This window comes from Eucalyptus grandis, chromosome 7, assembly GCF_016545825.1.
Source record: "Eucalyptus grandis isolate ANBG69807.140 chromosome 7, ASM1654582v1, whole genome shotgun sequence".
Classification (NCBI taxonomy): domain Eukaryota; kingdom Viridiplantae; phylum Streptophyta; class Magnoliopsida; order Myrtales; family Myrtaceae; genus Eucalyptus; species Eucalyptus grandis.
In genome coordinates this window covers 51,456,833-51,513,171 of record NC_052618.1, presented here as the reverse complement: position 1 = coordinate 51,513,171, position 56,339 = coordinate 51,456,833, and the positions used below count along the sequence as shown (strand labels likewise).

General features: G+C 39.4%; 4 protein-coding genes and 1 pseudogene across 6 annotated transcripts; 3 read left to right on the top strand and 2 right to left on the bottom strand.

Moving 5' to 3' along the window:
* Positions 1-7,705: 7,705 nt before the first annotated feature.
* On the bottom strand, positions 7,706-31,198 carry NFU4 (nifU-like protein 4, mitochondrial). Its single transcript, XM_010068843.3, has 7 exons — positions 31,189-31,198; positions 13,179-13,395; positions 12,519-12,680; positions 12,239-12,414; positions 10,071-10,174; positions 9,838-9,949; positions 7,706-8,082 (listed from the first exon to the last, which is right to left on the bottom strand). The coding sequence occupies exons 2-7, from the start codon at positions 13,372-13,374 to the stop codon at positions 8,014-8,016; spliced, it is 819 nt and encodes a 272-aa protein (XP_010067145.1). The 5' UTR covers positions 13,375-13,395; positions 31,189-31,198; the 3' UTR covers positions 7,706-8,013.
* Positions 15,887-21,465, top strand: LOC104454101 (R3H domain-containing protein 2). Its single transcript, XM_010068839.3, is given in 6 exon segments — positions 15,887-16,536; positions 17,135-17,428; positions 17,431-17,995; positions 18,409-18,772; positions 19,652-20,921; positions 21,025-21,465. Coding segments are annotated over 5 exon segments (1,539 nt in total). The 5' UTR covers positions 15,887-16,271; the 3' UTR covers positions 19,703-20,921; positions 21,025-21,465.
* Positions 24,778-27,309, top strand: LOC104454099. 3 transcript variants are annotated; one of them, XM_039317025.1, is made up of 6 exons: positions 24,780-24,916; positions 25,007-25,036; positions 25,419-25,684; positions 25,810-26,021; positions 26,468-26,732; positions 26,871-27,309. In XM_039317025.1, exons 3-6 carry the CDS (start codon positions 25,421-25,423, stop codon positions 27,177-27,179), a joined length of 1,050 nt encoding a protein of 349 aa, XP_039172959.1. In that variant the 5' UTR covers positions 24,780-24,916; positions 25,007-25,036; positions 25,419-25,420; the 3' UTR covers positions 27,180-27,309. The 3 variants fall into 3 exon arrangements, with proteins under 3 accessions (XP_039172958.1, XP_039172959.1, XP_010067140.2); XM_039317024.1 differs by having other exon boundaries at positions 24,778-25,036; XM_010068838.3 differs by lacking the exons at positions 24,780-24,916; positions 25,007-25,036 and adding an exon at positions 25,065-25,124.
* Positions 31,199-32,606: 1,408 nt separating the features above from the next.
* On the top strand, positions 32,607-35,360 carry LOC104455800 (annotated as a pseudogene).
* A 1,378-nt stretch (positions 35,361-36,738) lies between these two features.
* Positions 36,739-42,941, bottom strand: LOC104454098 (diphosphomevalonate decarboxylase MVD2, peroxisomal). The gene is made up of 11 exons (XM_010068834.3): positions 42,791-42,941; positions 40,982-41,208; positions 40,450-40,648; positions 39,983-40,046; positions 39,660-39,723; positions 39,422-39,505; positions 38,621-38,707; positions 38,242-38,399; positions 38,093-38,141; positions 37,637-37,761; positions 36,739-37,174 (listed from the first exon to the last, which is right to left on the bottom strand). The coding sequence occupies exons 2-11, from the start codon at positions 41,186-41,188 to the stop codon at positions 36,952-36,954; spliced, it is 1,260 nt and encodes a 419-aa protein (XP_010067136.2). The 5' UTR covers positions 41,189-41,208; positions 42,791-42,941; the 3' UTR covers positions 36,739-36,951.
* Between the last annotated feature and the right edge of the window lie 13,398 nt (positions 42,942-56,339).

Genomic DNA, 56,339 nt, shown 5'->3' with positions numbered 1-56,339 from the left:
CGCTTAGATTCTTTTTGTCATTAAAGTAACATAAGTGATCAATTTAAAAAAATATTTTTCAAATCATTCGTTTTTATACAAAAGTTTTATGAATGAGAAGTTCGACGAAGCCAGAAAGATCGTTTGACTTGATTCGTGTTAAGTACGAGTGTTGAGTTGTTTACGTGTCAAAAATAATACATGTCTAGCAAAAAATTATTATTATTAGTGGTGGTAGTACTAGTAGCGTCATTATCAGTGTAAATAAATTATCTTATATCTAATGAGATAACCATGCAAATTGGGATTTATGGGGGATAGATACAAAGACGACTTCAACTTTTGGAAATAATCAGATTGCATATCAATAATGCCAAATGTTGAGAGACGGACTTCCAACGTTCTGAAAAAGAAGGCGAGAAAGTCGAGGCGGCTTTCTTCTTTTTTTGTTGGAGGTTTTTCTTTGGGGGCGGGGGGCCAGAACAGAACAAAGCAGGAGCACATGTTGAGTACGACGTAGATGTCTTTCGACATCGTAACATGTTGCTGGACACTTTTTCTTTGAAGGTTCCCCCAGGAAGACGCGGTCTCGTGAACTTTCCGCCCACCACCTTCCCCTCCGGGTAAAATGACACGAATGGATCCTGAATTCAACTCCACATGTAGTGCAGTCTCCGAATTTTTATTTTGTTTAGTGCGATTCATGAACTATTAATAGATATCTAATGCAATCATTTTCATTTGTTCAAACAACAAATCGACTTCAATTGATGACCTATTGGATTCTTTTTTTTTTTTTAAGATAATGAGTCGGCCTGTCCATCTTTTTATCTATTTACTTGAACAAAATGGCAAAAGAAAAAATTGGGATTTTAACATGTTTATTATTATTTGAGCACATAAAATTATTTTACATAAAAACTGCATATCGTAATTTTTTGTTGGTCCACTGTTCAAACTTAATGGATTGGAAGCGGTTTCATTTAAATTGATTTAACGAAGGATAATACTGAATATTTTAATATAATTTAGGGATTAAATTGAATATTTTAAATATTGATTTAATAAAAATTAAAAATTTATTAGCCGCATATTGTATAGTGAACCAAAAATCGAGGTCGGTCAGTATTTATTTCCCTTGGAACTACAATCATGAATGTGCCTTCACTATGCTTATGAGGTGAGTAGGATTTGGAGAGCAATGATTCGTTGCGAGGGTCGGTGGCCTTTCGCTTTCGAGCTGCGCGGAGGCTAATAGAACGAGCGACGTTTTGCCCATTCCTACACGCATGTGCTCCACTAGTAACGTGTGTTTGACTCAAACAGCGAAAAAAACTTTTACCAAAGGTTGCTCTCCGATTATTTTATTTAAAACATGGGTCCAGCAGCGATTCAGATAGATGGCAAACAAAATGAACAATAAAATCAGGGATAAATGTTTTGGATGTCCGAAAACTTATTACGGATATACAATTGAGTCCTAAAATTTTCAAAATATACAAATTATAAAACTTGTTACAAAAGTATATGAAGTGCGTTTAGGTTTCAGACTTTCAAAAAGTGCAATCAAATCATTTCATAAACTTCATACAACTTAACAAATGGAACATACTAACAAGTTTTATCACTTGATTGAACCCACTTGACGAGTATCGTTAGTTTAATAATTTTAGGATTTAATTGCACTCTTTGAATATTTTAAGATTTGATTGTACTTTCATGACAATTTTTAAAACTTTCAGAACACTTAAGAAGATTGAATATATAAGAAAAATAAAATTTATTATTTAAAGAAAAAGGAATTTCCGATAGGATAATGTGCATGGGCGTTATGGACATATGTGGATATGTACAGCAAAGTCTAACCAATCAGATTCCAAAATTAATATTACCAAAGCTTTTGAGATCGACATTTTTGGAATAAAGCGAATTTCGAGTGCCAAAGAATATACCATATAGCCTCCTGATATTGATATTAATGGACCTTTTCTGTTCGAATCTCAACTTCAGTGCGCGGTCTCGTAGACTTGCACCCGCCGCCTGCTTATTAAAAATAATAATAATATTTTTTCGGTAAAAAATGATAATAATAATATTCTTATTAACAAAAAGTATATTTATTTTGTGAATGAGTTGAAAAATATTTTTTTTAGAAAAATGATCACTGGAATGAAAATAATCAGTCGATGAAAGTGTTTTCATATTTTCAATAACAATATTGTTGAAATACTTTTGGTGTTGTTCATTCTTTTATATAAGTGAAAGGAGCAATTGTATTTAAATAAATATTTTTAAAGTTATTCATTTTGTGCCAAAACGAATAAATTTTGAATTTGCTCTCCTTATGCTCGTTGGCAAGCAGCAATTTTTTTAAAATCATAAAGTGGGTAGTTCTTTGCTTATGAATAACATCACGCATAAATCCTCTCCCATTTAGTGTGGCGAGAAGATGCGAAAACAGCGACTAGCAAAACTCTCATGTTTCGTGAAGTATTAAGAGAGACAAAATATGCTAAGATTTTAGTATAATAAGATAATTAAATCGCTAGGAATCATAAAAGAAAAAGGGTTTTGCAAGTTCTAACGTAGTTGCGATAAGGATACTATAGAACTCATTGGGAACCAATTGGGCGATGAAATGAATATGAAGAAAAGAAAAAAAAATAAGTAATGGAATGAATATGACAACTCTCACTGGAATTCTCAGGTGGAAATGCCGGTCGAGAGACTAGACAAGAACTTGGCAAGGCAAAGAAGATTGAATATATCAGGAAAAAATAAATTATCATTGTCTAAAAAAATAATTTCCGATAGGATAACGATGCATGGGCGTTCAGTTGGACGTATGTAGATATGTATTGCAAAGTCTGACCAATCAGATTGCAAAATTAATATTACCCAAAGCTTTGAGATCGACTTCTACTTTTGGAATAGAGTGAATTTTGAGTGCCAATGTATATACTATATAGCCTTTTGATATTGATATTCCTGGACTTTTTGTGGATTCCCAACTTCAGTGCGCAGTCTCGTGGACTCGCACTTGCCGCCTACTTAATAATAATAATAATAATAATAATAATAATAATAATAATAATAATAATCTTACTAACTCAAAGATATATTTATTTTGCGAAAAATAAATGATTTGAAAAATATTTGAAAAAAAAATGATCGTTAGAATGGAAATAGTCAATTGAGAAAAGTGTCTTCATGTTTTCGATAATAATATATGTTGAAAAACTTTCGCCGTTGTTCATTCTTTAATATAACCGTCGTGTTTAAATAAATATTTTTAAAATTATTTATCTTTTATGAAACAAATTTGCTCCCCTCCGCACGTTAGCGAGCAGCGAAAAAATATTGATGGAGAAAGGTGGATATGGTGAGCAATGATGAGCTGCAAGGATTGGTGGTCTTTTGCTTTAATCTCTACAGGGGCTATGGAAATCCAGTGTGCAAGCAATTGCCCTTGTGGGGTCAACAAGTGGATGAAGTCCTAAGTACTCTATAATATATATATTCAAATGATTCACCGTCCGGAAGTAGGTAGATCTTTGCTTATAAAAAAACATCATGCCTAAATCCTCTCCCGTTTAGAGCGGAACTCTCATATTTTGTGAAGTATTACAAGAGAGAAAATATGCTAAGATTCTAGTAGAATAAGATGAGAATAAGATAAGAACTCACTAGGAACCATAAAAAGAAATGCTACGTTTAGTCGTCCGGATTTCTAATTGGGATAAGACTGGATAGGGTAGGATATGAAATTCTTGGATTTTTTATATCATGTCTATTGTTTGGTGAATCGCAATATTAAAGTTAGATATATTCACATTATGTAATATGCATTTTTTTAAATATAAACGGCATATCATTATAAATGTATATAAATAAACTTAAATGTTCATAAATGGAGATGATAAAAATCTCTCATAACACTATTCCTCAAATTATTTTTATTTTATCTTTCATCTTTTTATATTATTTCCTTTTTTCCCTTTCATCATCATTCTTTAATAAAAATTTATCAAATAGTAAACCATACTAACATATCTAAAATACAAAAATACCTCAAATATATAATAAATATAAATATTTAATCTATAGATTGAATGTTTATTATAAGATAGAATTAAAGTTGAATATATAAATTAAAATAAAATTAATTAAAAATAAATTTGTATTTTCTTAAATTAGAATTCAAATATTATTTATATTGAAATATAATTTCAATTTTGTTAATTTAATAAGTTTGTTATTCGAGAAAAATAACTTCCCTATTATGAACATTAGAAATCCTATCCACCTTTATCCCACCTCTCCCATGGGATAATTATTATCTTGCCTATATTCCTCTTATATCCAACTTTATTCTGTCCTGAGCAAGCACCAAACGTAGGCCTATCGCGAATTTATCCTGACTGCCAAACACAGCCAAAAGGTTTTTGCAAGGTTTGACATAGTTGCAATAATTGATACTACAAAACTCATTAGGATTTGATCAGGCAATGGAACTAATATAAATAAAAGAAAAAAAAAAGTAATGGTATGAATATGATAACTCTCACAAGAATCGTCAAGTTGGTGAAGCCGATCAAGAGACTAGACAAGACTTTAAGAAGTGTTGGGAGTTATTTATTTTTTCTTTTTTGGGTTTTTTATTAGAGAATAGGGTGGTTGTTGAAAGTTACAACAGTATATATCCCATGAGACAAATGATTTTTAAATAGAAATCAAACCTCATGATACAAATCCAATCTTCAATCTACTTGAAACTCATCATGCATCCCGACTTATGATATACCTTAGATTTGCCGGCATATAGTGGCTTATGTTATTACCACTCAATTTGATTTTCCGTCGAAGAGAAGACCGATTCACGCCATTTGTCGGTAGGCAGCTCATCCTTTTGATTAATATTATAATCTCCGAGGCGATTCTCCTCAAATTTACGTCTCTAAACACATCGCGCCTTCGTGCGTATAGCAGATCGATCTGTTTGAGTATTTATCGTTCGAACATGTCCCGACACAAAAAAGGGCAATTCTGCGTAAGAGCGACGGTCATTTGACTTGCTTGTTCAACTAAGCATTGAAAAGCATATCTTGCTAATTCTTTTTTAACTATTGTGGTCATTATCGGTGCTAATAAATTACCTTTTGTTCAATTAAAAAATAGTAAGGAAACCCCGATAAGATAGCGATACATCAGTGGTAATCGGATATACATGTGGATAGATAGATGCTACAGAGTGCACCAATCAGATTGCGATGTATGTCTTTTGATGTTGATATTCCTTGGACCTTTTTGAAGATTCCTACCCACCTTCTTTGGAATATAGCCTTTGCTAACTGAAATTTATCTTCGTTTGCTCATAAGGTGGAATAGTTAGTAAGTACCTTTTTCTTTTGACAAATCGAAAAAGGTGAAGAAGAAGGAATATTTCGCATGAAAGTTTAAAGAGCAAATGATGTTAGTTTCAAGGGTTGGTGGCCTCTTACCTTAAGCTCTAAGGCGGCTATGGAGATCCAGTCTACACGCCTTTTTGAAAGCCAAGCTTTGTTTGAGCTTCCTCGCTAAAGCGACGCCCTTGTGGGATCGGCAAATGAACCCGATCCGACTTGTAGCGGAAAATTATTTGAAAAGTCCTACATTTATTGTACGATGATCAATTCAATTCTAAACTTTCTAATTCAGTTGATTTAATCCTAAAATTTTTGATGATTTTTCAATGTGATCATTTCAATTAATTTTAATTGAAATTGCTGATGTGGCGGTCCGATCAATGCCAGCTGTGTTATGTAGAATGACTATTATTCACATTAACAATTTCCGATCAAAATTAGCCAAAATGATTACGTTGAAAAATCATTAAATACATTCGGTTACCATTTCACAAGTCAGCCGCATTAGCCGCTTGTTGTTTACCCTAAATTTCTTAACATTTTGTGTCGTTTTGAGAAGATAACACCATCAGCAAACTTACTACCCTCAAATGAGCTAGACCTGGAGGACACCACCTCACCCATTGCCCCATCACAAATCCACCGAGCCCCATGCCATGCGGTTTCATTGAAGAAGCAATTTTTCGCAACATTTTTTGATATCGATTCAAACCCAGTTCACTTCTTTGAAGTCACTTTAAGTTTGAGGAGATATTAACGATACTATGTTAGAGATTCTTAAGATTTTTTGTAGGATATTTTCCTTTCAAAATTGCATGTATATCTTCCTTGATTGTGCATATCTTGATTGATAAATATTACATTAGGTAAATCTTAGGTTGATATAATTTTCATTATTATATATCAAAATATACATAATTTCCTATTCCTCTTCTCCGTAATATTATTCTTAACTAAATGATTTAGTACTAAATGAATCAAATTGAAAATTTTATGATTGAATTGGTCACCATACAATAATTTATGACTTTTTGGACAATTATCTCTGACTTGTTTTATGGAACCAAGCTCCTAAAATGAGCGCTTAAATGGTCCATTGTCACGGAGTCGGGCTTTGCTTGTGAGTTGTGAATAACAACACTCCTAAATCCTCTCCCATCTACAATGTGGCGCAAGGATGAGCATACGCAAGGAGCAACACTCTCATGTTTTATGAAAGGATTCATAAAAAGGAGAGTATATTAAGATTTTAGTGGAATAAGATATTAAAATTACTGGGAACCCCAAAAAAAAAGAAAAAAAAAAGAGGGTTTTTGCAAGGTCTACAGCAATCGGGATGATTTAAGAAAACAAAACTCATCATCTAGGCGATGAAACGAATGCCAATTAAAACAAGAAAGTGATAGGACGAATATGAAGACCATCATGAGGATATATTCAAGTTGGTTGAAGCCGGCCGATGAGACTTTTCTATGCGTTGGAAGTTAGTTCATCTTTTCTTTTTGCATGTTTTTTCATTGGAAAGAAGGGTGGTATTGGAAGTTAGTGCAATTTAAATTGGAACGAGACAAATGAATTTGCACACAAAAGTTAGATCGCACGATGCGAGGTCAAATTCGATCTACTTGGAATTTGTCTTTTAACATCCGGACATGTGTTACGGGTTGGACTTTGTGGGCTTAGTGGCCCATATTGTCACTATCTAATTTGTTTTTTCTCTTTGGAAAAGGACTCTGATTCAAGCAATTGAAGCGCAAAAGCATTCAGCCACTGGATAATTTTCAAAAAGATAATGAAAGGGCGGCCCATACTTCCTTCGGGAAGCAAGAGGTTGGTTAGCACTCCAAGAAACATGTATCTCTAGTGGATTGTTCCTTCTATTATTGTCATTTCCGATGCATGGGACTTCTGAAGCCGACTGAACTTCACTAATTTTAGATCTGTTTCTCCGATTTCGCAGTCGCTTGCTTGAATACCCTTTCGAAATCCTACGTGTTTCGGCAGAACATCGCGTAAATCCAACGCGAAAAGTACTAGGAGCGCCTTCAGCATGACCCGCATAAGAGTCCCGGTTAGCATATGAGTGTTTCGACCCATCATCTACATTTCGATAGAATTTTATTCAAGGCGTCGCATCAGAATGAGACCGTTAGCAAGGGACCAAGAAAGAAAAATCAGCACGCGGGATCTGCCACAACTAGCGCATAGTCGACTGGTGTAGGACAAAGGGAGCGTCAAAAAAGACTGCCAAGAACCATAGAAAGGGAAGACGAATATGATAACCGGAAAGGAGAGATAATCAAAGAAAAAGAAAGAGAAAGGAGGGAAAGAGACGCCAATTCTTGGCAACGATTCAATAGTCTCAATCAATTCATGATCAGAGGATGATGGAAACGAGTGCTGGAACTGAAATAGTACAACCGCTTCCAACTCGTGCACGATAAACAAGCATCCAGTTCCATGTCACAAGTATACAGGCACAAGCCTTAACCTCATTATGCCCTCAATAATCTTACAGCCATGAGATTAGGATGATCAAAACTGCTACTTTTACTTTACATCGAGCACCAAATACCTCTTTGGCTCTCATCCCCGGTTTTATAATTAGGACCAGAAAAGACGCATCAACTTACTCCATTTGCCCAGTTAAAGCTTGCTCTTCATCTTCGGCATCCATATCTTGCTCGACACCTTTGACCTGTGAACGCAGCGCAACTACATGAGCAAGCCAAGCAAAAGCAGAATGCAACAGGAAACTACTGATTCACAGTAATTATGCAGATTATGCAGTCCAAGCAAGAAAAGACCATTCGTGCAGTCCAATCATTTGTATGTAGATTACGAAGATACATAAATTACAACATGAAGTAATTATGTCCTACAAGAAATAAAGCAGACGGCATTATGCACGTCTGATTCACTGTAATTAACATGAAATAACCTCCAAACACGTCCACTGGTCATCACACATATAGAAAGTGATCAGAAACATTTTGACACTGACTTGAATTCTTCAGACAGAATTACCACTTCTATCAGACAAACAGGTCTGTGGTTCTAAAATGTCAGCACGGTACAACGAAAGAATTCATCAGCCATTAAATGTTCATTAGACCCAAGTGTTAGGACCATTCTAACTCAAGAAAACTCAAGAAGAGGCCTTCAAAGAGGAATGGAGACAAAGTACTACAAACCCCACACCATAATTCGGTTTGCAAATGCCATTTTTCTGTATATGACAGACCACTTCCCATTACCTCTTTAAATCTGTACATCACAAACTTCAGATATTTCACTTTAGTCACAATATCTAATTCAATATGCAAACAGAAACCCAAAAGGATGACATGCCCTAGACATTTCTAAATTCCAGGGTATGCAGTGAGCCAATATAGAAAATTAAGGGAAATTACATAAACAAACATGCATTCCTTGCATTAACTGGTGAAAGAAGATTCTAAAAGCAAGGATCAGTTTTTCCACTTCTTAAATTTAAGATACTTCAATTTCCTCTTCAACTATATCCCATCATATACATCGTAATAGAACCTAATTTTCAAATCAGAAAGTACCCTCTCTATTCTTAGGTAGGCCTGCACGTTCTAGGTTTTCCGGAAGGAATGGAATGACTAATGTGAAGCTGCTTAAACGAAGTGTAAACGTACAATCAACGGAAGGCTTCTTTGTCTCGTCTGTCCTTCTCAGCCCTCAGCCTGTCTTTGAGCTCTATCCCACCCTTCCAATGGAGTTTCCCAAGATCTTCGAATGCATGGCCCAAACTCCCCCTATATAAGGGAGATACTGGGTATCGACTAGGAGTACTTTAGTCAGAGAATCTTTTCTTTGAATTTATTTGGATAGGATTTATTTTTGCTCCGTCGGGAGGTTTTTCACCACCAAGACATTATGGGATTAGAAAGAGACCAAGTCCGGGATCTTCTTCTGTCAACAGAAGTAGACTAAAAGACCTCCTAGAGAAGTTCGCTATGGTCCATTGCAAACCGATCCCACCTTCCCTCCGGGTGTAAAATCGCAGCCTATCCTAAGAACTACTTTGAGTGCCCCCGAAACAACAATCAGCCCGCTTTAGGGCAAAATCCTTTTCCCTTAGATTCTTCAATCGGACTGGACTTTCTTGATTTGAATGATGCTTAAAAGCATTTTTGTCTTAGTTTCAAAGTCTGATTTCTTTCCATTGTTGGGTATGAGCACCTGGTCTTAATTGTGAACGAGAAATATGTCCCCTAGCTATGGGGAGACCATGAGGGAAAGAAATTGCTTTTCATTAGTATCCAGTAAGCTCCACATCCCAGATGTTTGATCAGATAAAGGAACTTTATGCACGTGGATCTTAACAAATGACCTCACAGTGATGGTAAGCATGCTAGGCTCTAAATTCACTAACAAGCACACACATTACAAAGTAGAACATATTCAGAGAAGCAAAACTTACTTCTGGCACGTAATGCATCAACATATTTTCAATCCCAGATTTAAGGGTGACCGAAGAGCTAGGACAGCCACTACATGCCCCTTGCATCCTCAACTTGACTATACCAGTATCCCTGTAAAACACAGATCCGCATTATCTCCTTGCTGATAGAACATTACAAATGTCTGAAAGTAGTCTGTTTATTTTTTTTTTTTTGTAGAAAAGAGCAAAGAAGAGGAAGAGGAGAGATATACAGATCAAATCCCCGATACTCAATGTCTCCACCATCATCTTGCACCGCAGGTCGAATGCGAGTCTCCAACAATTCTTTGATCATGGCAACAGTTTCTGAGTCATCCTGCAAAAGGACACAAGGACAAGTTTACATAGCATTCCAGAGAAAGACTATCATAAGTCAGAATAATTTTTTCATAGGCAGTAAAGCATTTTATTAAAACAAACAATTCAAGTACATTAGAAATGTATGAAGAGAGAAAGAAGTAAAGAAAAGCAAAAAACAAACGAAAACATCAAAAGACTATGAGAAGTCAAAGTAAGAGTGCGTTTGGTAACCATTTTGCTCCCAAGAAAAATTTCTATTCAAAAATGGTTTTTTTTTTTTTTTTTTTTTAAATTCCGTTCAGAGAACGAATTTCTAAGCATTCGAAGGCATTTGGTAAATGTTCAAAAATTTTATGTCCATAATAGAAATGCATTTAGCATAACCCTCAAATTTTTTTGTGACTTAAAATTTTTTTAAATTATTTTATTACATCTTCCCTTTTTTTCTTTTTCACTTTTTCTTCTTCTTCTTCCTCTTGTCAATCGCTGACCTCTGGCGAGGCCAAGCATCGCCCAACCGCTGGCAAGGCTCGACCACGCCCAACCATGGTGAGGTCGACCTCACGGTGGCTAGGCGAGGCCAAGCTCACCTAAAGCAGGCGAGCCTCAACTGACGAGGCTCCAATGAGACCACCAACCATCGCTGAGGCTAGCGACTAGCTAGAAGAAGAAGAAAAGGAAAAGAGAAAAGAAAAGATATTTTTAAAAAAAAAGAAGAAGAAGAAAATGCTTGATTCTAGAGTTATTCTCGGAACAAAAAAAAAAAAAAAAAACTTTTTTTACTTCTTGATTTTGTTCCAAATCTATTACTGAAAACAAAAAAAGTTACCAAATGAATTTTTGTTCTTTTTTTGTTCCGGAAAACAAAAGAGTAGAATCAAACATTGTTTAGCACATTGCCAAACGGGTCCTGAGATGTCCAAAGCTGGATATAAATTTTTACAAGACAAAAGCAAGCAAAGATTCTAAACCCTTGAACGATCTTTGGTAGCATTCCTTCCAAATGCACCATATTCTTTTTTCCGTATACCATATAATTTGACAAGTGCTAACCTACACACTTGTAAAACAACATTGCAAAACATAAGAACATCTAACATGTTTTTGCAATAGACCTAGTTTCATGATACCTTCAAACCATAATCATACCTTAGCTCTCATTGAAATTGCTATCTCTGAGTCTCAAGTGTTCAGACATCACATTCATAGACATGCAGAGCTTAAGATAATGAAAGCTAAAGCAAAATAAAAGAAGCAACCAATGACAAGTAGAAAACCATTCTTTCTTCAGATATTCTTGAGAAAACAAAATTGGTATTCATAAAGAGATACCAAGGACTGCCATGTATCACAAAACGCTTTCAGCAGACACCATATATTTGGGTTTACCATGATAACTGAAAGATGATTTTAACAACTAAGATAAGTTACGGAAATAGTTTGAAAGAATTCCACAGGCTCAAGGAATACCAACTCCAATATTATATACCAGATTGGCCTTTCTAAAGCCAGGTAGGTCAACTCTAACACCATATATTTGGTTTTTCCATTATAACTGAAAGATAATTTTGAATACTAAGATAAGTCACGGACATAGTTTGGAAGAATTCCACAGGCTTGAGGAATACCAACTTGCCAATCTTATACACCAGATTGGCCTTTCAAAAACCAAGTAGGTCAACTCTAACTAACACTGCTGTCAACAATACTTGTGTGTGCCTTTGAAAACTCCATATCCTCTTGTCTAAGTTTCCGTGATGTTTAATGAATATAGACAGAATTCAATCGATCTAACAGAGGGTTGCATTTGAAAAGTGAAAATCTCAACTTATGATGAAAAGGCAGGTAATGATAGGGGTATTTAAATCCATCCCAACACCATCACTGCCCAGACAACCACAATGGAAAGGAGCAATTTTATATTAATAGACAGCATGTTAAAGGGATAAAGATCAATATTTGATAATAACAAACAGACAAAAGATCCCAAGAAACAGAGAAGAATTCTGATGAAAATCACTCCAGAAGAGACAATAGAGGGATGCAAAAGAAGGTCCAAACATTATAAATGACCACATACTTCATGTATAGCTGTGTCCATAGCAGATGCAGTTTGCGAGTCTAGAAATAATGGCTGCCCAGAAGAATAGAAATCCATGATAGCAGCAAATATTTCAGGTTTAAGAAGATCCCAAGAGGCATCATCGGACTTAGTTACAGTCACAAAATCCGATCCATAAAAAACTCGAGTAACTCCTGCAATAAAAAGACGAAAAGGCAAATTAATCAGCCTTACTGGGACCATCACAACTGAAAAATGCTTCATTATTATAACCTTTTATGAAGCAAGAGCAGCTAACCATCGATGCCAAAGAGGGCTCTTGCTAGTGCCGAATTCATGGAAGTGCGAGCATTCGGAAAATCTGCACTGCCGACTTCCATAACCGGCTTCCCAGGGTAGAACATCAGCGACATTGGATTGGGAGTGGACTGAGTTTGGATGAACATGCTCCTCCTCTGCACTGCAACAAAGTGGCAGGTAGAATGGAAAAGCTCAAAATCATACCTCATCTCTTTCGCAAGACGCAAATTCAAAGCAAAGCATTCACCAAAATCATCTTCAAACATTAACTACGTCTCTCAACTTATGAGGCACCCACATGCCTCGTCCGTCACGTAGCAGACGATCTTCACTACGAAGCTCGAACACATCGACTCGGGCAACATATAACCGCTAGCGATTATAGAAACTACGCGTACAAATCCATCTAAAAACGATCCCACCGGACAGAGATTCAGGCACGAAAGTTAGACTACCGGAGCAAAGTAATTCGGTGCCCTGATCAACACGAGACTAAAAAACCAAAGCTCAATAAGCCGTGCGTTTCGACGGGACGCCGGAACTAAACGGAAAAACCTATCGCGCGGAGCACGACCCGACGCCGCCCCGTTTCGCGGCGGCGGCAGGGGGATCGAACGGAGCGGTTACGTTGCGGGATCAAAGGAGGCCGGCGACGAACCTGCGAAGGGGTTCCATTTCTGGGAGAAGAGAGGAGGGCTCGATGCGGCCGGACCGGGGAGCAGCAGCGCCGATCGCCGGAGAGGGGAGGAGGCCGCGGAGGACGAAATGAGGCGGCGGGATGAGGAGCGGAAGGGGGAGCTCCGTTGCCGGCGGGATAGGGATTGCCCTATCAATCTGCCGATTCCTCTCATCATCTTCTCTCTCTCTCTCTCTCTCTGCAACAGCTTGCCTGAGAAATTTGGGGGAAGAAGAAGGGCGAGAGGTTCTTCTGCTGTTTATATACGCTTCTCTCCTTCGCTCTTCAGGCTCTCGCGCTTGCAAAACAATTGTTCTTTTTTTTTTTTTTTTTAAAGATTCTTATGAATTATTTCACTCGAGTTGTTCAACAAAGTCAGCTCCAATTTGTACACGGAAATTATAGACATTTTGGACACTTAAACTGTTTAAATTGCAATGGGATAATGGTGTGATATCCGGGAATTTTATCTATTAACCGATAATATTTAGTATATTGAGATAATTATCAATTCATCAGGGTTTTGAATAACGTTTATGGAAAATTTAAATCAGGCTTTTCATGTCCTTGGCTTTTCAAAATGAGATTTTGTTGAGGGTTATAAAATTATGAAGAGCCAATACGTTAAGAAAACAAATTAAAATCGTGTTTTACTAATTTCAACTTGTGTAGATTTATATATATATAAAAGAGTGTGTGTATATATATAAGATTTGATTATATTAAAAGAGGATGAAAACTTATTGCCATAGTAACCATAAGTGGGCACCGATATGTTCTAAAATGTGTATTGGATAATTTTCAAAGTAAAAATTTACAAAATTGAGATTTTCTTAACATCTGATAGTTTTCCTTAACAATTTGATGGGTTCAAAATACTTTTCTCATTTATTAATATATAAAATGGATATTAATTTCCTTGTTTATTTACCAAAATATCATCAAATGTTAGCTATATCTTCATTTTAATTGCCCAGAATAAGCTACTTATCACCCCATTACTTGAACGCGTTTCTTCATTCTTCACCTAGTATTTCAACTTCAATCCCATCGTGGCTTTTAATGTGAACGTGAATTTATGTTATGATATGTGCTCACAAAAGATGAAATGGTCACCATGTTAGATTATGGATTGGGTTACAAGTACTTGAATCACCTAAAATGCATGTTGTATTCCTTCTTTATTGAATTATCCTATTACGAGTATGTAAATAAGGTCAATATATATTTTATTCTCGTGGATCGAGTTATCGGCACTTTTAGAATTATAGCGATTCCTTAAAATATTATGTCACATTACTCATTGAATGTTATCATGTTCTCGTGTATCGAGACCAAGTGATTAGTAGATCTCTTGCTTTACGGATAGACCTTTCATTTACAAAGCTCAAAGCTAACCTAAAAATACTTTACACATTGGTCAAGTTCAAGGCCCTTTTTCTTTTAAAGATAAATTAGAGTGCACAACAAAAGCAAAGGAATATTTTTTGTACTAGGAGTTTTAGTTATGTGTTACCATGTACATCATCTGAAGTTAAATTATCCATTCATTTGATGTTTAAATTGTATGGAAAGTTACATCGTGACAAGTATTCCTTTTAGCTTTAGAAAAATAAAGTGATGAATTATAGATAAATTGTATGGTCAAGAAGCGTTGGGAAAAGATAATCGAGATCGATAGTAATTATAATTCCCAGCAAGCAAGTCAACTACAAATTGAATATTTTACTTTCTTCAAATGAATGTTCAAAATGCCACTGCAGTACATAATCCGATGACGAATAAATGTATAGCAAGAAAAGAAAGACACAATTACTTAGAGTGCACGAAATCCACTTTCTTAGTAGAAAGATAGGCATCTGGCAATCGGATGCTATTGTATTTATTAACCATCAAAGATAAGATAGCATTTTAATGGATTGTGTATGATGTGTATATATCTAGAGAGAGTAAATAGATATTGCTATTTGGCAATGTAATAACAGCATCATACAAAACAAGGAAACATTTGAATATGATAACACTGTACAAATTGTATTATATATATTTATTTACTCACGCTAAAAATCCCAAATCAATAGTATCCATGCAACATTTATTCAAACCAACTTTCGCACCGCAATAGATCCCAAACTATCATATTGTTGCCATAACTACTCATAAACTAATTTTCATGTGAAAAAAAAGCAAAAAATTTATCGCAATCTTAATTTAAAAATCTGCCGAAATCTATAAATTTTGGTTTAAGAGCTCTGACTAGGTTTCGAAAATTTGTCAAAATCCCTAATTTTTTGTGATGAGAAAATCAGTTTAAGTAGACATGGTATTGATGCACTAGTTATGAATTTAGTTAGAGGTATGGCATGGGCATATTAATTTGAGATTTTTCTCAATAAGATAAATATATTGCTGGCACAAAACTTTTGGATATATATATATATATATATGTATGTTTTTTTAAAAATAAATTTTAGCCCCTATTTGAATTTTGATTCATTACGTGACGGGAGAACGTCCGGGGGGGGCGAGGATAGGACGGGAGAAGTGAGGATGATTTTGACCCGACTCGCGAATATCGGGCCACAAAAAAGAATTAACATTCCTGCCACGTGGGACAGAATATCTGCACACACGCTTTCGCCTCTTTCCCTTCCCTTCCCGGTTCCCGACCCACCCAGCTAACCCAAAAGTTCCCTTCTTTCTTTTCTCCTTCTCTCTCTTCTCTCTCTCTCTCCCCAATCCACGCGCACACCACACCAAGAATCGTCTTCGTCAAAACGAGCTCCCCCACCCCCCAAACAAACCCTAACTCCGTCCTTCCCTTCTCTCTCCTCACTCCCTCCCTCTCCCTCTCTCTCTCTCTACAGCTTCTCCCGCAATTCGCCTCCGATTCGAGCTCCCGATGGACCGCCGGACCTCCTCCGCCCCTCCGCTCCCCTGATGCCGCCCCCCGCCCGGTAAAAGAAACCCTAGGCGATCGCTGCGGCTGCTGCTGCTGCTGCTGCTGCTGCTGCTGCCCCCCTCCGCCCTTTTTCTTCCTCCGATCGCCGCCCGGGAATTTCCGCGTCGCCGACGATGGAGGGCCCCGCGGAGGACGCCGTAGCTCCCGAGTCGTGGGAGGTGGCCGACGTGGACGAGACCATGAGGCGGCTCTTGCTCTCCGCCAAGGAGCCGAACGCCCAGGACCCCGGCGGCGGCGGCGGCGGCGGCGGCGGCTCGGGGTCGGCTCCCCCGGCCACCTCGCCGTCGGCGCCTCCGGAGAAGGTCACGGATGATGCTCTGAGCCAGGTCGATCAGTTCCTCCGGGAGGCTCTGGAGAATCCTCGGGAGAGGCTTTCCAGTGAGTCATCGCTTTCCTTCTTTTCTTAAAATTCCTTTCTTTCTTTTCTTTTTTCCGGTTTTTTTTTTAGCTTCGGTGTAGGGATGGTAGCGTGTTTGTGTGGAGTTTGCTCGTTGAAGTAATGCATCCTCGATTATGGCTTTGCTATATTAGACCTTCCGTTTTGGTGCGCGCGTCTCTGTATAATTTGTGGCGCTTATTGTGTGGCTCAACTAAATTGTGCTTATTTCCTATAGTGGGGGCATGGCTTTGAAACTCGGTGGAAGCCCAGGTGCCTGGGTTGAGTTTGCATTCTGTGGACACAGGTCCCCCCTTCAATGCAGTGTTCTAAACACTTAGTTATGCGCTTCAGCAATTATCTGTATTCGTAAAGTTTGAACCTTCAAGGATGTTGTCTCTGAGATTTTCAATTGATATGATGTTAGGATTGTTTGGAGATAATTGATAGACAAAGTGGTATCATCACTTTGTTATTCTTAACCATGGTCTTGCTGGAATATTGGAGAAGGATGGTGTGGGATCTTTCTGTCTTTATTCGGGTTGATTTTAGCTCCTCATCTCAATAGTAACGAGAATCTCTATCCTTTGTCCTTTGTAGTACTCCGTATGGAGCAAGACGTGGAGAAATTTATTCGAGATCCAATGCAAAAGCAGATGGAATTTCAGCAGCTGCCTACGTCTTATCTACGGCTGGCTGCGCACCGTGTTGCACAGCATTACGGTTTGCAGTCCATGGTTCTGCTTGACACTAATTTGCCCGATGCCTCAAACTCCCGTATCATTGTTAGCAAGACATCCGAGTGTAGGATTTTCCCAATACGATTGGCAGATATCCCAGTTAATTTACCTTCTCAGGACACTGGTGTCATGAAGGTTGCAATTAAACAGAGACCTCAAAGCGGTTTCCAAATGCAAATTCGGGTAACTCAAATTCTTTGAAGTCAAACAGTGCCAAGAGTGTGGAGGAAAGGAAAGAGGAGTATAATAGGGCTCGTGCTCGGATTTTTAACTCTAACAACTTCAATGCTGGATTGGCTGGGAAACCAGAAACCGGACCGAGAGAAACCGGACTGAGAGAAACCGGACCGAGAGAAACCGGACTGAGAGAGAGAGAAACCGGACTGAGAGAAACCGGACTGAGAGAAACCGGACCAAGAGAAACTGGACTGAGAGAAACTGGACCAAGAGAAACTGGACCAAGAGAAACTGGACCAAGGTTTCAAGATAATTCCCAGCATAACTCCTTGGCTTTATCCAAGATGGAAGAGAAGGCTCTGCCAGGAGTCAATGAAGCAAACAGTGTTAGGGGATTAACTGACTCAGCTACATCTAGCAGTGCATCAGCTAGAAGCAGAGAAAAGGAACCTATCGGTAGGCACAAATCCAACAGTCGGGTGGCTATATTTCGGGATCGTGAGGTGGACCGCAAGGATCCTGATTATGACAGGAACTATGACAGGTATGCTGGTTTTAGTCTCAAGTCTCTACGAGGATATCTGATTTTGTATGTGATGAAAGTCTGTGGCAGACTTGAGACTTGTTCCGTGAGGAAGTTAATTAATTATTAACTTTCGTGATTCCCACTGTATTGTTTTGGTTCGAGGTTGACGGTGGCTTAACTTGAATTGGTAATTGGCAAGTTATCTCTATAAGATGCAAACATAAGGAAGTTAATTGTCTTCTTCTCTCTATGACAACTGTTCTTTCCATAGATTTCTCTTCTCTCTGCATGTTGTTACCCATTCTTCTCATGAGTTGAGCCATTCATTTGTGCTCAGTTTTTGATCTTTGGTTATTGTTCAATTCTTCAATGGTCATTTTACTTTCTCTGATTTTGCTAACAAGTTATGTCAAAATGGCTTATTCCCCAAGGTACATGCAAAGATTTGATCCTGGATTCGGGTTCCCTGGAGGGCCTTACACCGTGCAACCTATGTATACTCCAGCAATAAATTATAACACAGAATTTCCACAGCTTGGATCTAGTCATCGGCCTCAGGTTCCTGCTGAACACCAGCCTCGGCCACTACCTCAGCACATACCTGGGCCATGGTCCGGATCCTCTAGCGCTGTGGGGATAGGGTATGGGCATCCAGACATGATTGCACCATTCAGTCCAAACCATGTCAATGCACACTCATCGTCGGCTTATCTGCATTCGTCTCAGTATGCTTGTCAGCGACCTGGCATGCCTTTTGTCCATCCCAATGAACATGTTCATCCACCCTTTACACAGGTATAATTTTGGTGACTGAAGGCCCTAGTTTGCTCCAGCTGAACCATGGTGATTTTTTTATTTGGGTGAGGGGGTGTGTGTGGCTGCTGGTGTGGCTGAGGATAGAAGTGATGGTGTCCCTGCATCTGCTTTTTGTCAATTAAGAGGATATTTTTGTTTTCCTGGGTCAAAAAGAGGATGTTTTTGTTGGCAGCAGGATAATGTTAGGAGTGGAACTATGGTTCTTAATGTCTCATAATTTGCATACAGCCATGCCAGCCAATTCCTTTCCATGTTTCAGTTGTCTTCCCTCTGAAAATATATGGTCAAGATTTTGGGATTGATTTTGGTCCTACAATTTACCACTTAATAGGAAAATAATGGATGCAACTTTGGCTTTTTATCCTTTTACCTTTGAGATTGACCTATCTGGTCTGTGGAAATATGAAACTTAAGTCACAAACGATGATAAGTCCTTTCTAGAATTTGATATTCGTTGTCGCACTTCTTCGGTGGAAGGTGGTGATAGCTTAAACTTGCTTAACTAAAGAATCATTAGTTATTTTCTGCCAAAGTAGCTGTGTTCCAATGAAAGAATATAGGGATGCAGTGACTCTTCTCTTACAAAACCTGAATTGCTAAAAATTAGGTCCAATAGAAAAGTACTTTGAAGATATTGGAACAAGTAGAACAACCCTATTTCCATCTTCTCTTTGTAGCAATTTAGCATAAACTTGTAATTTTCATTGCCAAAAATCAATGAAGAAGCAACATTAAGCAAACTTTGAAGATATGATTTCTTAGAACGTTCAAAAATTAAACATGTGGGTGTCGTGTTATGATTACTGGCTATGGTCATTTCACATGCATTTTAAATTTGATGATTAATTATCACTGCAGTCTCACCACCAGCAACCTGATGCAAGTTTTGGATTAGCCCGGCCCCGATGAGGGGCTCGGGCCATGCCTGCAATCCTGCTGGCTGGAACTCGAGCTTGAAACTGGGTGGGCCATCAGGGCCCTAAGTACATTCAAGTGCAGGATTGCAGGCATAGAGAACCAAGGTGGAATGGAGTGGACGTTGATACAGGCATCAAGCATCCATCCGCTTCTCCAGCCTTGGTTGTAATAGAGCTTCCAGCGTCTTTAATGGTCGGAAGCTTTGGCATCTCTTTCGGTCATTGAGATATGGAGGTGTCACCGCAGATCTTCATGTTGCCCATTGATGTTGATGGTGATGATGATGACGATGAAGAGAATAATGAGATGGAGCACATGTCAAGCTTGAAACCGGGCAGGCCATCAGGGCCCTAAGTACATTCAAGTGCAGGATTGCAGGCATAGAGAACCAAGGTGGAATGGAGTGGACATTGATACAGGCATCAAGCATCCATCCGCTTCTCCAGCCTTGGTTGTGATAGAGCTTCCAGCATCTTTAATGGCCGGAAACTTGGCATCTCTTCCGGTCATTGAGATATGGAGGTGTCACCGCAGATCTTCGTGTTGCCCATTGATGTTGATGGTGACGATGACGATGACAGAGTAATGATATGGAGCATATGAACCTGCAAACTCCAGCTTGAAACTGGGCAGGCCATCAGGGCCCTAAAACATGCGAGTGCAGGATTGCAGGCATAGAGAACTAAGGTGGAAGGAGTGGACATTGATACAGGCATAAACATTCATCCGCTTCTCTGGCCTTGGTTGTGATAGAGCTTCCAGCATTTTTAATGGCTGGAAGCTTGGCATTTCTTTTGGTCATTGAGATATGGAGGTGTCACTGCAGATCTTCATGTTGCCCATTGATGTTGATGGTGACGACGACGACGACGAAGAAAATAATGTTATGGAGCATATGACCTGCGAGCTCGAGCTTGAAACTGGGCAGCCATCAGGGCCTAAAGTACATTCAAGTACAGGATTGCAGGCATAGAGAACCACAGTGGAAAGGAGTGGATGTTCATACAGGCATCAAGCATCCATCCGCTTCTCCAGCCTTGGTTGTAATAGAGCTTCCAGCGTCTTTAATGGCTGGAAGCTTGGCATTTCTTTCGGTCATCGAGATATGGAGGTGTCACTGCAGATCTTCATGTTGCCCGTTGATGTTGATGGTGACGACAAAGAGAATAATGATATGGACCTGCAAATCTAAGCTCTAGATTCAGTTTAAGTAATTTCTCTCTTCTCTTGATCTCAGGACGCTCAATTTGGTTTTTCTCAACTGTTACTAGATGTTTTTATGGAAATTCATTGCAACTATTTTTCTTCAGCAGAAATCACTGTGCCAAGAAGAACCACTGGGTTGCTGGGCAGTCACAGGGTTGTATCTCGCTGACTGGAAGTAGATGCCCGGATTGGTTTTGGAATGGCTGGTTCACTGTCACATCTCGGTGCCCTCATTTACCTTACCCCTTGTTTGGGTGGAATTGTCGCAGAGAGCATCGCATTTCTCTGAATGCAGGTCATGCAGTGTACCTTGTGTTCTGTACAAAAGTTGATGGATACCATATTTACTCGTTTATTTAGTTAATTGCAGTGAGCTTTGCAACTTTTGATGTTTTATGACAGTTTTATGTTAGTCTCTAGAGACTGCTTATGTGCATGTAAATTTTCTTATTACACCTAAAAAATCACTTCGTGGCAGTATTTGTCTAGCCCATTCTCATGTAATATGTGAATCTCATTCGATTTTGCACCATTGATTTTTGTGGACACATCCCAGCCTATTCAAGCGACAAAGCCCTATGAAGAGGCGAAGGTGGTCTGATGGTTTAATACACCCTCCATGCATTCTCTTAATCACCTCGATGAGACCTTCCTTGGAGGTCCCATGTGAACCAAGACAGATATTCTACCATTGCCAATGTCTCGATGTCTCGATAACAACATGATGCATCAATCCACGTCTCTATAAATTCCCCCCTTAAGTAAGGCAATATTGAGTTGGCATTGGCTTGACGAAGTTGCCCGACTCATTGGATTGTTAACCTTGTCATTGACACAGGAAATCATTGTTGCAGGAGATATCTTCTCGTGCTATTCATGGTGTGATGGAGTGAGGGACTTGAGCTGATGATGCCTCTTGTTCTTTGTGTTTCCTGCGCGTCTGCTGTTAAGTTGGCAGTCCTATATGCATTTTCAATTATCCGTAGAATGTTTGGTCATTTATGTCTCTTGGTCCGGTTCAAGATCTACTCTTGCTGAGTTCTCCTTGAATGTTCATATGTTCATACATGATGACCATGCCGCACCATCAATAATTAATTAGACTGGGTAAAATCATGTGATATTAGTTGTTCCCATCATAATGTCATTCAATATACCGTGAGGAATCAAGCTGTGTGATGTTAGTGTTCCCATCATAATGTCATTCAATTTACCGTGAGGAACAATTTTTGCCAGGGTCCTGTTGATAGAGCATGAGCATGCCAGAGCAGGATGAACATGTGTCTAGAAAGGTTTTTGCAACTTACATTTTCTTGTCGAAGTGTCTATTCGCCAACTTTGGCTTCTTTAGGTATTATTCTTGATTTCCTCTTTGCGTCCCTTTCTTTATCTCCTTCCCGGCGAGAATATACACGCACATCGAATCGCTTTGGCACACATCCTGGATTAGTGAAATGTGAAACACCCAACTATGTCCTGGTCACATGAGCAATCCTTCCCTCTGTCATCAATGAGGGGCAAAGCCCCTCATGCTCCCCCTCAGGGGCTTTGCTTTTCCTTCAGTGCACAAGCTTCTTTCACGTGTGATGCTGATGAAAATATGCCCGTTCGTCACATATCATCACTCTCTCTCCCTCACTCGAATGTGAGAAACCGTTAAAAGTATGGAGCGCGATCGATGCTCTTCTGCAAGAAAAAAAGGGCAGGCAAAGGAGGCCTTGCACGCTATTTTCGTTGGTCTTTCTTTCCCCTTTCGATTCACCTCCTATATATGACCAATTCCCCGGTGAACTTCAAGCAACTCAGCCTCCCTCAACATCAAATTCCTACCCAGGTCCTCCAGCTCCTAGGGACTCCACACAGGTCTGCTGTAGTTTTCTACACATTTCTCTGGTGAAACTCGCTCGCTTTGTTTCTTCTACCGCGCAAATTGGCAAATCTCGGTTCTATTTCACAGCTCTTGATCGGAATGGTTGGCGTTATTGCTGGCGATTTACGTTACCGATGATCCCGCACGTGTGCATACGGGCGCATACCCCGAATCTGGCCAAATCTTTACTTTGTTTCTACTTATAGATTCATCTCCCCTAGTTTTGGCAATAATGTGCTTCGCCCTTTGTGTTTTTTTTTTTCCAATTTCAAAAATGACAAACAATGTCGACCAAATCAGCTATTTAGTTTTATTTTCTAACCCTGGTTTACTTAAGTGTTTAACAAAACATGTCTTTTTTAGTTTAATTTTGTCACATATTAGTTGTGTGCTTTTGTACGTGATTACAGAGTGCGGTGTGGAATAATGGATGAAGCAAACCATAAGCTGTTCTTGGAGAACTGTGCAATCATCCAAGAGAACGAGAGGCTAAGGAAGAAAGCAGAAGAGCTGGCTCAAGAGAACCAGGCATTACTCCAGGAGTTGACGCAGAAGCTCTCCAAGTCCGAACACGCTGACCATGAGCATGGCTCATCATCTTCCACCGTGAACCAGCCCAGGAAAAACATCAACAACAACAATGACGATAACAAGAAATAGTCTTCATAGCGAAAGATTTGGTTGTGAACCCATTTAAGAACTCATACTTAAGACTCTATAATGCGAAGCTAGTAATGAAACGATAATCAATTTCCAAAATCATGTTAAAATGCCTGTCTAGATGTTCATGGTGAGCAATGTTGATGGGGATTTCGCGACGTGTTGGGCTTTCCCAAGATAGACAGTTATGCTGATCGATCGATGCGTGAAGTGTGAATTGCGGATTCAAACCCGGAATCGAAAATTGCCACGGACCGGTCAACAATTAAGGGCTGCGACCATCTGTGCCTACCAGTCGGGGTCAAAACAACCGTCGACCAAACAGTGGTTGTCCGCATCAATATGTCCTTAGACAAATTCCATAGAAATTCTAGATGGATTCTAGATGGATTTGGTGATTTGAGTTGACCGAAACCCTGTTGCGTGAGGCCACGCTCCAACAAATCGATCAACTTCCTGACGACAATCACAAGAAGAAAAAGGCTCTTGTTGGTTGCGGTCCACATTGAATGCCATCTTTAAGTTAGAGAAGTCAGTCAGAAGCTAAGTGCTCGTCTCATAAATATACACGGACAGGTAACCCATCTAGAGACGAGACCAACCACCCCTGGAAACTAATAAATGAGTTGTTTCTTCAAATTGCTTACTGCTGCTGAAAAGGAAAGTTTTTTCTTTTCCGACGAGTACCATTAGAACTCCGAAGTGGAACGCTCTTTCCTTCTTTGTTTTTGACTCTCATGTGTAATGAACGCGACAGGAATTCTGCCCAATAATTAGAAGAATCGAGATTTACCCGTCTTTACTTGTATGCCGGCCTCTCCACATTTTGTGGCCCATAATCTTTTGCTTTTCAAGATTATGTTCCTCTCTTACAAGAAAACATTAATGCTTTTTTAACACTTCCACCCTGCCGTCCTTGCCAACCAAATGCACAGATGAATTTACTAACTCTCGTAAGATGAGGCATCCAATGATTTAGGGATGATAGACAGGATCATCTATTAAAAAGAACAAAAAAAAATCTAAAATGGTTAAGGTCTTCTTCTCTTGCCTTGCAAGTGGATGAGCAATTTTCTTTCCCCTGAGAAAAAATTCAAGATTAGTTCCTTCTTATCAGCATGTGGAGTGCCTATAACCTAGGGATCTTTTGTATTGTTCTGTTCCAAGATTTATTTTAGTTTTTTGGGCATCTTGTACTAGTTCTTCAAGAAGTTCACCTGCCTTCCGAACTTCTTTCCTTTTCCTTAAAGTTTTGAGTATATATATATATATATATATTTTTTTTTTTTTTTTTTTTTTTTTGCCGAAAAAAGTTTTGAGTGTATGGGTACGCTGGTTTTGGTGTGATTTTGGGCTCGAACAAATGTGAGGTAGCTTAAAAGTCGAACGGCTTTCGGGGATTTGATGCCATTCTTGTAGGTGGTGAGAGTTGTTTTGCTCTTAAACTTGAGAGGTTTGGAGTTTTCTAGGAAAAATCAGTCGCTGCAACAAGATTTAGGTCCTTTCTCTTTAGTTGGTGAGAGTTGTTTTCTTCTTAAATGTGAAAGGCTCTTTTCTAGGAAAATATCAGTCGCCGCAACAACATTCAGGTCCTCTCTCTCTCTCTCTCTCTCCCCTTCTCCCCACGTGAAGAGACTCTTAACCTGCTTCGATACCGTGACTCTTCAGCTTTTCCCAGTATTGAGTTGTTTTACTTTCGATTTCGTCTGATTTTTGGTCACATATAACATTGGGTATAGAGTTTTTCATGATTGAATAAGAAATGATGTATAGATTGTGGGCTGTAATTGTATGAGCTCTGTTCAATTTTCATGCATGAAATCTAGAGAATTCCTAAATCCTAATTATCCAAACTGTCTCTGCAAACTTGACTGGAACGAAGGCAAATGGATGTGCACAAGAAGAAAAAGTAAAGAGAGAGACAAAAGGGTTAACATACAATTTCAAACATATTTTTGCTATACTTTCCAGGAATGCTGGGGCTGAGAGGAGTCACAACTATCGTGCTGGTCGTGCTGTCATTGGCATATCAGGGCATCCGCCCTCCGCCGCCCAAAATATGTGGCTCTCCAGGTGGTCCACCCATCACAGCGCCCCGAGTAAGGCTCAGAGATCACCGAAACTTGGCCTATAAGGAGCAGGGAGTACCAAGAGAATTGGCCAAACACAAGATCGTCTATGTGCACGGCTCTGACTCCTGTAGGCATGATGCAGTGATAGCAACTGATGTTACCCCGGTTATTAAAATTCTTCTCATAACTCTCTCGACCTTCCATGTTCATGATACCGTCCTTTTGTTCTCTAACGTCAGCAACTAGTTCTGATAACTGAGTTGGCCCATGTTGGGTTGTTGTTTGTTCAGGCAGTTCTCGAGGAAATGAAGGTGTACATCTTGTCATTTGATAGACCGGGATATGGAGAAAGCGACCCTGACCCGAAAAGGACACCAAAGAGTCTGGCTCTGGATATAGAAGAGCTTGCTGATCAGTTGGGACTTGGAACCAAGTTCTATGTAATTGGTTATTCCATGGGAGGCCAGGCCATTTGGGGTGTCCTCAAGTATATCCCCCACAGGTATTTACATCAACCAGAGTTAAAGAAAGTTCATCAGTCATTTAGATAGGATTGCATCGTTTATAGTGGGAATGAAATAGCAAGGATCAATTTTTAGGACATGACTGCATACTGCTGAATCCATGTTTTCAAAGGCGTTATCCGATCATGGGCTTATCCACTCTGGTGGCCTGACGAGCTTATGGGGTCATGATTCTCGACCTCTCAATCAGGCCGGCATGGAAAAGAACCTTAAAAAAAGAAAGAGAGGACCTGTGCTGACATGCTCAAGCACTTGAGACCGACCATGGCTCAAGTCTGCCGATTGAGCAAACTATAACCAAAACAGAACAACCATTATAGTGAGTTACAATGAAGCAAGGAAAATGACATGTAGTCTTTCAGCTAAATCTTCTAATTGATCTTAGCGCCCAGATGCAATTGTTAATAACAACAAGCGCTGGCAGGTTAGCCGGAGTAGCTCTCATTGCTCCCGTAATCAACTACTGGTGGCCCGGGTTTCCCGCCAACTTATCCTCAGAAGGCTACTACTTGCAGCCACCACAGGACCAGTGGGCACTCAGAGTGGCTCACCATGCCCCTTGGCTCACCTACTGGTGGAACACCCAAAAGTGGTTCCCCGCATCAAGCGTTGCTGCTCGTGCTCCCCACATCATGTCCCGTCAAGACATGGAAATCATCCCCAGGATGATCGGGCGCCGAAAGGACGTGGTAACTTTTGCTCTTGTTTGGTTTGTTTGTTTCTCTTTTCCCTTCGGCTCTCAGCATGACTAGTTTAACAGGTTGTTGAATTAGTCCTAGCCAAAAGCAAACTTGTAAGATAACTGGCCTTGTTCTTCTGTTATACAGCCAAGGGTGAATGCGAGGCTACAAGGAGAAGCCGAGTCCATCCATCGGGATATGATGGTCGGTTTTGGGAGTTGGGAGTTTGATCCTATGGAAATTGAGAACCCTTTCCCGAACAAGGAAGGATCAGTGCATCTGTGGCAAGGCGATGAGGATAGGCTAGTCCCCGTTTTGCTTCAACGGCACATTGCGCAGAAGCTACCGTGGATTGAGTACCACGAGCTACCCGGAGCCGGGCATTTGCTCCCTTATGCTGATGGAATGAGTGAAGCTATTTTAAAGGCACTTATAGTTGATCAGAAGCAGAGTTGATGTCGTAGTCAAGCTTTATTTTTCCCTCCACCTTCTGTCTTTTCCAGATGGTTTGCTCTTCCACTCGAGTGTGCTCTGTACCGAACCATTTACAATTATTATAGTTATAATATATTCCGAGTTTGTGCTATTAAATTGAGTATTTCCTATTCGGGATCCCAAGAAAATCATATCCTCCTGCACCGACAGACAGTTGAAATGACGGAAAGGTACCGTCCGATTCTTTTTATCATGCTCATATCTTTTTTGGAAAAAGAAGGATGCAGCCTAGAACGCGCAAATAAGGCCTCTAAAAGGGGACGGCCTCGCTTTTAAGCGCGGGGGTGGTTTGAGAAAGGTGGACCTGCTTTGAGCTGACCGGTCCCCTCGCTTTGATTGCCTAATTGGGTCTTCGTGCCATTAGTGTAGAGTGGTGTCCCTTGTAGAGATTTCTTTGCGAGAAATTGTGAGGGCTAAACACTACATGTATAATTGAATATAATTGAAATTTGGAAAACACTTTAAAGTGTTTGAATAACTTGAGTGTGGATATAATATTTATCATATTACTTGAACTATAGTAAAATTTTGTGCCGCTCTTATTATGGAATAAGTCTCTCATTCTCTCGGTTGCATCAACTTTACTAGCTATTGATTTCTCATTATAACTCTCTATCGAGGGTGTGAACACTTGTGAATTGAAAAGGAAGTGAGATAGTGTTTTAAGACGTGCTTGAGTTTGTAGAAGCTAACTTCTAATGTTTTGTATAGAAATAACACCTTGTACAAGCTATAAAATCTGAAGAGTTAAATAGTGAATTCAAATCTTGTCGAGACCATTAAATTTAGAAGAGAAGGCCAAGGCATTGTCAATCTAATTTCTATCTCTTCGATGTGTTTTATTCTTTTAATATCCGTTTGAAGAAATATTTTAAATCTCAGTAGCCGCTTCCCATTTCAGTCTCACATTCTACATGTTTTTTACAAAAAGATTTTGAATTTTTCTAAATCAACCGATTCACCCCCCTCTTAGTCCTTCTTTGTTTTCTATTTTATGAGTAACACACGGGACAACAAGTGCCCCTAATTAATGAGAGAATTGAAATCCACCTCTCTCTACCCGTACCACGTACTTAAATTTCGTGGCCCTTTGCTTTCTCAGATTATATTCCTTTCTCACTAGAAAACATTATTGCTTTTGTGGACTCCCACCCTCCCATTCCTGCTAACCAAATAAATGAAATGGCATTTACTAAGGCCCTATTTGGTTCAGCATTTGAAATCCTCATTTGGGCTCTAAAGTCCCTTGGCAAAATGCAAAGCTGTTTGGTTCGTTTTTTTGCGCGACTTTGGCGAGATGCAATTGCATCTCCAAGTGGTTCTAAGGACCTTTAGCCCAATGCAGCTCTTGAGGTCCTTTGGCAAGTTGCATCTTCGGAATGTAACTTCCGGTATTGTTTATCTCTCCGGTGGAGAAGCCAATCGGTCGCCTGAATAAAAATAAATATATTTATATTTTATATAAATATATAAACATATCTATTTTTTTTATTTTATGTTTATATATATTTTATGTAGATATAAACATATCCATTTTTTTATATAAATATATTTTATGTTTAATAAATAAATAAATAAATAAATATATTTATAAATATAAACATATCTATTTTTTTCTCCGATTGTTTTTATATAAATATATATTTATATAAACATATCTATTTATATATATTTTATGTTTAATAAATATGTTTTATGTTTATATTTTTATATTTTTTATATAAAAATATGTTTATATAAATAAAACATATATTTTTTATATTTATAAATATAAACATATCTATTTTTTATATATATTTTATGTTTAATAAATATATTTTATGTTTATATGTTTATATTTTTATATAAAAATATGTTTATATAAAAAATATAAACATATTTTTGCTTTTTTAATTTAATAAAAGTTAATTACAAATGTAAATTTTACCAAACGGTATTTTGGCCAAAGTTGTTTCTCAATGCAAATTTTACCAAACGACATTTGTATTTCGGAAAACCCCATTCACCCAAAGGTATTTGCATTTCTGCAAATGCATTCCCCAAAAGCCGAACCAAACGGGCCCTAAGTCCTAAAAAAATGAATCATAAATAGAATCATTCATTCCAAAAAAAAATAAAAAAAGAGAGAAAAATCAAAATGGGTAAGGTTGCATTCAATTGGCTAACTTATTTAGAGCACGCATGACAACGCTTCTTGGTGGGGAAGCGTTTTTTTTTTCAGAAATAGTTCTTTTTTATTTCTATTCCGATGAACAATTTCTGAGTAAAAAAATATGTTTGGTAACTATATAAAATTTCTACTCTTGGAATAGAAAAAGAATAGAAATGCGTTTTGTAACGCAACAGTTTCTTTTTTGTATTTATTATTTTTTTATTCTTGCTCATGAATCGTCGGCCGCCACCGCCGCCATTTGCCGCCCACTTGCCCGCCGCCGCACGATCGCTTCGGCGGCCGATGGGCTGTGCGGCGGCGGTCGGCGGTGATGGTTGGCGGCCGCGGTCCCAGTGGTCGGCAGCGGCGGCGGCGCGGCGGCGGCCCGGCCCGGACGATCGGCGGCCGGCGGTCGTGCAGCGGCAGCGGTGGCGGCTGGCAATTGGCGGCCGATAGTCGTGCAGTGGTAGTGGCTGATGGCAAGTGGTGGCCAATGGCGAGCGGCAACTAACGACAGGCGGCGGCGGCCGGCAGTCGGTGGTGCCTTCGAGCGGTTGAAGATGATAGCGGCAAGAGAGAAGAATAAAAGAAAAAAAAATTGACTTATTTCTAAAAATTATTCTCGGGAACGAAGCAATTTTTTTTGTTTCTCGTTTCTACTCCAAATCTATTCATGTGCTAACTTTCTATTCCTTAGAATAGAAAAACAATTTGGCGTAATCAAACGAGTTTCTCTTCTTCTTTTTTGTTCTAGGGAACAAAATAACAGAAATTCTAAGAAGCAGAAATGTTACCATGCGCAGCCTTAGTGTCCTTCTCTTACCTTGGGAGTAGGGTAAGAATTTTCCTTTCTGAAATTCAAGATCAGTTCCTTTTTTGTCGGAGTGTGGACTACCCGTAACTAGGGGTACGCATGGCAACATTTCTATTTCGGGAAACTATTTTTTTCTTTAATTGTTCTTTTCTATTTCTACTCCAGAGAACAATTTCTTAGTAAAATAAGGTATTTGATAATTATACAAAATATATATTCTTGGAATAGAAAAAGAATAGAAATGCGTTTGGTAAAAATTTATAAATTTTTATATTTATTTATTTTTCTTCTTATTCACGGACCGTCGCTTGCCATCACATGATTGCCGCCCGTCGCCGTAGGACCGTTGACCGTCGGCGGTTGGTGGTGGTCGTTGGCCGATGGGCTGTGGGTAGTGGCCGGTGGGTTGTGGGTGGCGGTGACCTTTGCCAACGGTCGGGAGGCGGCGACGACTGCTTCCGACGGTCGGTTGATGGTGGCCGCAAGCGGTCGGAGGTGGCCAGTAGATGGTAGGTGGCTGGTAGTGGCCGCAACAAGGAAGAAGAACCAAAAAAAAAAAAAAAAGAAAAAAAGAACTTATTTCTAGAAATTGTTTCTAGGAATAAGAAACTATTTTTTTTTGTTTATTGTTTCTATACCAAATCTATTTTCCGGCCACTTTTCTATTTCGGGGAATAGAAAAATAAGTTAGTGTTACCAAATGAATTTTTGTTCTTTTTTTATTCTGGAAAATAAAAGAACAAAATAAAAGAACAGGAATTGAGAGAAATAGAAACGTTATCATGCAGGCCTTAGGATCTTTCTTTCTTGTTGCTCTGTTTCAAGAATTGTACTATTTTTGGGGATCTTGTACTAGATGTTCAAGAAGTTCACCTCCCTTTTGGACTATTTTCCCTTCTCCCTAAGTTTTGAGTGTATATGTACACTAGTTTTTGATGGAATTTTGGAGCTGTGAACGTTATTGAGTTTTCTAGGCAAGTATCAGTTGCTTCAACAAGAATCACCTCTCTCTCTCTCTGCCTCCACATGAAGAGTCTTAACTTGCTTGGATACTATGGCTGTGCAGCTTCTTCCTTGGATCGAGGTCTCGTCCTTTTGAATTTGTCCGAGTTTCTTTCCATGAGTGACATCGGGTAGAGAGGGGGCTAATAATTGCACGGGCTCTGTTCAATCCAGCATGAAACGTGGAGAACCCGTAAAATCCTAGTACTCCGAACTTTTGGTACAAAACCGGCGGTAACTGTTGAAGTTCATAATGACTAGAAAAGCCTAAGCCTCCACCAGTTTCAGGACATTTCTTGGTGGCCGTAGTGGTGGTGCCGACAGGTCTCTAATGAGCCTTGTGGTTGAGGTTAAAAGCGAGAACAATGTCATTGAAAAAGCAGTTAAAATTTTGCAGTCGGTGTCGGCCAAGAAGGCCCGTAAATAGGCTTGATGCTCATTAATGCATTTACAAGAAACCAATCAAGAAAAACTGCACCCACCAGCAGCGTGTAGAAATTAAAGACGTGTTTGGTAACCATTTTATTTTCGAAAAAATTATTTTCTTTAATTCTGTTCTTGAGAACAGATTTTAAGTATTTGAAGACATTCAATAACTATTCAAAATTTTTATTTTTGAGATACAATTGCATTTTGCACCGTACTCAAAATCTCTAAATCAATTTTGTTTTACTTCTGTTCTTTTATCTATTTCCTCAGTTGATCGCCGGCCTTGAGATGATCGGCAACTAGCTAGACGAGGGCCGACGACCTTGCTAGAGGGTCGCTAACCCCCAGCTCAACTGCACCTCTTCAGCCAAGCCCTAGTTGGGCTAAGCGAGGCTTGACCTCACCCAAATTTAGCGATCTTCTGTCTCGCCAACAGTTGGGCGAGTTCGGTCAAACCCCGCTTGGTTAGGCGAGCTCATCGAACCTCGCCCTAGCCTAGTGAGCCTCCGGTAAGCTCACCGGAGCTCACTCAACTGATTGCCGGCAATTAGCGGCGGCGGCAATAGTGGCCGATGCCGGTAGTGGTGGAAAATGAAGAGAAAAGAAAGAAAAACAAGAAAGAAAGAAGACGAGAAAAGAAAAGAAAAATTTCGATTGGCTTGATATTGGAATTGTTCCCGGTAATAAATGATCAACTTTTTTTACTTCTCGATTCTACTCCAAATCTATTCTTGTAAACAATTTTTTTCCTGAGAGCAAAAAATTTACCAAACGAATTTTTGTTCCATTCTACTTCCAGGAACAAAAAAACAGAATTAAATACTATTTGGCTAGTTGTCAAATGCGCCCTAAGCCTCCAAGGGCTTCTTCCTTGAAGTCTTCTACTTGCATTCTTGTCACGAATCCAAAATCTAACTGTAGTACCTGAAGGGAGATGAAGGCGTGCCTACTCATGAACATCTTCGACAGATTTTTGCTGCACTTTCCAGGAATGCTGAGAGGAATCACAGCTCTCGTTCTGGTCACACTGTCTGCATTAGCATATCAGGGCATCCGCCCTTCGCCGCCGAAAACTTGTGGCTCTCTAGGCGGTCCGCCCATCACAGCAACCCGAGTAAGGCTCATGGATGGCCGATTTTGGCCCACAAAGAGCATGGAGTACCAAGAGAATTGGCCACACACAGGATCATCTTTGTGCACGGCTCGGACTCCTGTAGGCACCATGCAGTGATAGCAGTGGATGTTTCCCCGGTACTTAAAATTCTTCTTGTAATTGACTCATCATTCCATGTTCATGAGACTGACCCTTTGCATTCTAACATCAACAGCCAGTTCTGACAATTGAGTTAGTCCATGTTTGGTCGCATTGTTCAGGTGGTTCTTGAGGAATAGAAGGTGTGCGCCTTGTCATTTGATAAACCTGGATATGGAGAAAGTGACGTGGACACGAAAAGGACGCCGAAGGGTGTGGCTCCAGATGCAGAAGATTGTGCTGATCAGTTCGGATTAGGGATAAGTTCTATGCGGTTGGGCACTCCATGGGAGGCTAGGCGACTTGGGGGGTATATACACCAACTTAAGTAGAAGTTCATCAGCCATTTAGAAAGGATTGCGTTGTCTTTGGTTGGCTAGAAAATAGCAAGCATCAATTTTTAGGACAGGATTGCATACTGCTAGGAAAATTTCGAATAAAAGCTTGAAGTGCTTTCGTTTTCTTAAATAAAGATATGAAGTTGATATTATTTCAAATAAGAATTCGAAGTGCTCTTATATTCTTAAAGAAGGGCCTAAAGTATATTTCATTTCAAATAAGAGCTTAAAGTAATTATATAAGTTTTAAGAATGGCTTAAACTTACTGTTTGGTGAAAGGACAATTTGTTTTTAAATTTCTTTCTTTTTATTTCTATTTTTTCTTTCCAAACTCAAAAAAAAAAAAAAAAAAAAAACACATGGGAGGAAGCCCTCTTATCCTTCCGCCTCTGTCTTTGCGCTTTTCTTTTAATCTACTTTAATTTAAATTTAAATTGTATTTGAAAGAAAATATCACTTATCGGCCAGAATTTTTTGCTAGCTAATGAGACTGATATCATTTGAAATAAAATCTGTTTCAGATTTTTATTTGAAAAAATAATAGTATTTCGAGTTCTTATTTATAATTTTTCCGTTAAATGCAACCCTTTAAGGGCAATACATGTGATCATGGGCCTGGCGCCTCGCGAGCCCTGATGAGCTTGGTTGGTCATGTGATTCTCGACCAATGTGCGAAAATGACGTTACAAAAGAAGCAGGGGAGGTGGCTGTGCATAAATATTGGCCTGGTTGTGGACCTAGTCATGACTCATGGCCCAAGCACTGACAATGCTCAACAGCTTGAGACCGACCTGGCTCAAGCCTGTCGATTGAGCAAGCTACATAATAAAACAAAGCAACCATAGAAGTAGTGACTATTGCAATGAAGTAAGGAAAACTACTCTAGAGTCTCTCAGCTAAATTTCCTCGATTATTCTTGTAAGAATTATTGTGTAGCCCACGTGATGTTATTAATTGATGGTTTAATAAATATATAAATGCTAAAATGTGTTGGTTATGAGAAGTTATAACTCTAGGGTATTATTAAGTTACTATTTCTTCCGAAAAGATGCGACTCTCATGGAACTTAAAAAAAAGGACGCTTTGATGAAAGACACTTGTTGATAATATGTATTAATAAGAGTTCACTACTCTCTCCACATATAATGTGAAAAACTTATGTCGTATTCTATCCTCCATCAGACAGAATACGTTAAGAAAAAGTGGGTTAAGGGAAAGAAATCAGATTTCTTCAACTCTTTGGGTTTCCGCAATAAATATTTTGAAGGTTTCTCTCTAGATAAAAATATGTCTTCATCCTTCTTATCGTGAAAATCATAAAGATCAAAGATTTTTTTGTATATTTTGCATTATAAAATTACGTTATCACTAACATTTCTTGGCCACATGCTGTCCCGCCAGATCCGCTTGTTAACGGCGATGAGCTCTGGCAGGTTAGCTGGTGCAGCTCTCACTGCTCCTGTGATCAACTAATGGAGGCCCGAGTTTCCCGTCAACATATCCAAGGAAGCCTACTACTTGCAGCCACCACAGGACCAGTAGGCACTCAGAGTGGTTCACTAGTATGGCCCTTGGCTTACCTACTGGTGGAACACCCAAATGTGGCTCCCCGCATCCAGCGTCGTCACTCGTGCCCCCCACATCTTGGGCCATCAAGACATGGAAATCATCCCCAACATGATGGAGCGCCGCAATGATGCAGTAACTTTTGCTCTCTCTCTCTCTCGCAGTATGATTTACAGTCGCGGGTGATCATGAGGCAACAAGGAGAAGCGGAGTCTATCCTTCGGGACATGGTGGTCGGTTTCGGGAGTTGGGAGTTTTGGTCCTATGGATATCGAGAACCCCTTTCCGAACAAGGAAGGAGCAGTGCATCTGTGGCAAGGCAAGGATGATAGGCTATTCCCCGTTTCGCTTCAACGGCACATTGCACAGAAGCTTTCATAAATTCAGTACCACGAGCTGCCCGGTGCCGGGCATTTTTTCCCTTATGCTGATGGGATGGGTGAAGCTATTCTGAAGGCACTTATAACTGGCCAGAAATAGAGTTGATTTCGTAGTGAGCTCTATTTTTCCCTCATCCACGTGTTCTTCAGATGGAGATGGTTTGTTTTACGAAGAGTTAAGAATGTTAACCCAGATATTCAGCTATTGGCTTTGAATTCCCTCTTTTTGCTTGGTGGCTTTGAATCATAAAGAGGGCTTGTGATGCAATAAAATGGAGGATGATAACTGACCTGTTTAGGCACCGTCTCATGTTGCTCTTCATCTGTTAATGTCATTATAAGAGGCTTTTGTTCAGCAAGAAATTTAAATATATTTACTTACTGATAACATCTGTAAGTAGTTCTCCGAAGGCACCCTTTCAAAGAATTTTTCAGTGCAGATGAGGCGTAAGAGATCGAGAAACTCTTCGATTATATTCAGCTAAGAGCCTAGTGAATAACTCAACAGTTCTAGTCAACCAGACTGGATGGAAGATCTGTCATACCATACTACCGAACTTGTTGAAATTGGTGATTTACGTGGATATGATACCGACAAAAAGTTTTCCATTCACAACCTGAAGACACTGGATAGCAAATATTAGGAACATCAGCAGATTATTTCTCCACATCATATCAGGTATAGAGCCATCTTGGTCTTCTTGGACCAAATCAGAAATACAAATAGATATTACAAAACCCAGAATTATGACAAGATGAGCATAAAAATTCAATAAAGTTCACTTTCGAGTCGATCCACCGGGACATGATGGTTGGCTTCAGGAGTTGGGATTTCAATCCTGCGGAAATTGAGAACCCTTTCCTGAACAAGGAAAAATTGGTGCATCTATGGCAAGGTGACGAAGATAGGCTAGTCCCCGTTTTGCTTCAACAGTAATTGCACAGAAGCTTTTGTGGATTCTGTACCAAGAGCAACCCGGTGCCGGACATTCTTAGCTTATGCTGATGGAGTGAGTGAAGCTATAGTGAAGACACTTATAGTTGGTCAGAGGTAGAGTCGATTTCATACTTGGCTCTATTTTTCCCTGGTCCTCTGTGTTCTTCAGATGGTTCGTCCTTTGAAGTGATTCTCATTTCTCATAGTGTGCTCTGTTCCCATACGTTTGCCGTTATGGATGACAATGAAGTCACTCTTGATGAAATTATTGACTTGGGAAACCCACATATTCAGGCATTGGCTTCGAATTCCCTCTTTTTGCTAGGGGACTTTGGATCTTGTTGAAATCATGAAGAAGGCTTGAGAGACATTAAAATGGAGGATGATAATTGACCTGTTTAGGCACCAACAGTGTTGGTTTCATCTGAAATCTCAATATAAGGATTTTGTTCAGCATAATAATTGAAGGATTCTACTTATTGATAACATCTCTGAGTATTTCTCCAAAGGCACCCTTCATAATTCAGTGAATTTTTCAGTGTAGATAAAGCGTAGGGATCGGAAAACTCTGCAACTGTATTCAACTAGAAGAGCCTAGTGATCAATTCAAACAGTTTAGTCAACCAGACTGGACAGAGTATCCATCATATCATGCTACCAAACTTGTTGAAGTTGATGATTTATGTGGATATGATACAATACAAGGTCAATATACAGCCTGAAGACCGGATAATATTAGGAACATCAGCAAATTGTTTCTGTAAATCACATCAGATATAGAGCTATCTTGATCTTATAGGACCAAATCAAATACAAGTAGAAACAAATACAATGACAGGACAAGCATAAAACCTCCCCCAGTTCACTTGGGAAACCCGGTAACAGGATCCAAAAGAGCCTGACCTTGATCAGAAACCATAACCGGACCTGGTCCAGGCCTTGTGCAGATGAAATAGCTGATATTGCCTCTGAATCTCTGTGCAGGGACTTCGTCCTGAATTTCTGGAGGAGCTGGCAATTTCTCAACGTCATTTATATTCTCCAAGCCCGCATCTTTCAGGATGGACTTGTCCCCAAGAATGTAGCTGGAAGAAACAAAATAGTAAATGGCGTATTAGGATACATCCATAAGGATGCCTGTGGGCGGTGGCAGTTACAATGGGGTCTTCCCATCTTTCAGCCGCTCAATTCAGTGGCATTTCCAAATAAGTTTGCAATTGCGACCAGAATCAATTTTGTGATTCTTTTAGAGTTTTTATTAACATAGGGTAAAGACTGAATGGAGAATAATAGCCGGTCAAAGTTTTTCTAATGAAAATGTGAACTGTGATTGAGTAGCACAGGGATATTCACGACGATGCTTTCATCCTTATGACTTAAAGCAAAGGGAACTTCCACAGCGTCACTGGCACTTCCTATGGTGCTAAATTGCAGGGGTTCATGTCAATAAAATGCATTTTGACCTGATGAACTGCGTGAGAGAATTTTAGGATTTACCACATCAGGAGAACAACCATTCAAATGGACTTGTGCATGTAACATTATACCTGCTTAGGTCAGTGTCGGGATTTGGAGGGAAGTAATATAGCAGCCTTTGCAGCAAAAGTGCTGCTGCCTTCCTGTCACGGGCGAAGAGAAATCCATTACACCCAGCATCATAAGTGTATGCCCCCTGCAAAATCAATAAGGATAATTCTCAGAATTAGAGTTTCCATCAATTCGTGTAACTGTTGACAAGCACTGATTTCAGGTTATAGATCGAGTGCATTTCCTTATAGTGTTCTTTGTAACAAAAAGAACAGGAAAAAGACAATCTTCAAGTCATTTTACTAATGAAATAGTCTTGAGTCTTCCACATTGCCATCGATGCAGAGCAAATTTAGATGTACAATGTCAAATTTCTCAGGAGTGAAAAAATTCGAGTAAACAAAATGAATCATCTATCTTCATTCTCTTTCTTTTGCGTGAAAACAAAATAAAGGGAATAGGGCAGTAAAGATAACCTGAGGAACTCCTTCATGACGATTCAATTTCTCCACACAGTTGATTATCCTGAAGTACAGCAAACCTCAAGTTCAACTAGCAGGTCGTATCAATTAAAATTGCAGATAACTGAAATTACATCAGCCCTCTGACTTGAGAATGAACTCGCCTGTGGGATGTATCATTCATGTAAAACAGAGGTGGGGATGTATCCAGACAGGTCGCGTGGAACTGGTTACTGTCTGCACAGGTCAATTTTGCAAAAGTTGCAAAGTCGCGACTTTGAATGGCCCTCTCCATTTCTACGATGCGTTTCGGTACCACTTCCTTTGGCCCAATATTTAGTGTCAAGACAGTTAAATCTCTCAATATGCATAAATAAACCAGAAACAGTTATACACCATGCAAATCTCAAAGCAGGAGCAAGCAATCTGAACTTCAGGGGGGGAACGAAAATCGCCATGAGGATATCATTGCATAAAAATGAACCTTTGCTCGATAACAAATCTTATGCTGCTAAGTAGGAGAACAGAGGAGCTGAAACGAACCTTTGCTCGGTAATGTAAAAACGGACTAGTTGCAACAGTTAGGGGCGCCCCCTTGGCACTACTTATCTCCTTTTGCTGGGAACTCACCTACATCAACGAAAAACAAGATCTGGTGGAAGAAGCTTGGTGCAGCACACACACAATTCATATAGTCAAAATGTGTATTTTTTGGCTTAACCAGAAGAAATAGAGGAATTGACTTATGAAATAGTTCTTGGTGGCTTATGGCTAAGCTAATAGAGTAAGTGATTGCCAGAGTGACAGGTTTGAATTAGGGGCGGTGGGTGATTAAGGTAAGCCAAGAACAGAGAACGGAAAGAACATCGACACTGCATTTGAGTTTACGAAAGTATTGAGTTATGTCATAGAGGGAGCAGTCCTCACTGATGGCAGGTCAGCGCAAACACACACTCAAGAAGTTATCCTACTTGGAGGTGCAATATATACGACATTACAGGCATGTGATATGCACCCAGTGAAGATTGATCAGGTAAAGCCATGTCCTCATTTGGCTACATTCGGGACTACTATGTTTCTTTCACGAAGTAAATAATTATTTGCTTCATATTGTGTATTTTATAAAGAATTTTTTGCTTAAATCCACACAGACTTTAAGAGACACATGATTCTTGGGAAACTGAGTTATAGAGCCCAGCACATCGTTCCTAAAAGTCTAGGTGATGATTTTAAGAACTGTGGAGCCAGGCTCGCAAACCACTCAATCTGGAAAGACACATGATACATGCTCCTTTGCTTAAACAAGTGATTGTAAGCCAGAGCCCCATATGCATGACTACATACCACCGCTATCAGAATTACAAGATCCTCCCAGTGTTTCTCATCCTCCAGTTGAATTGCAAAGCTGTCTTTCCCCTTTTTCTCATCCTGTAAAAGAAATATATATATTCATGTAATCTAACCATCACGAGCTTTGTGAGGAAACTTACGAAACGCATAACATTCCTTGTTTGTGTTTCAGTGGTCACTACCAAAGAAATGAAAACATGCAAGAGCATTGGTAGTTGGTGATAACACACACCTTTCCCAAGACCCACTTGACAAATCCACCATGTAAACTCCGGCACGCGCTCCCTGAACCTAGCCTGCAGGTTGACATAGAATTCTAGTACAGGGCGAGATATAACAACTTTATATGTAAGCTTCATATGTATGATACACTACTGTTTAAAATTGGACAAAGCACAAGCAGCTGAGAACGACAAGCCTCCCTAGACCCTTTGTCAGTCATCGATGCATGCCTATATTATGTCTCTCATGAATGGACATACCTTACATCTGATTCTGATTCTTTTACATGACTCAGGCTTTTGAAATTAAGAAGACTGATGAATTAATAAGCACCTTGCTACGGTGGATAGCTGGCTCATGTCATCCTTCACATTCATCAGTTTGGCAAGGGCAAAAACTGCAAAAACATGAAAGTAATCCAATCTTAAGTGACATCAAATTGACAAGAATGATTTAAAGGGGCCAAAGTTTCAGGGAAGAAAAAGGAAGATAGAGTGTATGATTTCATGGTGATCGGTCGGCGGGTTGGACACGCTTAACGAAATTCCTAGGCCCGCGAACATCGAATTTGGGAAGGCCGGCCCAATTTTGAGGGCACGTAAAACACGGAATGTTGCTCTTCCAAAGGAGAACGTATTGTCATCACATTCTGCCTCAAATCCATCTTCGAAACGTTGTTTTGGTTAATTTGTACCATCTATTATTACCATCATATATCCATAGTGTGTGCCGATAATGAGTTACGATCACTTATCATAAACTCAAGGAACTAAGTGAGGCGAAGGCACTTTTTTAATTACCAAGACAAGCAAAACCAGCTGCTGAAGAAGCCAGACCAGTCCCGGTAGGGAAGTTGTTGTGGGAAGCTATGTGAAAATGCAGTCTCATCCAGTCCTCTTTCATTATCTTGATGCCCTTTTCGTCGTCTTCAAAATTATCGCCTCTTGAACGGATCTCTCTCAAAGTGTTTTGGTACCTATCACTTGACAGGGACATCTCCTGCAAAAAAAAAAAAAAAAAAAAAAAAACAGAGAGAGGGGTATTGACTTTTATTATTAGGAACCATGATACTTGACTAACGGGTGTATTATAGTCTAGGTCAAGGAGAGGAATATTTGGTGCTCATAACCATACATAATGTACTACAGAATGGCTGATCAAAAAGCCGCAACACAATCAGCCAGGTACTTGAGTTTTGACCCTCAAAGACTTTAGCAAACTTTGTATAAATTGGCGTAAGAAGAAAGTGACGGGTATTTTCTTGCTTGTATAGTCGGATCTCCTGATGCTTGAAATCTCGATGGGGGACCGAACACCATTCACCCGGCATACCTTGCCATTGAGCCACAAGCGGTCCTTCTCGAACTTGGGGCTCACAGCAACCGTTGTGGTCGCGCACAGGTGGTCAAGATCCAGAGTGATGCTGATGCTCTCGTTGACGGCCAAGATCAGGGCCTCATTCCTCTTGCCCCAGTACTTGATCACAGAGATGTTGCTTGGTACTTTTGCTGTTACCATTAGTACCCACTCTCCCTCCATGTTATGAAACTGCCACAAAGCTGATTTAAGAACCTGCGGTTAATAGTCAAGAGAAAAGAAGAAAGAAAGGAGAAATAGAAAGGAGAAGAAGAGAGGAAGAAATAGATCTTAAAAATCAACAAGGGAATCTTGATTTAAGCCCCTACCATGGTCAAGTAGATGAAAGGAGTGATTACAATGGCTAAGTGAGTAATACATTTTTTCTAAATGGATGGAATAATTACTATGCACATTCAAAACACAAATATAACTCACTTTCACCAGAATCCGAAATTTAACAAACCTTCAAGACAAAATTGTGATATTTTTTATTTTAAAATAATATGTTGATAGTAGAAATACCCTCAATAATAACAAGCAAACCCCAATGGTCAGGCCCATTAGCCAATCTCATAAAAACATACGTCAATGATCCACTTCATTGACCAATCTCATGCTCAATTATCTAACATGGTCACGTGTAATGCCCGTGACAAAGCGACTAAGATTCCCTTATTGGCTAGGTCTCCACCTATTATTAGCCGGTGACTTGGTCTACAGGCATATCTTAGACTAATATGTATATACCCACACACCCTTCAATGCATCATAAATACATTGAGCATAAACCATCAACTCAATCTCTAGTAATCCACAACCACCATAAAAATCATTTCATATATCACAATGAGTTCCCAAACTAATTCAGAATCCATTTCATAGATCAGTTCACAACTCAGGCATTCGATATATAGATATCAAAGCGCCTTTCAAAACCACATCCATAAATCATGAACTTTTCAAGATTCTTTCATAAAAAGTTTCACAAACCATTTATAAGCAATCATTTAAGTTGAAGTCAAGAGATGACTTCCCATTTCAAACAACAAAACAATAGTAAAGGTTCAATCATGTTTTATGCAACAAAAGATGTTATTTATTAACTCACAGCATACTTAATTCATAATGTTTTTCAAAACATGAATTTAAAACTTAAAGAAGAAATAATATCACTCACTTGAAAAAGCCAAAAACTAACCTATGATGGTTACTTGAGTCTACGCACTCAAATTCCTAACAATTAACCGAAAAACGATATCAAAAGGCCGAGTAAAATGATATTCTAATGAATGACTTGACCATGCTATGCCTATTTGTAGAAACGACACCTATAAGCCAACAAAATGCTTGGCCATAGCGAAAACCTCTTGTTATCCCCTATACACAGTTCATGCTCTAAACTTATTTGTGCCATAACTTCCTCCACATAAATCCATTTCAAGCAAACGTACAGTCCATAAAAAGCCATTTCCATATAGTACAACAACCCTAACTCAACCATCCCAAAACCTCACTGAAAATGGCTGAAATTTAGGCCCGAAGGTTACTGTTCAAAATTGACCAGCACATGCGACGAATTCGAATTCATTTTGGGCAAATTATAAGCTCAAATCGAGATCTACAAAATCCAGCTTCACCACATCCTAAATTATCATTTCTATATAAATACACAGCTCAACAACTCAAAAATCGGATTTTGCCGCATGAATCTCCTAATTCCAAATTTCAAGCACTAAATTCAAAACTACTTCGATTGAACGAACGAGGGGCGCAAGCGGTTACCGAGTATTGCGAATCGGAGTTGAATCAGCTTCGCGAGGCGTCGATGGCAAAAATGTGAGAGCCCCTCTCCTCTTTTCCCCTTTCTTCTTCTTATTCTCTTCTTTTCTCTCTTCTTTCTTTTTCTTTCTTTTCCCCGAGTGAGCTCTCGATCTCTCTTCTTAAAAGAGCCAAAGCTTCCACTATTCTCTTAAACTTTTGTTTCGCTTTTTTCCTTTTCACTTTTCAAAGCCCATATTTTACAATATCAACCATCACGGTACGACCTCGGACATCACGGTACGACCTCGGCCACCACCATCCATCATCACCAACCTCTTGGCTTTACCCTACCACTCCTCACCACTATCACTGTCATCATTGCTGCTATCATCTGGATATGACAAAGGACCTATGATTCGTCCCTCAACCTTTGCGTATATGGCGACAAAGCGATATGGGATATAATCAGCCAGTGATCCTACATCTATCCATAGTGTAGCGTGGTACTTTTATCAATCAAGTTTGGTAACTTCCGCAAGCCGCAAACCCGAAATCTCCTCAAAAAAGGATAGGCTAAGGCAAAGGTGTCAAATGATATGAGGTTGTAGTGATCAAATGACAATCACCATCACCTTAAGATTTTCGCGTCCTCTCAATTACTCGTACTAGAATCGCATGTGTCTGATATATAATCTCAAGGTGTTTGGATGTATATGAATTATTTGAATGGATAAGACGTGACAGGAAAAGGATCCATAACTTCTAGATTGTCTTGTTGTCAGGGTGAAATATTTAGAATGTCAATGCAAATGCGATAAAGAAGATCTCTCTTACTGCTAGCTATGTTACATGACTAATGTTGACGCAATTTTTCTCAACAATCTTTGTATTTATCTACCCCATTTGATTGTATAGTTGACTTCACTGTTAGCCGAAATACAAAATTTGTCCAAATGACAAATCATTACCCACATTAGAAAATGTGGTATATCAGTCCTCCTTCTCAAGTCCTTCTCACACGAAGCGGAAGTATTAGAGCCAAAGTGCCTTTGATTTTGTAGGTAGTCACGGGAGAAAAAACTTCTTGATTCATATTTTTTTGAGTTCTAAATGACAAAAATAGACATGATCACCCTTAGAGGTGTTTGGTTTCGTGGTGGATAAAATTTGGATCCTACCAAGTTAAAAACGGTTTCTAGCTTTTAGCGCCTAGAACTTATCTTGTTTGTCTAGTTTGATTCTACTAGGTAACCAATTTTATTGTATTTTTTGCTTTAATTTTTATAATAAAAATCAAGACAAATAACAATTATCGCAAAATAATATAAGCAACAAAACAATTCAAAATAAAATGTTGATACAAAACAAACATAATTATGAAGTAACAGAGAAGTTAAGTTCATTTAAGAAGGATAGAACAAAAGAAAAAATATGAACAAACGAAAAAACACAACGGGGTGATACTCGCCCAACGATCTCCGATGGACGGCCCCGATTCCGCCTCAGCGCGTGACCCCGACTTTCCGACGGCCCTGATTTCAGCGCGCCCGCCAACCCCTCGCTCGGTCTCCCTTCTCTCTCTCTCTCCTTTCTCTCTCCTCTCTCTCTGTCTCTCTACACCCGCGAGAGGAAACCCTCGGAATCCTGGTGCCCCCGGCTCGCCTGATCCCGCCCGCGATTGATCAATACAGGTAATTCACGCCCGCGATTCAGGGCCTCGCTGCTTGATTGCGCGGAATTCGGGTTTGATTCGGTCGTCGTCCTCTCCTCGCCGCCGTTGCTTGTTGCTCGATGGGCTTTGGTTTCCTTTTATTTTATTTTTTTGGTGTTGTGTGGGTTTTGGGTCGCTGCAGCCGATGGAATCCCGTCTGTTGCTCGATTTGCTGAGTCATTTTTCTTTTGGTCAGTCCTATTCTATTTTTATCATAACATTCACTTTCAGACTTTTGCCTTACCTTGCAAAGCGTGGAAATTGAAATCTACTTCTGAAATTAAATTATCTCTACCTCAATTTCCTGAAAATGTGGGGATTCGAATCCCCCACCTCTCTCTTTCAAGTTAAAAAGTAAACACTAGGGCAAACCTCAATGGTTATTGAGTCACTTGAATTGCGGTGCTTGTGTGCGTGTTTGTTTTTTTTCCCATTGCTGGATGGGGTCGCGCATTTTGCAGGGGAAGGAGGTGCGACGTGTCTTTGCTTTTGTTGCTGAGCTCTGAGACTCAATAGAAAACAGAGCAACAGGGCTGCAAAATGATTCCTTTAGTGGGATAACGTTTGGTTGCTGTTATTCCTGTTGGTAGGAGAAGCAAAAAAAATTAAACTTTCTATAACCCGAAAAAGAAAAAAAAAAAGAGGGAAATTTTGCTGAATTAAGAATGATCGAGCCATCTTTTGCTATATTCGTAGACATTTGGGTCCACAAAATCAGCACAAACCTTGAAAATGAAAGGAAAGGCTGGGAGGGGATGGGAGGGTCACTCTTGCCGGATCTTATATTAAAAAAGTGATTTTTTCTTTAAAAAATTAGAAATGATTTTTTAAAATATGACTAGTAATTTGACTCTTGGACTGGAAATTTCACACTTGGGCACATACGCTCCAATGTTGGTTTTTGGGTCCCAACATTTAGAGCCAGGTTTCCAGTGGCCAGACTCTCAGGTCTTGACACTTGAGCTCTAGTCCTCGTCACTCAACCCTGGGTACACATGCCGTGCATGGATGCGGTAACTCCTGCTCGTCTGGTTTGTTTGTCTCTCTCTTCCCTTTGTTAGGGAAATCCCTTATGATATTTTGAAGATGACAAAATAAATCAAAGGCTACTAACATGTTTAATGGTTAAGTAATAGACCATGCAGATGATAGAACATGTAAATGATATTGTCAAAGTGTGAAGACGACCAAGACCGAACGTAACACATGTCCAAAGTATATTCTCAAAGATTTCCGGACTTCGTGTCAAAGTCTCCGAAGACGCCAGACTTTAGTGTCAAAGTCTGTTCTACATCGAAGTCTGCTCACTCGACAAATTCCAGACCGAACGTGAATGATGAACCGAAGACGGACTCTATGCTGAAGCCGAACCGGAAGACGACTCTATGTTGGAGCTGAATTTATTCGAGACGGTGTTCGACCTTAAAGCTAAATCTGTTCGAAGCGAGAATATGTTCGGACTCGGATTGCAAAGTCTATCGCACTCGAGACTCAAATTGTAAAATCTATTGCTATCGACTTTATATCCGGACTCAACAAACATAACTCAAGCCCAATCATATAACGGCTAGTGATCTAGTTTGGATTCCACATCAAGATTGATTTGATTGACTCAATCTATTTGATTGACGATTGGATCTTGAAGACAAGATCTTTTTATTCGAAGAAGCTTTACTTATGGAAACCAAGATTCCGTTTGTATGGGCGATCGGAATCAATTTGAGATTCTACCTTTGTCACTCAACGGCTACCAAATCTTCTAAATACAGAGCTGTCCAATGGGTATATTGGAAGACGATTCTTCGGGATGCTGTCCAACGGCTAGTTTGGAAGTGGAGGAGTATTTAAGGAGATGAAAGACCGATGAGCAAGTAAGAGACGGAGCGTAGAATTTATAATTCCAAAGTCTGAGCGACCTTCGATCATATACTTGTCTTTGGAGAGCTTAAACGTTTGTGATCGTGAGAGAAATACCAAAAGAGTGACTTAGTGAGATAGTGTGATTTGCTAAGTGTTTGCACTCAAAGTTGCAATCTCTTGTTGATTGCATAGTGGAATCCAGCCAAGAAGGCTGTTAGCGTGGGAGAGTGGACGTAGGCTTGGATTAAGCCGAACCACTATAATTTATGTGTTCTTATTCTCTTCCTTAACTCCTTTGTTTGAAGTTTATTTTATTCCGCATATATTTGCCAAGATTTATCTTAAACACCTATTCACCCCCCTCTAGGTGTTCATACTAGCACTCTCACCCTTCACTCACGGCATGACTACTAACAGCTGGTTAAATTAATCCTAGCCAAAAGCAAACTTGTAAGATAACTGGCCTTGTTCTTTTGTTATGCAGCCGAGGGTGAATTCGAGGCAACAAGGAGAGGCCGAGTCCATCCATCAGAACATGATGGTCGGTTTCGGGAGCTGAGAGTTCTATCCCATGGAAATTGAGAACCCTCTCCCGAACAAGGAAGTTATCGGTCCATCCGTGGCAAGGCGATGAGGATAGGCTAGTCCCCATTTTACTTCAACGGCACATTGCGCAGAAGCTACCGTGGATTGAGTACCACGAGCTACCCGGAGCCGGGCATTTGCTCCCTTATGCTGATGGAATGAGTGAAGCTATCGTAAAGGCACTTATAGTTGGTCAGAAGCAGAGTTGATCTCGTAGTCAAGCTTTATTTTTCCCTCCACCTTCTGTCTTTTCCAGATGGTTTGCTCTTCCTCGAGGTTGCGTGTGCTCTGTACCGAGCCATTTACAATTACTATAGTTATAATATATTTCGAGTTTAAGCCATTAAATTGAGTATTTCCTATTCGGGATCCCAAGAATCAATTTCCTACACTGACAGGCAGTTAAAATGAAGCAAGGTACCGTCAGATTCTTTTTATCATGCTCATTTCTTTTTGGAAAAGAAGGATGCAGGCTGGAACGCGCAAATAAGACCTCTAGAAGTGAACGGCCTCGCTTTCAAGCGCAGGGGTGGTTTGAGAAAGGTAGACCTGCTTCAAGCTGACCGGTCCTCTCGCTTTGATCGCCTAATTTGGTCTTCGTGCAATTAGTGCAGAGTGGTGTCCCTTCCACGTGCAATAGTTGGTTGTGAATTCGAGGTATGGCTTTGCTCGTGAATAACATCCGAGAGTGAATCCGAGCGTGTTTGGTAGCAAAAAAAATTTGTGGTAAGAAGATTGAGGGATTCCTTTGTGAGAAATTATGAGAGCTAAACATTAAAGGTTGGGAAACACTTAAAAATGTTTGAGTGACTTTAGTAATATCTATTGTATTGCCTGAATTATAGTAAAATTTTGTGTTATTCTTATCGTGAAATCTCTTGTTCTCTCAGTTATATCAACTTTATTAGCTATTGTTGACACCTAAATTTTGGCGATTTGTTTAAGTGTTTATCAATTGTATTAGAAAATTAAGGATTAATTTCTAACCCCTTAAAAAAAAATTCATTAAAATTGCATCGCATATAGACATTAGGAGCATTTGCGTCACTAGTTTTAAAATTTATCAAAAAAAATAAAATAAAAAAGGCAGTCGGGCCGGGTTCGTACAAGCATTGGGCTGGCCCCTTCCTCTCTTCCCTTCTCTTTTCGGCGCCTGGGCCAGCCCTTCTCCCCTTGCCTCGGCCCAGCCCGCTCGGCCTTCTTCTTCCTCCCTTCTTCTTCCACCTGCGGGAGCAGCAGCCTGCAAAAGGGAATAAAAAATGAAGCACGTGGCAACAGAAGATCGTGGAGGCAGCGCCGGCGCGATCCGTGGGTCGAAGGGTTAGGTCAGCAAGGCAGAAAAAACAAGGACGGAGGGGAGAGGATGGAACAGAAAAAAGAAGAGGGAGAGTCACGAGGGTGAGACCAGAAAGAGAAACCGGGGAGGAAACAAATGAAAAGGCTTCACGAGAGAGAGCTTGAACGAGTGTGAGAGCAAAAACGGAAAGGGATCCGAGAGAGACTACAGAAGAGGAAGTCTGAGAGAAAAGCCGAGGGTGAGAAGCTCGAATCCGGCGGAGAGAGGCGGCGAACTGAGAGAGCGATACGAGCAACCGAGAGCGGCTTAGTCATGCACGGGCTTGTTCGAAGACCTTCCCGGCGACGACCTTGAGCTGACCAGGTACGTTCGGCTCCATCCTTGCTCCATTTTAGGCGCACCGGGCCGTCCAGCTCGCGCAAGCTCTGGCCCTCGTCACCCTTGCTTTTCATTCCCATGTTCCCTGTATGTTGTGTTCGAGACCCCCGAGGCATGTTCGAGGCTCGGTTGAGCCGAAAACCTTTAAATTTGATAGCGCACCCCAACCGTTTGCCTCGGAGAGATCCGAAAAGTCAGTTTGTGTTTTAGCTTAGAATCGATTCGTGCTTGCATACGTAGTTGCTGAATCATGCTTTTTGTTTGCGTGGTCACTGTGTTTTTGTTGGATATATTATTAATATAGTACAAAATAATATGTTCACATACAAGCCCAATAGGTAAAAGCATGGTTATTTGGGTCCATACGGGTCGAAACCCAATAACGTGCATATAAAAACTTTAGGGTTTCCTTACACTGGAGGTAATACTGTTGAGCGTTCCAAACTTGACATCTCTTGGTGTAATACTTCAAGCAACCATCTTTTCTCTCTCAAACCTATTACCTCCAACAATCTTGAAGTATTATGTTCGTGTGTCGGATTTGGGCGAGTAAAGTGTCTTCTTGAAGATTTCGTCAAGACGAACTCGCGGCTATAATTTACTTTCGATTTCGACGGTGATATTAGCCAGGATCTAAGTTTGAAGATTCGGCTGACCGAAATCTTTGATTCAAAAACCAAAAAAAATTATAGCCAATTTTAAAGGGTGAAACCACTTGGGCTTTGATCTACTCGTCGATACGAACGTTTTGAGTGGTCACTCACGTCAATCGGAGGTCGGACGGAGAAGTTACGGCACCCGGAAGTTTCCATCTGAATTTCTAGCGAATTTCGAGGGGCGAAATTTTTCAGCGAGTTTCAGCAACAAGGGCAGTCCATCTTAAGGTTTTTGGGCGCTCCAGATTCGTTTTTGGGGTTTGTTTTGGCAAATTCCATCCCTACAGAGCGGTTTGATCAAGGTTAGGGGAGTTATTCAACTTTGTTACACTGAGGACTTCAAGGTGCACTCTTTCTAACACTTTGCTTTGATTAAAATGGCAAAGCGTAGTTCCTATGATATTATAAAGTTTCAATCTTTTGATGTTACTGAATTTCATGGCTGGAAATTACATGTTCAATTTGGCGTGAAAGAACGTGACATATTCTATACTGTATTGAGCGATTTTGCATCTACCACTGAAGATGTGAATGAATATCAATGGAACAAAGATGATGATTTTTGTAGAGATTACTTGTTGAACTCTCTAAATCCTAATTTGGCTATGACTTATAGTGAGTATAAGACGGCGAAAGATATATGGGATCACTTGAATGCTCAGTTCCAAAAACAAGATGGGCTATCTAAAACTCTCCTAGCGGAGAAATTCTTTGACTTTAAATTCACTATGAATTCAAGCATCACCTCTCAATTAGTTGAATTTGAGAACATGAGGAACAAGCTGAAAGATGATAATTCTGATATGTCCGATAATCTCTTCGTCGGTCTTGTGTTGAGCAAACTGCCAACTGAATGGAGTTTTTTCAAGACTGAAATGCACAGACTGAAGGTACAGATGGGACTAGATGAATTAAAGAGGTATATTCACATTGAGGATCAAAATATCACTAGGAAGAGTTTGGAACAAGTGGGACAACAAAAGTCAGTTGCCAACTTAGTTTCACACTCCAATAAACCTCAGAAAAAGTCCAAGTCACCAAAAGGTGAATCCTCTTTACATTTAGAGGCCAAAAAGACTATCTTCAAAAAGAAGAAGAAGGGCAAGTGCCATAACTGTGGAAAGTGGGGTCACTGGACAGCAGAGTGTAAGTTGCCGAAGAAGCCAAATAATGACACACCACATAATGAGGCCAATATGCTAATTAGAGGATTTGAGCCTCGAGCCTTTATTGGAATGATGAAGAATGGAAATGCCAACGTCTCTTTTGAGTGGTGGTTGGATAGTGGCGCTACTTGTCATGCTACAAATGACAAGAAATTATTCACTGATGTCATAGAACTGAAAGATACTGTGGAAAATTGCAATGGTGGTGACGCAAAGGTGACTCATCTTTGGGAACCGCAAATTTGGTGCTTTCTTCAGGTAAATTACTAACTCTGAAACATGTTAGAGTAGTACCTTTACTTAAGAAGAATTTGATATCTATGAGTTTACTTGATAAAGCTGGCATGCCTTCCTCCTACTGGGGAGAAGCAGTTCTAACTGCTAATCACATCTTGAATAGGTTGCCGCACTCTAAGTTGTCTATGACACCTTATGAGATATGGCATAAGCGCCCTTGTAGATATGATACTCTTAAGACTTGGGGCTGTATTGCTTATGTAAGTATACCAAATCCTAAGAAACCTAAGGTGGGATCTAGAACTATTACTTGTGTATATCTAGGTAGTGCAGAAGATAGCGCTGCAAATAAGTTTTTAGATCTATCTACTAACACGGTGATAGAATCTAGAAATGCAGTGTTCTTTGAAAACAAGTTTATCAAAGATCAAGGCTTGAATGTTTCTGGATCTACAGATATGATTTTAGAATCTCCTGTAGAATCTGAAATAGGCCCTTCTGACACTAATTCCACACAGTTGGCTATTGAACCAATTCCAGTAAGAGTATCTACAAGAGAGAGAATAGGACTTTGTTGCTTACCGTCTTGAGGATGATCCATTCTCCTATTAGGAAGCAATGAGATCTAGGGAATCTTTACTGTGGGCAGAAGCCATAGATGATGAAATGAGCTCTCTGCTGCAGAATCACACTTGGCAGCTAGTAAATTTGCCAAAATGGGCTAAAGTTATGGGTTGTAAATGGGTGTTGAAGAAGAAACTGAATAGTGATGGATCAATAGCCAGATACAAAGCACGTTTAGTAGCTAAAGGCTATAAACAACAGAGTGGAATAGACTATTTTGATGTCTATTCACCTGTGTGTCATCTATCAACTATAAGAATTCTTATTGCTTTGGCATCTATTGAACACTTTGTAACGCATCAAATGGATGTCAAACAGCTTTCTTAAATGGGGATTTAAATGAGGAAATTTACATGGAACAACCGAAAGGATATGTTATGAAAGGTCTTGAGGACAAAGTTTGTAAATTAAATAAATCCCTATATGGTCTTAAACAAGCACCTAAGATGTGGCATCTTAAATTTGATGAAGTGGTAAAGAGTTATGGCTTTCAGTCTAGTTATTCAGATAAATGCATTTACCATCGTTCTATGTCAAATAAGATAGTCATCATTTGCTTGTATGTTGATGACATGTTAATTCTTGGTTCCGATCATTCTGTAGTGAGTGACGTGAAAGCTATTTTAGCTAAAGAATTTGACATGAAAGATCTTGGTATTGCTAATATCATTCTTGGCATGAAAGTAAGCTTTGAACGGCAAGTCATCTCCCTTAACCAGACTCATTATATTGAGCAGCTACTTTCTACTTGGGGATACGATAAGTGTAAACCGAGTGAGACACCATGTGATTATAATAATAGACTGAGTCCTAATGAAGGGACCAGCGTGGATCAGTTAAAGTACTCGAAACTGATTGGTAGTCTCATGTATGCTATGAGTTGCACTAGACCTGACATAGCCTTTACAATTGGCATGCTGAGTTGTTTTACTAGTAATCCTAGTAAAGAGCATTGGGATGCCCTCAATAGGCTAATGAGATACCTTAAAGGTACTAAAGATTATGCTCTTTATTATTCTGGTTATCCTCCAACTTTGGATGGATATTCTGATGCCTCATGGTGCTCATATATTGGAAATAGTAAGTCCACTAGTGGGTATGTATTCACTTTGGGTGGAGCTGCTATTACTTGGAAATCTAAACGACAAACTTGTATTGCATTGTCGTCTATGGAATCGGAACTTTTTGCTTTAGCCTCAGCTAGTGAAGAGGCAGAGTGGATAAAGAATCTGATTATGGATATTCCTTTGACTCAGCTAAAGATTAATTCTTTAAGCCTATTCTGTGATAATCGAGCAGCTGTCCAAGTCGTCAAGAATTCTCTCTTTAATTCAAAGAGAAGACATGTGAGACTGAGACATGCGTTGTTGAATTATCTCGAGAGAACAAGGGGTTATCACCTTGATCGATGTGAGATCGAAGGATAACATAGCCGATACTTTCACCAAAGGTATGCCTAAAGATCGATTATTCAAAACAAAGTGGGGGAATCAAGGTTAAAGACTATATAGGCAAGTCTTAACTATCATTTACTTACCTTCTAATTGTGTGTTTTGAATTATCAAATCTTTCTTTATTGGTTACAATGATAAGCACAGTTTATATGTTTCATCGATGTTCACATTCTTTGACTAATTTGAAGAGGGTGAGTTGTCTCATTCCAAATTTGATGAAGATGACTTTAACCTAATTCAAATGTTCTATCTGGGAAAATTGTGTCATTCCAAACTTGATGATACAATTCAACTAGATTGGACTATCCTTTTTGGTTAAATAATCTCATTCCAAACTTGATGCTAGATTATTTGACTTTAAGGAATCAGTAATTGTGACATTCCAAATTGAAACATAGAAACAATTGTTTACATAAGAAGCCTATTTGTCTTGTTCTTAATTGAAACTTGATATTACATGACTAGGTTATTGTAAGTGACTTGACTATTGGTCTTGTTCTTTGAAACTAGACAATAGTTATTCTCCTACAAATAAACTTAAGTTGATGGCTCTTTGTAAATCACATTGTTTAGGTCTTGTTCATATTAATTAAACTGGCTTGATGCTTATGACATGATATTATGATGCTTTATGACATCAATATATGTTCTTCTCCACCTGATAGAATGGTGCTAAGTTTTTATTCAAATGATTGAATTCATGATAATATGAAATTCATATTTGACATTCTACAGGGGATGGCAGAGATGGAGGAGAGCTTAATGAGTGGGATCCTGACCAGGATGACTTACTTGATGAATGAATATATATCATTTAAAGCGTGTAGGGACTTGACAGTTTACCTGTTGTTGCCTATTTTGATGAAGTCCATTTACTTGAGACTTGTATTTTGCTATTTCTATTTTGTGGACATTATTATGCTTGTTTCTTATATTTGTAAGGCCTTAGACTATTTTGACTGGCCTACTTATACTTGATTAATATGCATATATTGGTTGTGAACTGAATCTGAGATTTATTTTGGGATTTGGAATTTTAATCTCAGAACAGATTCATGATAAGAATGATTCACTTATTTAGTTTGCACATGATGATTTAGTTTAATACTTTCATGCCGAAATACTCTTTGATCGATTCAAGTTGATTGTCTTGGACTGAATGTGGATGATTCATGTTTGTATGAACATTACACTGACTACCTTGTTGGATTGTGCTGTATGGTGAACATAGGAGGAGATTGTTGGATATATTATTAATATAGTCCATAATAATATGTTCACATACAAGCCCAATAGGTAAAAGCATGATTATTTGGGTCCATACGGGCCGAAGCCCAATAACGTGCATATAAAAACTCTAGGGTTTCCTTACGCTGGTGGTAACACTGTTGAGCGTTCTAAACTTGACATCTCTTGGTGTAATACTTCAAGCAACTATCTTTTCTCTCTCAAACCTATTACCTCCAACAGTTTTTGCATGGTCTTCGTGAAATAATCGTGCGTCATCGGGAGAGAGAGGGTTTTCTTTGTTTCGGTGAACGGATTATCGGTCGGTGGAAAAGGTGGCCGGTGGCGGTCGCCGCCGGTCGAGCGGTATGACCAACGGGAGATGGTGGTCCAAGCACCGGTGAACTTTCGCCGGAGATGACGTTCGGTGGAGGAAATCGTCGGACGGAAGGGGCTGCATGAAGACATCGTGGGGGGCTGCACGAAGACCAGAATAAGAAGACTAGCGGGTGGAAGAAGACCATAAATAAAAAAGATTAAAAGAAAATGAAGAAAAAGAGAAACGCAAAAAAGGATAAAAAAAGAATATAAAAGAAAAAGCAAAAATATATAGAAATAGAAAATGGGCTGTGATTTTAGTTTGGTTAGTGGGCTGGTGAGGTTAGGAGCTGAAATGAAAAGTTGGGGCGAGAGCAAAAATTGGGAATGGGCTGTTTCTATGAAAGGAGTTTTGTGGGCCTTATTTTTGTTTTTTTTCGAGTGGGCTTTGCGGCCGGCCCGCTTTTTAAACGACCAGGACCGATGGGGTCCGGGCCGGTTTAGTAGGGCCGGGTCTTTGACCCGGTCCGAATTGTTTTTCATATATTAAAAAAATCCAAAAATTCAAAAATATTAAAAAATATTAAAACAATTCAAAATTTCAGAAAATTCTTGGAAAATTCAGAAACCTGAAAATTTATAAAAATTTTCGGAATTTAAAAAAAAAATTCGAAAAAATTAAAATATTAGAAATTCTTTTTCAAAAATCCCAAAAATTCCAAGTTTGTTTTAGAGTTCCCTAAAAAGCTTTGAAATAATTCTTGGACAATTTTCTCTTAAAAGGTTTGGGGAAATCATCGACCTAAGATTGTGCTTAAAATTGAACAAGCTTGCACGACTTCAGAGGGTTCTAATTATCCTCGGATACAATTGCCCTTTATTGCACGCTTACGACACGATGATTATGGTTCCCCCTTGGTTTAATTAGGATTGTCATTTATTTATCTTTTAATTCTAAGTGTTTATTTCTCTTGCAATTCATTTAATGTTTACTTTAGTTGTTAATTGTTATTTTGATGATTGCACACGGGCATGATCACCTCACATCTTAGTGAATAAGTCTAAAATCAATTTAAGCTGCCTGACAAAAGTCTTTTTAAAATAAATAAGATTAGGTACCGAAATGGCACTAATTGATTAATTTGTATAATCAAGTCCCCGATCTTAAATCTTTGGTTGCGTAGAAAGTAAGGTACATTCCCATGCCTCGCTTGGTTTCTAATTGACCCCAATAAGTTAGTGGCGACTCCTTATTTGAAGATTTTCATGAACACCCAATGTCACGCGGGGTATGGACTTAGGAGAGCCCACGTCTAATTAAGAGTCCTGGATTCACCATTTGGACAATACCCCTAAACCTATTTAGATATTTCTCTGGGACGGAAAAAATAGGTCGCAATAGCTATTATTTTTCATTATAAATCTCTATTGAGGGTGTGAACACTTGTGAATTAAAAAGGAAGTGAGATAGTGTTTTAAGAGGTGCTTGAGTTTGTAGAAGCTAACTCCCAATGTTTCGTATAGAAATAACACCTTGTACAAGCTATGAAATTTGAAGAGTTAAATAGTGAATTCAAATCTTGTCGAGGCCGTTAAATTTAGAAGAGTGGAGTAGACCAAGTGGAAAGACATATCATTATAGATATAATTTGTATCTCTTCGATGTGCTTTATTCTTTTAATATCCGTTTGATGGAATACTTTATATTTCAGTGGCCGCTTCCCATTTTAGTCTCACATTCTACATGTTTTTTCACAAAAAGGTTTTGAATTTTTCTAAATCAACTGGTTCACCCCCTCTTAGTCCTTTGTTTTCTATTTTATGAGTAACAAGCGGGACAACAATTGCCACTCATTAATTAGAGAATCGAAATCCACCTCTCTCTACTTGTACCGCGTACTTAGATTTCGGGGCCCATAGTCTTTGCTTTCCAAGATTATATTCATTTCTCACTGGAAAACATTATTGCTTTTGTGGACTCCCACCCTCCCATTCCTGCTAATTATATAAATCAAATGGCATTTACTAAGTTTTGGTGATCATAAATAGAATCATTT

Coding starts and splice junctions, on each gene's coding strand:
- LOC104454098 (XM_010068834.3), bottom strand. CDS start 41,188: ATGGAGGGAGAGTGGGTACTAATGGTAACAGCAAAAGTACCAAGCAAC. Junction 39,724..39,982: donor CAGCTATCCACCGTAGCAAG/GTGCTTATTAAT, acceptor GTCAACCTGCAG/GCTAGGTTCAGGGAGCGCGT. Junction 37,762..38,092: donor GTCATGAAGGAGTTCCTCAG/GTTATCTTTACT, acceptor TTGATTTTGCAG/GGGGCATACACTTATGATGC.
- LOC104454099 (XM_039317024.1), top strand. CDS start 25,421: ATGCTGGGGCTGAGAGGAGTCACAACTATCGTGCTGGTCGTGCTGTCA. Junction 25,685..25,809: donor TAGCAACTGATGTTACCCCG/GTTATTAAAATT, acceptor TTGTTTGTTCAG/GCAGTTCTCGAGGAAATGAA. Junction 26,022..26,467: donor CTCAAGTATATCCCCCACAG/GTATTTACATCA, acceptor AAGCGCTGGCAG/GTTAGCCGGAGTAGCTCTCA.
- NFU4 (XM_010068843.3), bottom strand. CDS start 13,374: ATGATGAGAGGAATCGGCAGATTGATAGGGCAATCCCTATCCCGCCGG. Junction 12,415..12,518: donor AGCCCTCTTTGGCATCGATG/GTTAGCTGCTCT, acceptor TTTTTATTGCAG/GAGTTACTCGAGTTTTTTAT. Junction 10,175..12,238: donor TGGACACAGCTATACATGAA/GTATGTGGTCAT, acceptor GTCCTTTTGCAG/GATGACTCAGAAACTGTTGC.